The 70,401-nt window shown below is 51.4% G+C and overlaps 1 protein-coding gene and 1 pseudogene across 6 annotated transcripts; one reads left to right on the top strand and one right to left on the bottom strand.

The window, feature by feature from the left end:
- The first annotated feature begins 18,569 nt into the window (after positions 1–18,569).
- LOC115833078 lies at positions 18,570–18,637 on the top strand (annotated as a pseudogene).
- A 3,192-nt stretch (positions 18,638–21,829) lies between these two features.
- On the bottom strand, positions 21,830–67,545 carry RPS6KA1 (ribosomal protein S6 kinase A1). 6 transcript variants are annotated; one of them, XM_030805387.1, is made up of 22 exons: positions 67,310–67,545; positions 60,348–60,392; positions 50,040–50,156; positions 49,753–49,834; positions 45,530–45,610; positions 45,284–45,363; positions 43,506–43,612; positions 42,752–42,789; positions 42,265–42,407; positions 41,782–41,852; positions 41,378–41,466; positions 40,293–40,357; positions 39,904–40,006; positions 38,065–38,195; positions 36,040–36,165; positions 35,757–35,846; positions 35,229–35,387; positions 25,237–25,398; positions 24,921–24,997; positions 24,554–24,671; positions 23,493–23,630; positions 21,830–22,779 (listed from the first exon to the last, which is right to left on the bottom strand). In XM_030805387.1, the coding sequence occupies exons 1-22, from the start codon at positions 67,370–67,372 to the stop codon at positions 22,657–22,659; spliced, it is 2,208 nt and encodes a 735-aa protein (XP_030661247.1). In that variant the 5' UTR covers positions 67,373–67,545; the 3' UTR covers positions 21,830–22,656. The 6 variants fall into 6 exon arrangements, with proteins under 6 accessions (XP_030661247.1, XP_030661249.1, XP_030661248.1 ...); XM_030805389.1 differs by lacking the exon at positions 25,237–25,398; XM_030805388.1 differs by lacking the exon at positions 50,040–50,156 and having other exon boundaries at positions 67,310–67,536.
- Between the last annotated feature and the right edge of the window lie 2,856 nt (positions 67,546–70,401).

Raw genomic sequence — 70,401 nt, 5'->3', positions numbered from 1 at the left:
AAAAAAAAAAAAAAAGAGAAAGAAAAGGCTGGGCATGATGGCTCATGCCTGTAATCCCAGCACTTTGAAAGGCCAAGGTGAGGATCACTTGAGCCCAGAAGTTCAAGACCAACCTGGGCAACACAGTGAGATTTCATCTCTGCAAAAATTAAGAAAATTAGCTGGGCGTGGTGGCACACGCCTACAGTCCCAGCTACTTGGGAGGCTAAGGCAGGAGGATCAGTTGACCTGGGAGTTTAGGCTGGCTGCAGAGTCATGATTGTGCTACTGCACTCCAGCCTGGGTGACAGAGTGAGACTGTCTCCCAAACAAACAAACATCTCTTACTGAGAAATACTGTCTCAGGGTCGGCTTCCAAGTTTCCCCAGGCATCCAACTAAGCATGTCCTTAGCTCCTACTATATGTCAGAACTTGTCAGGTGCTTTTACAAAAGCGAGTTTATTTACACAAACTCTCTAAGAGTAAAGTACATATATTTAATTGTTTTTTTGAGGGTAAGACTGTGTCAAAAAAAAAACACCTTCATTAAAATAGTCTCTTTTTTTCTCCTACTATGAAATTACCTTTCATTAACTATAAATCATTCTAATGACCATGTGACCTTTGGCAAGTTTCCTCACCTCTAGACCCCAATATTTTTACCTTTAAAGTGAGGAAATAAGATAATAAGAATACCTATCATAATAGGATAGGTTAATGGAAAACAGAATAGCACCAAACATGTGTTAACTTAATAAATGTTGGCCACTGTTATTATTTTAGTACTTCTACTGCTACTTGTAAACAGGTTATGCTCCAAAGGCTGTGAATCCTTTTGTTCCTGTGTGTGTTGTAGGGCTTAACCACAGAGACTCAGGATAGTCAAAACACTAACACTAAGTCACTTGCATAAGTCCCAGATGTAACATACCAAGAAGCGGCTGGTTGCTCAGATATCAAATTGTTATTTCCAAGTGGGTAGATCAGAAATGTAATTGAATTGTCCTCACAAGCCACAAGAGTACATTTCTATTCCCTCTTGTGGTGACTCTGAGAATTACCATTACCGCTTTCATCAGAGACCTAATAGTACAGATTTGCAAGGAGACCACTGAGAAACTACACTTAATTCAGAGGCTCCCAAGTTGGAGTTCCAAATCCCCACATGTCAGAGAAGGTGCTAATGAATATTTTCAAAATTTCAAAAAATAGAGCAAACATCATTCAATTACTTAAGAAAAAGAAAAAAATATTTTCACACGTATTAACTCTTTTAATCCTAACAGCCCTTTGAGGTAGGTACCATATAATCATACCCATTTTACAGATGGAGAAGTTGATTCCCAGAGACTTTGAATAACTTGCCCAGGGAAATGAATAAGGTTTGAACCCAGGCAGTCTGGCTTTAGGGCATGTATACTTAACTACCCAGCTGTATGTCTGCAGTAACAGAAGCTCCATTTCCCCAGTCCCCAAGCTAAGCTAACACCATACATCCTCACAACAAAGCTGCACTTTGGAGATGGAAAAGCTCAGACTGAAAGGGGCATGAGGGCCTGGGTGCGATGGCTCATGCCTGTAATCCCAGCACTTTGAGAGGCCTAGGCGGGTGGATCACTTGAGGTTGGAAGTTCGAGACCAGCCTGGCCAACATGGGGAAACTCCTTCTCTACTAAAAATACAAAAAATTAGCTGGGCATAGTGGCGCATACTTGGAATCCCAGCTACTGTGATGGCTGAGGTAGGAAGAATCGCTTGAACCTGGGGGGCAGAGGTTGCAGTGAGCCGAGATCGCTCCATTGCACTCCAGCCTGGATGACGAGTGAAATTTCATCTCAAAAAAAAAGAAGAAGAAGAATCTCATCATAAAGAAACTGCAAACTGCACAAAATCAAGGGAGAGAGAGAAAATTTTAAAAAATAAAAGAGCCAGGTTCAGTGGTGCACCCTGTTGTTCCAGCTACATGAGAGGCTGAGGCAGGAGGATGGCTTGAGTCCAAGAGTTCTGGGCCATAGTGTGCTATGTCCATAGGGTGTCTGTTTGCACTAAGTTCTGCATCAATATGGTGACGTCCTGGGAGCTGGGGGACCACCAGGTTGCCTAAGGAGAGGTGAACTAGCCCAGGTTGGGAACTGAGCAGGTCAAAACTCCTGTGCTGATCAGTAGTGGAATTATGCCTGTGAATAGCCACTGCGCTCCAGCCTGGACAACGTAGTAAGACCCTGTTTCTTTAAAAAAAAAAAAAAAAGCAGGGGGCACGGGCATGATGGCTCATGCCTGTAATCCCAGCACTTTGGGAGGCCAAGGTGAGAGAATTGCTTACCCAATTGCTTACATGCCCTAAAGCCAGACTGCCTGGGTTCAAACCTTATTCATTTCCTTGGGCAAGTTATTCAAAGTCTCTGGGAATCAACTTCTCCATCTGTAAAATGGGAATGATTATATGATACCTACCTCAAAGGGCTGTTAGGATTAAAAGAGTTAATATATGTGAAAATATTTTTCTTGTTTTTCATAAGTAATTGAATGATTTTTGCTCTATTTTTTGAAATTTTGAAAATATTCATTGCCTAGGAGTTCAAGACTAGCCTGAGCAATATGGGAAACCCCATCTCTATCCCCCCAGAAAAAAGATAAAAGAGAGGAGGACTTAAGCTACCGAGTTTCAAGACTGAGTTATAAGCACTGTAACGCATGGTAATCAAAACTGTGCTATTAGAAAGATCTGTACATCAATAGAATGGAGAGTTCAGGGACAGACTCACACATATGGTAAGTTGATTTTCAACAAAGATGTTAAGAAAGGGTAGTCTTTTCTAAAAATGATGCAGAAACAATTAGATATCCATAAGGAAAAAACAATTTCAATGCTTATATCATACTCATATAGTATATGATACCATAAAAATTAAATTGAAATGGATCATAGACTTAATCGTAAAAGCTAAAACTTTTGCAAGAAAACAAGAGAAAAATCTTTGAGAACTTTGGGCAGAAAAAGCTTTCTTAGAACAAAAAAGAAAATTAAATTAACCTTAAAACAAAAACTTGAGCTGGGAGCGGTGGCTCACACCTGTAATCCCAGCACTTTGGGAGGCCAAGGCCAGTGCATCACGAGGTCAGGAGTTCGAGACCAGCCTGGCCAACATGGTGAAACCCCATCTCTACTAAAAACACAAAAATTAGCCAGACGTGGTGGTGCACGCCTGTAGTCCCAGCTACTCAGGAGGCTGAGGCAGAAAAATCGCTTGAACCCAGGAGGTGGAGGTTGCAGTGAGCCAAGATCGAGCCACTGCACTCCAGCCTGGGCCACAGAGCGAGACCCTGTTTCAAAAAAGAAGAAGAAGAAGGAGAAGGAGAAGGAGGAGAATAAGAGGAAGAGGAAGAGAAGAAGAAAGAAAGAAGAAGGAGAAGAAGAAGAAAAAGAAGAAAGTTTGGGTAATTTGCTCAAAGTCACACAGCCAGTGGGTGGTGAAGCTAAGGTTTCAAACCTGGATTTATCTGGATCTGGATCTGTCTGATCTCAGAGCCCCATTTCGGAGAGCCCAATTTAATTTTGAGGAGGGGATTCCTTTTTATTTTTTTTTTGAGACAGTCTTGCTCTGTCGCCCAGGCTGGAGTGCAGTGGCGCAATCTTGGCTCACTGCAACCTCCACCTCCTGGGTTCAAGCAATTCTCCTGCCTCAGCCTCCTGAGTAGCTGGGATTACAGGTGCCCGCCACCACGCCCAGCTAATTTTTGTATTTTTAGTAGAGACGCGGTTTCACCATGTTGGTCAGGCTGGTCTCGAACCCCTGACCTTGTGGTCTGCCTGCCTCGGCCTCCCAAAGTGCTGGGATTACAGGTGTGAGCCACCATGCCCAGCGAAGGGGATTTTTTTTTTTTTTTTTTTTTTTTGAGACGGGTTCTCCTCTTTGACCAGGCTGGAGTGGGTGCAGTGGCGCGATCTCGGCTCACTGCGCTCCGCCCCAGGGTCCCATCCCTGCCCAGCCTCCGCATAGCTGGACTACAGCGCCCGCACTCGCCGCTATTTTTTGTATTTTAGTGGGACGGGGTTCACCGTGTTAGCCAGGTGGTCTCGATTCTGACCTGATCCGTCGCCTCGGCCTCCCAAAGTGCTGGGATTACAGGCATGAGCCACCGCGCCCGGCGAAGGGGATTCCTTTTTATCTGTAGTCTTTATTTATATCTAATCTCATTTCTATAAACCACATAAGAACAACAAATTATTATTATTTTTTTTTTTTTTTTTTTTTGAGACAGAGTCTTGCTCTGTCGCCCAGGCTGGAGTGCAGTGGTGTGATCTTGGCTCACTGCAAGCTTCACCTCTGGGGTTCACGCCATTCTCCTGCCTCAGCCTCCCAAGTAGCTGGGACTACAGTTGCCTGCCACCATGCTTGGCTAATTTTTTGTATTTTTTGTAGAGACGGGGTTTCACCATGTTAGCCAGGATGGTCTTGATCTCCCGACCTCGTGATCCACCCGCCTCGGCCTCCCAAAGTGCTGGGATTACAGGTGTGAGCCACCACACCCTACAATAAATTATTTTTAATGCATCCTCTAATACTTAGTATATGCTTTTCACATAATTAGTGACAAATGTTTGCTTGAATAATACATGTGCAGTGTTTACAGGTATAGGAATCCTTTCAGACCTTTAAAACAATCTTTTGGGATGTTATAATCATTAAAAAGCTTAAAGCTAAAAAACAAATGAAACTAAAGCTCAGAGCTGTTCAGTGGCTGTAAGATCACAAGATCACACCGTAAAAACAAGATGTGAACACAGGTTTTCTAATGTGAAGTACAATGCTGGTACCAGCTCTACCACTTTCTAAAAGGATGACCTTGGGTATTAGGTAATTTAACCTCATACTCATTAGTAAAATGAGTATAATCAAAGTCTTCACTCCATAAGGAAATAGAGGCAATAATACTTATAAGGCATTTATTGTAGTGCTTGGCACCTGATAAGCACTCAATAAATGTAAACTATTGATTAAGGGATTAAAGTTTTTTTATTTAAGTTGATTCCATTTGATTTAAGTTATCTGATATTCCATTTTATTCATGTATAAAAGGAAATTATAATATCCACTTGGCTAGGTTGTTTTGATGATTAAATGAGCCAAAGCATTTAAAGCTTCTAGTAAACTGTTTAGCATATGGTAAATGGGAGGAAGGAACAGAGAGTGCCTTTTGACAAATAGCAAACCAAAGTCATAAATTTTCCTCCAAAAAATTACATGCCAGGTGAATGCTCAAGAAACGTTTGTTGAATGACAAATGAGCAGATGCCATCATTGCAATATATGGTGTAATAAATAAACTTATTTTTTTTCTTTTTTTTTGAGACAGTCTCACTCTGTAGTCCAAACTGGAGTGCACTGGCGCAATCTCGGCTCACTGCAACCTGCGCCTCCCAGGTTCAAGCAATTCTCCTGCCTCAGCCGTTGGAGTAGCTGGGATTACAGGCACACACCACCACGCCCAGCTAATTTTTGTATTTTTAGTAGAGACGGAATTTCACCGTGTTGGCCAGGCTGGTCGTAAGCTCTTGGCCTCGTGTGATCTGGCCACCTCAGCCTTCCAAAGTATTGGGATTACACGCGTGAGCCACTGTGTCTGGCCCTACTAAGTAAATTTCATTGTTCTTTCCTTCTTTTTTTTGGAACAGGATCTCTCTCTGCCGCCCAGGCTGGATTGCGGTGGTGGGATCTCGGCTCACTGCAGCCTCAACCTCCTAGGCTCAAGCAATCCTCCCACCTCAGCTTTCCAACTAACTGGGACTACAGGCGGATGCCACCATGCCCAGTTAACTTCTTAAGTATTTATAGAGACGGGGTTTTGTCATGTTGCCCAGGCTGGTCTCAAACTCCTGCACTAAAGCACTCCACCCATCTTAGCCTCCCAAAGTGCTGGGATTACAGGTGTGAGCCAGCACACCCAGCTAATTTTAGCTTTCTAAAACATATTGAAGGCTACGCGCAGTGGCTCACGCCTGTAATCCCAACACTTTGGGAGGCCAAGGTGGGTGGATCACCTGAGGTTGGGAGTTCAAGACCAGCCTGACCAACATGGAGAAACCCCATCTCTACTAAAAATACAAAATTAAGCTGGGCGTGGTGGTGCATGCCTGTAATCCCAGCTACTCAGGAGGCTGAGGCAAGAGAATCACTTGAACCCAGGAGGCGGAGGTTGCAGTGAGCCAAGATCATGTCACTGCACTGCAGCCTAGGGGACAGAGCAAGACTCTGTCTCCAAAAAAAATTAAATAAATAAATAAAACGTGTTGCACACCAGGTGTGGTGGCTCACGCCTGTAATCCCAGTGCTTTGTGAGGCTGAGGTAGGAGGACTGGTTGGGCCCAGGAGGTTGAGGCTGCAGTAAACCATTATTGTGCCATTGCAGTCCAGCCTTGGCAACAGAGTGAGACCCTGTTTCAAAAAAAAAAAAAAAAAAAAAGGAAGAAGAGAAGAAATAACCTGAGTAGCCATATATCTCAGGAATGAAACAATGGTTTAACATTTTAAATCTATCTATATAATTCACCTCATTAACCAACTAAAAAACAAAGCAAAACTTATGATCGTCTCAATAAGTACAGAAAAAAGCATTTGAGAAAATTCAACATTCATTCGTGGTAAAAATTCTCAGCAAAGTAGGAAGAGAAGGAAACTTCTTTAGCCTGATAAAAAGTATTTAGAATAATACAGATAACATCATACTTAATGATGAAAGATTGAATGTGTTCCTCCTAATATCAAGAAGTGAAGGATGTAAGGATGTTTTGTTTAATATTGTACTAGCAATTCTAGCTAGTGCAATAAGGCAAGAAAAAGAAATAAAAGGCATAAGGCTGGGTGCGGTGGCTCACGCTTGTAATCCCAGCACTTTGGGAGGCCAAGGCGGGCAGATCAGGAGGTCAGGAGATCAAGACCATCCTGGCTAACATGGTGAAACCCTGTCTCTACTAAAAATACAAAAAAATTAGCTGGGCGTGGTGGCGGGCGCCTGTAGTCCCAGCTACTCGGAGAGGCTGAGGCAGGAGAATGGCGTGAACCCAGGAGGCGGAGCTTGCAGTGAGCCGAGATTGCGCCACTGCACTCCAGCCTGGGCGACAGAGCCAGACCCAGTCTCAAAAAAAAAAAAAAAAAAAAAAAAGAAATAAAAGGCATATAGATTTGAAAGGAATAGGTAAAACCGTATTTATTTGCAAAGAACAAGATTATCTTGGCTGGGTGCAGTGGCTCATGCCTGTAATCCCAGCACTTTGGGAGGCCAAGGCAGGTGGATCACCTGAGGTCAGGAGTTCGAGACCAGCCTGATCAATATAGTGAAACCCCAAACCCCATCTGTACTAAAATTACAAAAATTAAGGGGCGTGGTGGCACGTGCCTGTAGTCCCAGCTACTCTAGAGCTGAGGCAGGAGAATCGCTTGAACCCGGGAGGCGGCAGTTGCAGTGAGCCAAGATCGCACCACTGCACTCCAGCCTGGGTGACAGAACAAGACTCCATCCGGGGGGGGCTCACGCTGTACCAGCATTGGGGGGGCGGGTGGATCGAGTCAGGAGATCGAGACAGGTGAAACCGTCTACAAAATACAAAAATTAGGCTTCGCCTAGTCATACCGAAGCAGAGAAAGGTAAGGAGCGAGTGAGGAGAGATGACTCACTGTAGAAGAACTCTGTTAAAAAAAAAAAAAAAAAAAAAAAAAAAAAAAAAAAAAAAAAAAAAAAAAAAAAAAAAAAGATTATCTCTGTAGAAAATGCTAAGGAATCTAAAAATAGCTATTAAAACTAAGTAAATTGGCCAGACATGGTGGCTCATACCTGTAATCCCAGCACTTTGAGAGGCCAAGGCAGGTGGATCACTGGAGGTCAGGAGTTCAAGACCAGCCTGGCCAACATGGTGACAATCCTGTCTCTACTAAAAATACAAAAATTAGCCAGGTGTGGTGGCTCACGCCTGTAATCCCAGCTACTCAGGAGGCTGAGGCAGGAGAATCACTTGAACCCAGGAAGCAGAGGTTGCGGTGAGCTGAGATGGTGCCACTGTACTCCAGACAGGGAGACTCCATCTCAAAAAAAAAAAAAAATCAATTATAATCCTATACACTAGCAACACAAAATTGGAAACTAAAATTAAAAAAAAAATGCCATTGACAATATTATATTTAAAATATCAAATACTTCAGGACAAATTTAACAAAAGATATATAAATCCTGTACACTAAAGTCTATAAATTGCTGAGAAAAATTAAATAAAATCGAAGTAGATATTTCATGAATTGGAGGATTAAATATTGTTAAGATGTAAATTCTCCTCAAGTTAAGCAACAGATCCTATGCAATCCTGTTAGAAAACTTTGCAGATCTTTAAAATTTCCAGGCTAGGCTGGGCGTGGTGGCTCATGCCTGTAATCCCAACACTTTGGGAGGCCAAGGCGGGTGGATCACAAGGTCAGGAGATCGAGACTGTCTTGGCTAACACAGTGAAACCCCATCTCTACTAAAAATACAAAAAATTAGCCGGGCATGGTGGCAGGTGCCTGTAGTCCCAGCTACTCGGGAGGCTGAGGAAGGAGAATGGCATGAACCCGGGAGGCGGACCTTGCAGTGAGCCGAGATCGTGCCACTGCACTCCAGGCTGGGCGACAGAGCGAGACTCCCTCTAAAAAAAAAAAAAAAAATTCCAGACTAATCATCACCTGGGTCTTAAATTACAGAGACAGTAAAGTAGTAAGGATTGGGAGCAGGAAGTTCCAGGTGAGACTGACCTGGATTTAATCCCAGCTCTGTCTCTTACTACCTGTGTCCTTATTTAACCTCTCCTCTTGTAGGTTTCTCATCTTTTTTTTTCTGTTTGTGACTCAGTCGCCCAGGCTGGAGTGCAGTGGCGTGATCACAGTTCACTGCAGCCTCTACCTCCCAGGCCTAAGCAATCCTCTCATCTCAGCTTCCCAAGTAACTAGGACCACAGGCATGTGACACCATGCCCAGCTAACTAAAAAAGTTTTTTCTTGTAGCAACGAAGTCTCACTATGTTGCCCAGGCTGGTCTCAAACTCCTGGGCTCAAGTGATCCTCCCATCTTGGCCTCCCAAATTGTGGGATTGCAGGCATGAAACACCATATGTGGCCAACAACACAACTTTTTGTTTTTATTTATTTATTGTATTATTATTATTATTTGAGACGGAGTCTTGCTCTGTCACCCAGGCTGGGGTGCAGTAGTGTGATCTCGGCTCACTGCAACCTTCACCTCCCAGGTTCAAGCGATTCTTCTGTCTCAGCCTTTCAAGTAACTGGGATTGCAGGCACCTGCCGCTAAGCCTGGCTAATTTTTGTATTTTTAGTAGAGATGGGGTTTCACCATGTTGGCCAGGCTGATCTCAAACTCCTGACCACAGGTAATCCACCCTCCTCGGCCTCCCAAAGTGCTGGGATTACAGGTGTGAGCCACCATGCCTGGCCAACACAATTTTTGTTTTGTTTTGTTTTGTTTTTTGAGATGGAATTTCGCTCTTTTTGCCCAGGCTGGAGTGCAATGGTGTGATCTTGGCTCACTGCAACTGCCACCTCCCAGGTTCAAGTGATTCTCCTGCCTCAGCCTCTCAAGTAGCTGGGATTACAGGTGTGCGCCACCACACCTGGCTAATTTTGTTTTTTTTTTTTTAGTAGAGACTGGGTTTCACCATGTTGGCCAGGCTGGTCTCCAACTCCTGACTGCAGGTGATCTGTCCGCCTCGGCCTCCCAAAGTGCTGGGATTACAGGCATGAGCCACTGGGCCCGGCTCCAACACAATTTTTTAAATGGCTCAAAAGTTTTGAATAGATGAAAGAGTATACAGGAATAGTCAACAAGCACATCAAAAGATGCTTAATGTCATTAGTCATTACAGATATGCAAATTAAATCCTCAAAGCTAAATCACTTCATACCCACTTGAATGACTAAAGTTAATATCACAGGGTGTGGCAGGGCGTGGTGGCTCACTCCTGTAATCCCAGCACTTTGGGAGGCCGAGGCGGGCAGATCACAAGGTCAGGAGTTTGAGACCAGCCTGGCTAATATGGTGAAACCCCGTCTCTACTCAAAATACAAAAATTAGCCGGGCATGGTGGTGCATGCCTGTAATTCCAGCTACTTGGGAGGCTGAGGTGGAAGAATCGCTTGAACCTGGTAGGTGGAGGTTGCAGTGAGCCAAGATCGTGCCACTGCACTCCAGCCTGGGCAACAGAGCAAGACTCCATCTTAAAAAAAAAAAAAAATCACCGGCATGGTGGCTCACACCTGTAATCCCAGCACTTTGGGAGGCTGAGGCAGGTGGATCACCTGAGTTCAGGAATTCAAGACCATCCTGGCCAAAAGGGAGACACCCTGTCTTTACTGCAAATACGAAACAATTGGCAGGGTGTGGTGGTGCACACCTGTAATCCCAGCTACTCAGGAGGCTGGGGCAGGAGAATTGCTTGACCCTGAGAGGCGGAGGTTGCAGTAAGCCGAGATTGTGCCACTGCACTCCAGCCTGAGCAACAAGATCAAAAGCTCCGTCTCAAAAAAAAAAAAAAAAAGATTAATAATACCAAAGGCTGGCAAGGGTATGAAGCAACAGGAACTGTCATACATTCCGGGTGGGAGTGTAAAATGGCACAACTGCTTTGGAAAACAATTTAGTTTCCCAACAGCCGTCACCATGCCCGGCTAATTTTTTTTTTTTATTTTTGGTAGAAATGGGGTTTTACCATGTTGCCAAGGCTGGTCTCAACTCCTGAGCTCAAGCAATCCATCCACCTTGGCCTCCCAAAGTGCTGGGATTATAGGTGTGAGCCACCACACCCAGCCTAGTAACTTTTTATATAATTAAACATTCACCTATCCTATGACATGGCAATACCACTTCTATTTACCCGAGAGAAATATAAAAGATTTGTACATAAATGTTTATATTAGCCAAAAACGGGGATAAAAAGAATGTCCATCAACAGATGAATGAATTAAACTGTGGCATTTTCATTCAATAGAATACCACTTCAGCAACAACAGAGAAGCCGGGCGTGGTGGCTCATGCCTGTAATCCCAGCACTTTGGGAGGCTGAGGCAGGAGGATTACTTGAGGTCAGGAGTTCAAAACCACCCTGGCCAACAAGGTGAAACCCTGTCTCTACTAAAAATACAAAATTTAGCCGGGCGTGGTGACTCACGCCTGTAATCCCAGCTACTAGGGAGGCTGAGGCAGGAGAATTACTTAAACCGGGAAGGCGGAGGTTGCAGTGAGCTGAGATTGTGCCACTGCACTCCAGCCTGGGCAACAGAGTGAGACTCCGTCTCAAAAAAAAAACAACAACAGAGAATGAGCTACTGACATACAACAAGACTGATGAATCTTGACGGATGTTATGTTGAATGGAAAAAGTCAGACACAAAAAGTATACCTGGACGATTCAATTTTTATTGAGTTCTAGAACAGGCAAAACTAACTTATGGTGACAAAAATCAGAACAGTGATTGCCTCTGGCTCTGAAGGAATTGAGAGGGGACACAAGGAATGCTCTGTGTAATGAAAACGTTCTATACCTTGAGAGTGGTGTGGGTTTCATAGGTGTATGAGTTTGTCCAAACTCATTCAATTGTACATTTAAAATCTATGCATTTTATTATTTTTATTATTTTTTATTTTTTAATTTAGTTATTTATTATTATTATTTTTTCAGAGTTTCGCTCTTGTTGCCCAGGCTAGAGTGCAATGGCACAATCTTGGCTCACCACAACCTCCACTTCCGGGTTCAAGCGATTCTCCTGCCTCAGCCTCCTAAGTAGCTGGGATTACAGGCATGTGCCACCACGCCCGGCTAATTTTGTATTTTCAGTAGAGATGGGGTTTCTGAGGCTGGTCTCGAACTCCCGACCTCAGGTGATCTGCCCACCTCGGCCTCCCAAAGTGCTGGGATTACAGGCTTAAGCCACCGGGCCTGGCCAATCTATGCATTTTATTGTATGTAAATTAAACCTCAGTATTGTTGATATAAATACACATGTGGAGCTCCCTCATGGTCTGTCAGCCTGCACTTAGCAAGATAACCCCTTCTCCCTGAATCACGGGTGATTAACAACCCCAATCAGTTAATCTACAGGCAGCTCATCAGCACCCCCAGGAGGTGAGCTGGTAGCTCACACTCATGTCCCTGGCAGAGGCCCTCATTGTGACCCCAGCCAATGACCATTCCCAGGCCTTATAGAATGCTGATCTTGTTGGTCTCAGCCAACAGAAGGAACTTGACCCCTGGGAAGGCTCCTTTATCAAGACACAAAGTGGCCAACTTTGCAGTCAGAGACTTGGGGGTCCAACTCCAGCATCAGGCTTCCTTCAGCACTGTGTGACCTTGGCTAAATCGTTTAACCTCTCTGAAGTTCAATGCTCCAGAAAGTCAAGAAACCAATTGCTCTCATTTTAGTATCTTCCGTGTCTGGAACATAAGTTTTTAATTGTTGTGTTTTTTAAATTTAATTTAATTTTTTTTTTTTTTTTTTTGATGCCTAGTCTCTGTCACCCAGGCTGAAGTGCAGCGGCGCAATCACAGCTCACTGCAGGGTCAACTTCCCTGACTCCAGGGATCCTCCCACCTCAGCTTTTCTCAGCTTTCCAAATAGCTGGGACCACAGTCACACCCCACCATGCCTGATTAATTTTTTTGTATTTTTGGTATAGAGAGGGTTTCACCATGTTTCCTAGGCTGGTCTCAAACTCCTGGGCTCAAGCAATCCACCTGCCTCGACCTCCCAAAGTGTTGGGGTTACAGGTGTGAGCCACCGTGCCCAGCCTGGAACGTTAAGTCTACTGAAAGAACTATCGCACAGTGCTGTGGCAGGACTGCTGTTCTACATGCTTGAAAAGTAACAGTGTTAGTTATCTGCTCCCCTGGATAAAATGTTTCTTACCATTTAGGAGATCTTGAATTACTCTGAGAATCTGATGACAAACCCTGTACCCTCTCCTCCCAGGAAGACATACAGGTCATTTTACATATCTCCCCGTGCCTGGGATGCCATGGGCCCTGAATTCAGATCCCTTAGTTCTGGAGCATCTCACTTAGGCCTGAAGGTTCTATCAAGCATTCTTGCAATTCAGCCATCATTTGTTCTGGATCGGATTCCTGCCAGAGCCTTTATTCTCATTGTTTCTTTTTATCTCCTCCATAACTCTCTGATGATGGTCTGCAGATGAGGCAAATAAGACTTAGGCCAAGTGGCTTACCCAAGATCACATAGTTAGTGATGGCTGCTGTTGAGATTTGACCTCATTTGTGTCTTCTGATTCCAACCCCCACTCACAGAAGCCCACAAAGGACCCAGTAGCTGAAAAGCTTCCTAACAACTGCAGGAACGACTTTGCCCAAGTCCAGGTCTGGAAAGAAGATTCTGCAACGGATGAGTGACCCCAGGCCCATCCTAAGTGCAGGCCTCATGCCCAGCTCCGACATGTGTCATCACCCCTCGGTTTCTCAACTCAGCCCACAGCAGGCGGGGGTGGTGGGGAGCAGAAGAAGGGAAAAGAAACAGAGGAAATTATAAAAAGAAGTCTCAGACTGAGTCATAAACATGAGTTATAACTCAGAGAGAGGTTCTGGAAAGAGAGTAAAGGTCATAATGAAAGGGCTCCCTCTTTTCATGGGCAAGGATGCTTAAATGAGCTGACCTGTCCAGGTTCTGGATATGATTCCTTCTACTTAAACCGGCGGGAAGGCCGGGCGTGTTGGCTCTGACCTGTAATCGCAGCGTTTTGGGAGGCTGAGGCAGGAGGATCAGTTGAGCCCAGGAGTTCAAGATCAGTCCAGGCAACATGGTGAGAACCCATCTCTACAAAAAAATAAAATAATAAAATAAAATAAAAATTAGCCAGGCATGTTGGTCCATGCCTGTGGTCTAAGCTGCTGAGGAGGCTGAAGTGGGAGGATTGCTTGAACCTGGGAGGTCGAGGTTACAGTGAGCCATGATCATACCACTGCACTCCAGCCTGGGTGACAAGGCAGAGTAAGACTCTGTCTCTAAAAAATAAATAAATAAATAATATGAGTAAATCAAGGTAGAGAGATTAAATGGCTTGCCCCAAGATCCACAAGCAAGTGGTCAAAGTTGGATTGTAAGCCAGGACTGTTTGTCCCTCAAGAAAAAAAGTTAAATAACAAATCCAGGACAGCCTAACCCCAGGTCTGCACTTAACCACACTACTCTAGCCTGCTTCCCATGTCCTCATGTTGTTTGCTTATAACTGAGCAGCTCCGTACACACTTCACACGCTCTCTCCTCTTTATTTTATTATTTTATTTATTTATGTATTTATTTTTTCTGAGACGGAGTTTCGCTCTTGTTGCCCAGACTGGAGTGCAGTGGCACGATCTTGGCTCACTGCAACCTCTGCCTCCCAGGTTCAAGCGATTCTCCTGCCTCAGCCTCCCAACAAACTGGGTTTACGGGCATTTGCCACCACGCCCAGCTAATTTTGTATTTTTAGTAGAGACGGGGTTTCGCCATGTTGGCCAGGCTGGTTTCGAACCCCTGACCACAGGTGATCCGCCCGCCTTGGCCTCCCAAAGTGCTGGGATTAGAGGCGCAAGCCACCGCGCCTGGCTATTATTTTATTTTTTTATTTTGAGACAGAGTCTCACTCTGTCACCCAGGCTGGAGTGCAGTGGCACGATCTCAGCTCACTGCTGTCTCTGCCTCTCAGGTTCAAGTGATTCTCATGTCTCAGCCTCCCAAGTAGCTGGGATTACAGGTACTTGCCACCATGCCTAGCTAATTATTTATTTATTCATTTATTTATTTTTTGTATTTTTAGAATAGATGGGGTTTCGCCATGTTGGCCAGGCTGGTCTCAAACTCCTGGCCTCAAATGATCCGCCAGCCTCAGCCTCCCAAAGTACTGGGAATACAGGCATAAGCCACCATGCCCGGCCAACATTTTCTCCTTTAATGCTCACTATCGCCCTGTTTGACAGTTGAAATGTCAGAATAGTGAAGTAACTTGCCCAAGGTCACACGGCAGGTCAGCATTAGGGCTGGGGTATGATCTCAGGTCTGTCTAGCTCTGCCTGTTCCCATTACCCACTGCTGCCTTCACAGATGAGTGGGGCAGGAGCTGAGGCGGGAGGGAAAAGGTGGGGACCACTGCAAAGGCCCTGGGGAATGATGGCCCACGAGGGCCTCCTGCTCACTTCTCAGGGTCTTTCCCTCTCCTTGGCATAGCCTTATACCACTCCTTTGCCTGCCGCCTGCAGCTACCTCCATGGGGAGTGGGGTGCTCGTGTAGATCTCTCTCCTGCTTCTGTTGAATCATTGCTCCCTTGGGTCCCCAGGAGTTAATGGGAACCCCCGACAAGAAGTGGAAGCTACTCAGAAGCCCTCAGTTCAAAGTGGAGGAACTTTCCAACTGTGTGGGGGACTGCCTTGTGATGTGGTGGATTCTCCATCACTGGTGGTATTTGAACAGAAAGTGGAAACCATCTGTGGGAGATTCCTATAGTGGGTGGAGGTTGAGTCTAGGCCTTTAGAGCCCTTCTGACTGTGAGATTTTATGAGTCACTGTGGGAAGATATGTAGCCTGTGCACCAGGGTTGGTTGAATAGTAGGACACACATGAGCTTGGAACCAGATAGGCCTGGGTTCAAAACCTGGCTGAACCACTTCCTTGCTTGGGGATTGTGGGCAAGTGTCCTCCCTTAGCCTCGGTTTCCTTGTTATAAAATGGAAATTGTAGGCTGAGTGCAGTGGCTCACGCCTATAATCCCAGCACTTTGGGAGGCTGAGGCAGGTGGATCACGAGGTCAGGAGTTCAAGACCGGCCTGGCCAACATAGTGAAACCCCGTCTCTACTAAAAATAGAAAAATTAGCCAGACATGGTGGTGTGCACCTGTAGTCCCAGCTACTGGGGAGGCTGAGGCAGGAGAATCATTTGAATCCAGGAGGCGGAGGTTGCAGTGACACGAGACTGTCCCATTGCACTCCAGCCTGTGTGACCAAGCGAGACTCCATCTCAAAAAATAAATAAATAAATAATGGAAATTGTAATACCTCCCTCATTACATTGCTTTGCATATTAGGGATGATGTGTATACTCTGCCTGGTTAAAGAAGGAACTCAAGACCTTGTGCCTACCATGGCCAATGAACAAATGACCAATCATGGGTCGGCGTGTTCTTTGTGGCCTTTCATTACAGGGTGAGTGAGTGAATTAAATCCATGTGTTAACCAAGGTGCTAACTGGTTGAATTATTTAACATATGTAGGAAACCAGCCTTTTCTCTATGGGGGCCTGTCTCTGAAATAATCATGGAAAACATGATACGTAAGTGGGTAAAATGCAAAAAATGCTCAGGGATTTTGATGTCTGCATCAACTGAGAATCTGAGTCTCTGACCCAAAGGGGACATGTGAGATCATCTAAACAGTTCCCTATGGGAAGAGGAATCTCCTCTAAGACCTCAACACGTCATTAGTGCGCTGCGTATGCAGCACAGGTGATGGGAACTCTCTACCTTCTGAGAATGTCTGTAGGAAACTCCCCCAATTCCCCATCTTGTTTTTTACAGCTTGCCAGCTGGGAAATAGAACTTTCCAACTGTGCCCTCTAATTGACACCAGACCCCAATGTTATGGGAACTTTATGATCACCTGGCTGCCTGAGGGGAAGGGCGGTCACCAGACAGATCTGTGGAACATGCGACTAGGTCTTGGGCATTTTCAGAAGCAGAGAGGCTGGACAGCACACCGGTGAAGTGTGAGTTTCAGAAACATAGAGATCTTTATTTGAGTCCTGCTCTGCCTCTTAGCTGGGTCCTCTGGCAAGTCATTTAATTTCCAATCCTCAATTTTCTTGTGTGTGAAATTATCACATCTCCCTCATAATGAGGATCAAATGAAATAAAGTAAGGGAAGCCCTTGGTGCCCAGCACTCCCGTCACGAGCATTTGATTGATAGATGGGAGCCACTGTTTTATGGGAGGGGACATTCTGCAGGGTGAGTGCTCAGGGGTTGTTATCTGGGCATTAAAGGGAAGAGTGGCCAGCCTGGGCAACATAGCAAGAACCCGTTTCTACAAAATAAAATAAAATAAATTAGCCAGGTATGGTGGCGCACACCTGTAGTCCCAGCTTGTTAGGCTGAGGTGGGAGGATCACTTGAGCCTGTAAAGCAGAGGTTGCAGCACGCTTGGGTGACAGAACAAGACTCTCAAAAAAAAGGAAGAGTGACTGTGGAACTTGGGGACATGAGGATTGATCATTTGTTTTCCCAAGCTGGGTTATTGCTATTAGTGTTTTTTTTTACTTATTTAAAATATTTCCTGGGAGCATAGATTCAAGTTGCCTTGAATATACACTCTCATTAGTGGGTTTAAAAACATTTTTACTTTTTATTTCTTTAAATAGAAACAGGATCTTGGGTCTCACTACATTGCCCAGGATGGTCACAAACTCCTGGCCTCAAACGACTCTCCTGCTTTGGCTTCCCAAAGTGCTGGGACTATAAGCGTGATCCACCATGCCCAGCCTATTAGTGGGTTTTGTCCAGGCCGTCAGCAGTCAGAGAGGAAAGTTCCTACTGGAGGTGCTGGTGGCTGGGAACTGCGTTTCTGGAGTCCGGTGAGTCCCTGGGGGGCTGTCCCAACCTGTGAAAACTATAATAAGCCTAATTGCAAAGCTTTTTACCTTCCTAAACACATTCATATTCATACACTCATTTGATCTTCAGGTGATGCTGTGAGGTGGGCAAGTGCAGCAACTGAAGCCCACAGAGGTGAAATATTAGTATTTTGGGGTTTGGCTGCTGAGAAACCTATGGACACCCACCCCACCCACCCATCCACCACCATTTCCTGGTCCTTGAATCTTCCTTCTTGTGCCCGGGGCAAGACACTAACTGCTCAATGCCTCAGAGCACCAGCTTCCTTTCCACCCCAGATGCCTTTCCAGGCTCCAGCTCTATGCTTCCCCCAGCACCATCAAGTCTGCTCTCCTTCACTCACCCATTCAACAAACACTAGCTGAGGACCAAAAAACTGTGTGCCAGGTGCGCAGGATATGGAATGAACAAAGCACAGCCCACACCCTCAGGTTCACAGACTAGTGGGGAGAAAAACACATCATCAGCTGTTTCCAAAAGTGTGGTATACACAGAAATGGGGCACGGAGCGGGGTCTGGGGACCCCAAAGGTCACCAAACACAGTTTGGGGTGTCCTAGTTGGCTCCCCGGAGGTGTCATTTGAATTTTCCTAAAGGGTGGGAAATTAGCGGGGCACATGTGGCAGCAGAATCCAGTGGAGGCAGGAGCATGGCAGGTTTGGGTCTTGTGAGCAGTTTGGGGACAAGTTACAGAGCTGACACTGGGATCTTGGTGGGGGCCAGATCACACAGGACACTGAATTCAAGCGAGGATGCCTCAGCTCTATCTTATAGACAGTGAGGAGTCACTTCAGGGCAGATGCTGGGTCAGATTTGTGATTGTAAATGGAGGATGTTGGGGACACAAAAGTCTGGAGAGATTTAGTAGGCTACTGGAAGAACAAAAATATGAGAAGGGCATTCAACTGGTTTCTCTTCAAATCGAATAAATCTTTCGCCTTTTACTAAAGATTTCCGTGGAGAGAATTAAAAAATATATATATATGAGAAGGGCAGGGAGGATGGAGAGGAGGGGATGGATCCTCCAAATATTTAGGAAACAGAATTGATGGTGCCAGGATGCAGAAGTGAGGGGAAGGAGGCAGGGTGGTGCTCAGGATTCCAGCTGGGTGATGGGGTCCAGGGGAGACAACCCTGGGTGATGGGTGGGACAGGAAATGTTGGTTCCAAGACGGGGAAACCAAGTCTCCAAGAAGTGAAACACACAGGACATGGATTGGGGCTAAGTACCACGTAAGTGTCACTGGTTGCACAGGAGGGCTTCTGAGCCCATGGGGCCCAAACAGCACCCTCCTTGCTCCTGTGGGGAGGCTGCCGGGCTTAGAATCTGTACACTTAGGCCAGCCCCGAAACTTAGCTGCTGTTTTCAGAATCTCCTTCCATCATAACAGGACTTATTCTCCTGTAAGGCCCTGGCTTTCTAAAACCTGTAAAGTGAGGAGGCTGAGAAGTAATGGAGACCAAGGCCTGGTTCATAAGGCTTGGAATCTTGCCAGACTGGGGGTGGGGGGGTCCTCTGGCTGTCATCCCTGAGTGTCCCTTGCTGGTGCTCCAGGGCTCAGCACAGGCATCCCCCCACCCCCTCGTCTTTGTTCAGTCCCTAGAACAGCACTTCTCAAACTTTAATATGCACAGAAATCACATGTAGACCTTGTTATAAGATAGATTCCTATTAACCAGGTCTGGGGACAGGCCTGAGATTCAGCACTTCTACCCAGCTCCCAGATGATGCCGATGCTACTGGTACGTGCACCACACTCTCAGAAGCCCCGTCTCTTGGCTTTGCAAACTTTCTCCAAGCTGATGACTTCCAAATTTATCTTTACAGTCCAGATCTCTCCCTAGAACTTCAACGTCTAATTACAACTCTTATTTGACATCTCCATTTGGATATTTATATTTTTATTTTTATTTATTTACTTATTTTTTGAGATGGAGTCTCGCTCTGTCGCCCAGGCTGGAGTGCGGTGGTGCGATCTCGGCTCACTGCAAGCTCCACCTCCTGGGTTCATGCTATTCTCCTTCCTCAGCCTCCTGAGTAGCTGGGATTACAGGTGCCCACCACTAGGCCCGGCTAATTTTTTTTTTTTTTTTTTTTTTTGAGACGGAGTCTCGCTCTGTCGCCCAGGCTGGAGTGCAGTGGCGCAATCTCGGCTCACTGCAAGCTCCACCTCCTGGGTTCACGCCATTCTCCTGCCTCAGCCTCTCCGAGTAGCTGGGACTACAGGCGCCCACCACCACGCCCAGCTAATTTTTTGTATTTTTAGTAGAGACGGGGTTTCACCGTGGTCTCGATCTCCTGACCTCGTGATCTGCCCGCCTCGGCCTCCCAAAGTGCTGGGATTACAAGCGTGAGCCACCGCGCCCGGCCCGGCCCGGCTAATTTTTTGTATTTTTGGTAGAGATGGGGTTTCACCATGTTAGCCAGGATTGTCTCGATCTCCGGACCTCCTGATCCACCCGCCTCGGCCTCCCAAAGTGCTGGGATTACAGGCGTGAGCCACCGCGCCCGGTCTAATTTTGTATTTCTTTTAGTAGAGACGGGGTTTCTCCATGTTGGTCAAGCTGGTCTTGAACTCTCAACTTCAGGTGATCCACCTGCCTTGGCCTCCCAAAGTGCTGGGATTACAGGTGTGAGCCACCATGCCTGGCCATTTGGATATTTAAAAGTTACCTCCCACAGAGCTCTAAAAATTTTTCTCAAACCTGTTTCTCTCCAATGCTTCCCCTAAAACTCTTTCCCCCCAAATCTAGAAGATATCCTTGAATCTCCTGTTTCCCTTATCCTCTGCATGCAAACTGCCAGCAAGTGCTGTCTACTTTACCTCCAAAGCATATCCTGACCCCATCCACTCCATCCCAATCTCCACTCCACCACCCTAGTCCAAGCCACCTCATCTCTTGCCGGGGATACTGCAGTAGCCACCGACCTGGTCACCCTGCTTCCCTGCTGCCTCCCCACCTCACTGCCCAAATTCTCTACAGAGCAGTCGGAGTGACCTTTTATTTTTTTGAGACAGTCTCGCTCTGTCGCCTGGCTGGAGTGCAGTGGTGCGATCGCAGCTCACTGCAACCTCTGCCTCCCAGGTTCAAGCAATTCTCATGCCGCAGCCTTGCGAGCTGATGGGACTACAGGCACGCGCCACCGCACCCAGCTAATTTTCGTATTTTTAGTAGAGAGAGTTTCGCCATGTTGGCCAGGCTGGTCTTGAACTCCTGACCTCAAGTGATCTGCCTGCCTCGGCCTCCCAAAGTGGTGGGATAACAGGTGTGAACCACTGCATCTGGCCCAGAGTGATCTTTTAAAAATGTGAATCAAATCATGATCAAATCGTGTCACTTTCCCGCTCAAATTATTTTAGGAGCTTGCACCTCACTCAGAATTAAACGCACGCCTAATCCTGGCCTACAGTGCCTAGCACGACTGGCCTCTGCCTCCTTTCCAGCCTCATCTTGGGCAAACGCCTGGCTCTGGGGTCACAGCTACATCAGCCTCCTCTCATCCCTGAGCACACTGAGCCTGTTTCCCCCTCATGGCCTTTGTCCTGACTGCCCTCTGCCTGCCAGTCTTGGCTGACCCCTTTTCACCATTCAGATCTCAGCTCCTGGGTTACCTCCCCAGAATGGCCTTCCCTGATCACCCAATTTCTCACCCCAGTTTAATTCTGCATGTGTCTTATCAGTAGCTGACCATGGCTTGTTAAGTGTCCATTTCCCCTACTGGGAGGTAAGACCCCTGGACAGAATGACCTTGTTCTTTACCTGGTTCATCAGCATCCAGAACAGGGCCAGAATGAGTGCTCAGAAAATACTGCATGAGAAAATGTCATTCCCCAACTTGAGCCTGTTTCCCCATCTATAAAACAGGGATAATATAGAGCATCTACCTCACAGGGTTAAGATTAAATGAGATATTCATGTGAGGCCCAGGCATAGTGCCTGGCACTTGGTCACCAGTGGCTAATAATACTGTTATCAATACCATAATGGAATCCCCTGGCAGGAACGCGTGGGCCAGGCCAGCGGGATTCCCACACACTCCCCAGATGACCTGGTTCCAAGCAGCTGGGCTAACTGGCCCTGGCCCATTTTCTGTCACTGCCAATGTCTTCAACATCCGATAGCACAGAGAGGGTAAATTCAGGGATGAAGAGTGGAGGAGAGCATGCTTCAACTCAACAGTTTATTAGAAAGGCCATGGACAGACGAACCCTGAGTAACCAGCTGAAGAAGAAATGAAAAAAGCCCCTGTCCCTCATGGCCCGGCCACTGACCTCCTGTGAACTCTGTCCTGTTGCCAACCCCAAATGAAGTCAGCCAAAAAGTGCTTTCCACATCCGCTCTCTGGGGCTGCCCAGCCTGACCGCAGGGGATCCACTGGCAGAGCCGAGGTGGATGCTGGTGCCTGAAGCTGGAAGCCAGCAGGGCATGAGTCCCCTCCTGTAGCAGGAAGTGGTTCTAGAACTCCCAGCAGAACAGAACGGAAAAGGAGCTGATTGGGGATAAAATGAGTTCTGCTAAACAGCCAGAGGCTCTGAGAGAGGTGACACTGGACTGTCTTGGAGGTGTGTGCAGATGGCTACAGATGGCCAATCGTGGGGGTCCCCAGGGTGGGATCCCAAAGCTGCTCTAAAGAGTCTCAGAGAGCCCCAACGTGACTCAGTTCCCCTCCTGGGGCTGCAATGGCTGTTTCTGCTCCCAGAAAGGCAAATGGATCTTGTAAAAATCCATGGTGGTCGATGCCATTTTTTCCATAAAAAAGAGTTTATACAGTGAATCGCTTTCCACCAGCAGAGCCTGAGCTGAGAAGAGTCCATCCTGGGGAAGGAGAAGGCACTTCTCACACCCTCACTAGGGGTGTTCTGGGCTGGCGGCTTCCCCGGCCCCCCGGGTTCCAGCTCCCTCTGGCCCTGTGGCTCCGGCCTGCCCCCTCTGGGAAGCATGCTGCCTCCGTCAAGCTAGCACCGCCCTGTGGCCTGAATGTCCTGGTGCCTCACAGGGTGGTGGATGGCAACTTTCTCACTCGCCGCTGGGCCAGGATGGATGACTCAATGGGCTTCAGCTGGGGGGTGGGCTTGGAGCTGTTGAGTGCGGAGTACGTGGCAGCCATGGCTCCCTGAAAGAGAACGGGGGAGGTCAGGTCACAATGGTGGGAGATGTAGCAGGGAGGGGATGCATGCCCCAAGGGTAGGCCAGCCCCTCTCAGTGTTCCACAGCCCACTGATTTTTGTTTTGTTTTTGTTTTTGTTTTTTTTTGAGATAGAGTCTCACTCTGTCACCCAGGCTGGAGTGCAGTGGCACAATCTTGGCTCACTGCAACCTCCGCCCCCAGGGTTCAAGTGATTCTCCTGTCTCAGCCTCCCAAATGGCTGGGATTACAGGCACCTGCTACCATGCCTGGCTAATTTTTGTATTTTTAGTAGAGATGGAGTTTCACCATCTTGGTCAGGCTGGTCTTGAACTCCTGACCTTGTGATCCACCCACCTCGGCCTCCCAAAATGCTGGGATTACAGGTGTGAGCCACCGCGCCCAGCCTAGCCCACTGTTCATCCAGCCTCAGTGGTCCTTTATGGTCATGGGTCCTGCCTCCCCCATCAGACTGGAGGATTCAGAGGTCAGCAGCTGTGTCTTCCAGAGGACTGGGGGCTTTGAGTGCACCGTGACACTGTAGCGTGTTAGGCTCCCTGACGGCAGGGCTGTGTCTTCTCCTATGTTCCACCTCATGGTGCTTGGTACAGACATGGCATTGCCTGGCTCTTTCACAAGTCCCTGACCATGCCACCTTGGGCTGACCCCCCAGATGCCCAGCGGCCCAAGGGTGGCCATACCTTCACAAGCTGTAGGTCCTGGTGGGACAGCTGGCTTTGGGGAAGCTTGTCTTTCTGGGTGACCCATGGATGCTGCAGAACCTGCTTAGCTGTGAGGCGCTGGTGGGGATCCACGTGTAGCATCTTGGACACCAGGTCCTGGGGACACAGTGGGCAAGGGGGTGGTGGGAGGGCTGCAGGGGAGCAGGCCCCTGATGGGGCACAGGAGGGCAACCATCTCCTGCTAGCTCCCGCCTGAACCCTTGCAGCAGCCCCTGGGATCCGTTCTCCACTCTGCTCCAGGGCTCCCTGCACACAGCCAAGGTTCCTGTCGCTGGGCCTTCGCTGCTCTAGGCCCTTCGTCCTGGAACACCCTTCCATTTCTCCTTTGCCTTCAAAAAGCCATGTGGGAAGGTGGGAAAAGCCTCAGGTTTGGGGTCAGATTCAGGTTCAAAACCCGCCTTTTGCACTCATCAAGTGAGTGCCCTGGGCAAGTTCCTTCAACTCTCTGAGCCTCAGTTTCCCTGCTGAGAAATAGGAATAACCACTCCCTGCCTCACAGGTTGATGTGAGGTGGCCGTACATAGAGGGTTCAACTCTGTCTGGCATACGGGTTCCCAGTAACCAAAAACTGTTGCTAATACTGAAAGCTCACGTGCTACTTCCTCCGAGGAGGCTCTGTTTGGCATGGCCAGTTGCTCTGTGCTGTGTCTCCACGGTCCACACCCCTGGCCAAGAGCGTCCACCTATCTGTGCCTCCAGGCATGTCTGCCGCTTGTGTGCAAACCTGTATCCCTCACTACACTAGGTTTCCACAAGGCCGGGACTGTGATGATGCAGCCCTCGGTGCCCCCACAGGGTCCAGAATGAGGAGCGCCAATGAATGATCACCAGGTTACCCCAACAAGGTGCGGAGGTGGCGGTGGTCTGCCTGGGAATCTTCCACTTGGACAAATACAGCAACAGGGGTTTGTGGAACATCCACTTGGAGAAATGAGGCTGTTCATGAACTGCTGAAAAGCCCTGGGATGGGACCCTGCCTCCCTCCTCCAAATAAGCCCACGCAGGCTGTACAGACTCACCTTGGCTGTCTCTGAAACTGTGTTCCAATTTCCCCCACTGAGGGTAAACTTCCCACTGCCAATCCGGGTTAGGATTTCCTCTGGTGTGTCACTGGGACCGTTGGCAAATGGAGTGTATCTGCAGAAAAGCCCGTACGGTCTAGGTGCAGACTCTGGCCTCCATACCGGGGCTGGGGCTGCGGTGGGAGGCTCTGTCTCCCCCTCAGATGGGGTACTCCCAAGGTAGAGCTCCTGGAGGCAGGAGCATGTCTCTATTTCCAGACCATTCTGGGGCAGGGCTGGCTGAGCCATTCCTATCAGACAAGCACCACTCAGCCCAAATGCTAGGGCTGCAGGAGTGGGGAAGCATCCAGGCCAGGGCACTCACCCTGCCAGCATGGTGTAGAGCAGAATGCCCAGGCTCCAGATGTCGCAGCCTTCATCGTAGCCCTGGCGCTTCAGCACCTGGCAACAGGGCAGGGGAGGTGGTCAGTCTGGGGGGGGCGGTAGAAAATCGCCACAGATGTTTCCTGTTACTCCCCTCAAGGGCAGGACAAGGGTCCCAGGCACCTGCTAGATCTTCCTTTGCCAGCTGGGCCAAGGTCACAGAGACTGGAGTCCTGGCTAATGTGAGGCCTCTGGGAGGGGGCACAAGGCCTCCAATTCCCCCTCACTCTTACAGCTGAGGAGGCTGGGCCACTCACCTCGGGCGCCACGAAGTTGGCCGTGTAGCAAGGTGTCATGAGGAGCCCATTCTCAGCCCGCAGCTGTTTGGCAAAACCAAAGTCACAGATGCGCAGGCACTCGGGATTCCCGGATTCGTCCACATACAGGATGTTGCTGGGCTTCAGGTCCCTGTGCACAACCTAGGGGCAGGGGGCTGGGTCAGTTCTCAGTGTGGGGAGGCGGCTAGTGGCCCAGGTCAGCTGCCAGGGATTAGGAAGTTACACAGACAGGGTGCAGAGGGGCGGGTGCATGGACCTGGCATCCGAGAGAAGGGGAAGGGGCTGAAATGAGGGTCTTACTGCTGCTGCTACTGACTCCGTGTAGGTGTCTACAGGTAGCCCTAAGTTAACCTGTCCAAAACTGAACTCTCAATTCTCCCCTAAAACCTACTCATCACATAATCTTACCTTGTGGCAACTCCATCCTTCCTGTTACTTAGGTCAAAATCTTAAAAGTCATTTCTTTTTTTTTTTTGAGATGGAGTCTCCCTCTGTCGCCCAGGCCAGAGTGCAGTGGCACGATCTCAGCTCACTGCAGCCTCTGCCTCCCGGGTTCAAGCATTTCTCCTGCCTCAGCCTCCCAAGTAGCTGGGATTACAGGCACCCGCCGCCATGCCTGGCTGATTTTTATATTTTTAGTAGAGATGGGGTTTCACCATGTTGGTCAGGCTGGTCTCAAACTCCTGACCTCAAGTGATCTGCCCGCCTCGGCCTCCCAAAGTGCTGGGATTACAGGCGTGAGCCACCACGCCCAGCCCTATTTTCCTTACCTTTAAAATCAAAGAATACACTGCTTTACTTTTATCTGTAGCATTTCCCACTACTTAACATAAAATTTAATTTGTTTTCTGAGTCTGCCCATTGGAATGTAAGCTCTCTGAGTGTTTTGCTCACTGCTGTATCCCAGCACTTAAACTAGCTCCTAGTACATGGCAGGTATTCAATAAATATCTGTTGAATGAATGGATGAATGACACTGCTGAGGCCATAAGCAAACGGCTTTCCTCTGGGCCCTGTTTGCTCATCTGTAAATTGAGGGGGCTGAACCACCCCACATTTCTTCTCCTCCCCACACTCTGTAAGGCTTTTTTGTTTTGTTTCGTTTTGAGACAGGGTCTGTGTTGCCCAGGCTGGAGTACAGCAGCATGATTCATGGCTCACTGCAGCCTCAATCTCTGAGCTCGAGTGATCCTCCCACCTCAACCTCGCAAGTAGCTGGGACTAGAGGCATGTGCCACCACACCCAGCTAGTTTTTAAAACATTTTTTGCAGAGACAGGGTCTCGCTATGTTGCCCAGGCTGCTCTTAAATCCCTGGACTCACGTGATCCTCCTGCCTGGGCCTCTCAAAGTGCTGGGATCAAAGGTGTGAGTAACAGTTCCATTCATAGTCAATCCTCTAACTATCAATTACCAATACCTCTCAGATCTCTAACCCTAGTCCAGAACTTTCCTGAGTCTTGGCTCATAAATCCAACTGCCTACCACACGGCAACCACTGGATGTTCCACAGAGCCTCAAACTCAACACATCCCACACTAAACTCCTCATGTTCTCATCTTCCTGCTCCTCCTCCCCTAAGCTAATGGAACCTCCCTGGGCGTTGTCAAAAAACCTTCAAAGGCTCCCTACCTGCAAGATAAAGCCCAAAGTCCCTACCCTAACATGAGAGGCACAGCCATCATTTGTTCCAGCCTCACTGTCCATTGCATCCCTCAGGTGCCCTGAGCTCAGGCCACCAGGGGCTCCTTCGGTAACGATCATAACCCTATGTCTGTGGAATGCCCGTTTACCTTCAGCAACCAGTGCAGGGCCTAGCACAGAGCAAATGCTAAGTGAACTTTGTGCAATGAATGAACAAATCACACCTCTGAAACCCAGAGACAGACACCTTGCAGTTTAGATTAGCAGAGTTTTGAAGGTTAGTTGGTTTTATTCAGATAGTCTTTTCATAGTCTCAGTTGATCTCCAAGCCCTCCAGCAATGCCCGTGGAGCCTGTGGAGAAGGTAGACATGGCCCAGCACAGTCCACCTCCATAGGGAGAAAAGTGCCAGGTAGATGAGGGGGAAAGGGCCACACTGTTAGGGTGGCCCCAGCAATGCACTGTATCCAAGCCTCAGAGAAAGTCCCGTGGGCTCTCTCCTTCAAACAAATTGTATGCCCACAGCACAAGGCCAGGCCCCCAGGAATGTGGACTCTTCCTAGAGGTCAGGGATGCTCAGCTTGGTTGAGGACACCAACTACCCTGCACAAGTGAACTCCCAGTTTACAAAGAACGTTACCAGTCATGATCTCACTGGAGCCACCTACTGCACTTCGGTGGGTGGACAGGAATTATTAGCTCCATTTTACAGAGGAGAAAACCAAGGCTCTGAGAGGACAATTTTCTGCTTTTTTTTTGAGATGGAGTCTCGCCAGCGGCACAATCTTGGCTCACTGCAACCTCCGTCTCCTAGGTTCAAGCAATTCTCATGTCTCAGCTTCCTGGGTAGCTGGAATTACAGGTGTGCACCACCATGCCCGGCTAATTTTTTTTTTTTTTTTTTTTTTTTTTTTGCTTTCACCCTACAGGCCCCCCCCCCCCCCCCCCCCCCCCCCCCCGCCCCCCCCCCCCGGCTAATTTTTGTATTATAGAGACAGGGTTTCACCCTGTTGGCTAGGCTGGTTTTAAACTCTGGCCTCAAGTGATCTTCCCACCTTGGCCTCCCAAAGTGCTGGGATTACAGGTGTGAGCCACTACGCCTGGCCTGAGAGGACAATTGACTTGCATGTAGGTTAGAGGCAGAGGCAAGACCAGAACCCAGTTCTAACCTTAATTCCATAGTCTTTCCAGTTTAGTATGGCACACATGACACTACTGGGACACAGGGATATGGAAGTTGACCTTTTTTTTTTTAATTTATTTTTTTGAGACGGAGTTTCGCTTTTGTTGCCCAGGCTGGAGTGCAATGGTGCGATCTCGGCTCAGTGCAACCTCTGCCTCCCAGGCTCAAGCAATTCTCCTGCCTCAGCCTCCTGAGGAGCTGGGATTACAGGTGTCTGCTACCACGCCCAGCTAATTCTTTGTATTTTTAGTAGAGATGGGGTTTCATCATGTTGGCCAGGCTGGTCTCCAACTCCTGACCTCAGGCAATCCACCTGCCTCAGCCTCCCACAGTGCTGGGATTACAGGCGTGAGCCACCACGCCCGGCTCAAGTTGTTGATCTTTTTTCCTACACTAATACAACATAGAGAAACTACAAATTCCTATAGGAAACTCTCACCACTGCCAGTGGCAGAATAGTAGGGATGGTGAGTCGGGAAAGGGAAGTACAGCTTTAAAAAGCCCCACAGGTGATTCTGATACCTGACCCTCAGGAGTGTACGTGGGGGGAGGAAAAGTATAGTCTCACATCTCACTGTATGGAAAATCACAACGGGCTGGGCAAGTAATGAGTGAAGCCAGGCAGAGTGGGAACCTCCAAGCAGTCCACAGAGGACAGTGGCTACCTGGCTCCAGCTGACAGCTGCTACGTAGCAACTCGGCCCCAGTGGTTTTAAAAGCAGCCAAATTACCAAACCTTACTAAACCATACCTCAAATCAAAAAACACCCCTTATATCTTGCAGGCCAAACAAAATATAGGTGTAGGCCAAAATGCAGGCACTGGAGCAATAGGCTATGACCTCCAGGAGAGTTGGGATTCCAGTCACAGGAAGGAGTCGGGCAGGCCAGGGTGTGAATCCTGGCTTTACCATCCACTCATAGCTGTGTGGTTTTGGGCATGACATTTAACATCTCTAGCCCGCAGTTTCCTCACTTGTAAAATGCGGCTGATAATAGTATTCAACCCCAGGCTCATAGAGAAGGATGGGAATTTTTAGCAAAGGGCTTGGGAAATGACGGACATCACAGTAACCCCAGAACTGCCTTGGACTGAACTCCTCTATCATGCTAGATGTTAAGACACAGTGACGGCTTGGGAAGAAGCACTAGTGACCAGGCCGGGCATGGTGGCTCATGCCTGTAATCCCAGCACTTTGGGAGGCCGAGGAGGGCAGATCACAAGGTTGGGAGTTTGAGACCAGCCTGACCAACATGGAGAAACCCCGTCTCTACTAAAAATACAAAAGTTAGCCGGGCGTGGTGGCATGCACCTGTAGTCCCAGCTACTCGAGAGGTTGAGGCAGGAGAATCGCCTAAACCTGGGAGGCGGAGGTTGCAGTGAGCCGAGACCGCGCCATTGCACTCCAGCCTGGGCGACAGAGCTAGACTCTGCCTCAAAAACAAACAAACAAACAACAACGAAAAAAAACCTAGAGACCAGATGCCGTTCAAAGCAGCACAGGCTCTGGGCTGGGTGCAGTGGCTCACACCCGTAAATCTCAGCAGTTTGGGAGGCTGAGGTGGGAGAATTGCTTGAGCCCAGGAGTTTGAGGCCAGCCTGGGCAACATGGTAAGACCCTGTCTCTACAAAAAAAAATTTAAAAATTAGCCAGGTGTGGTGGCACGCTTGTAGTCCTAGCTATGCGGGGTGCAGGTTGCCGAGGAGGGAGGATCACTTGAGCCTGGGAGGTCAAGGCTGCAGTGAGCCATGATCATGCCACTGTACTCCAGCTGGGGTGACAGAGTGAGACCCTGTCTCAAAAAAAAAAAAAAAGAAGAGTTAATATGTAAAGTGCAGAGAACCCCGCCTGGCCTGTGGAAAGTGGCACGTGGCGTTAGCTGCCATTAGCAGCAGTGGCAGCGGCATCTTCAGGAGCAGCATGAGGACGTGCATTTAGGCACCTGTGACCAGCCAAAAAAGAGGCGAAGTTGTTCTAAGTGACTCATGTGGTTAAAGGGAGAAGCCCTCTCTATTGTAGTGTCCACAGCCTTATAGAAATAACGTAGAGGGGGCCTGGCGACTTAAGAAGACTCCATATATTAAATAATGAACTCCTGCCACGTAAGATGCAAAGGAAAGACAACCAATTTTTAAAAATGGACAAAAGACTTGAAGAGGCATTTCATAAAAGAGGCTGTCCAAATGGCAATAAACATATAAAGAGGTCCTCAACTTCATTAAACATCAGAAAAATGCAAATTAAAACTACAATGAGCCGGGCGCAGTGGTTCACGCCCATAATCCCAGCACTTTGGAAGGATGAGGTGGGCGGATCACCTGGGGTCAGGAGTTCGGGAACAGCTTGGCCAACATGGTGAAACCTTGTCTCTACTAAAAATACAAAAAAATTAGTTGGGTGTGGTGGGTGCACGCCTGTAATCCCAGCTCCTCAGGAGGCTGAGGTAGGAGAATCACTTGAACCCAGGAGGTAGAGGAGGTTGCAGTGAGCCGAGATCGCACCACTGCACTCCAGCCTGGGCGACAGAGTGAGACTCTGTCTCAAAAAAAAAAAGCTACAGTGAGATACCACTCCACACCCACCAGAATGGCAATGATTGAAGACATTAAAAATACCAACTGTTGGCAAGAACCAGAACTCTCACATACTTCTGTTGGGAGTGTAAATTAGCAAAAGCACTCTGGAAAACTGTTTGGCAATATCTGCTAAAGACGAACACGCAAACACTCTGACTCAGCAATTCCACTGCTAGGTGTACAATCAACAGATAGAACGTCACAACAGAATTATTTGTAATAGTCACAAATCTAGTAACTATCTGGTGTCTATTAACAGGAGAATGGACAATTATACATACCGTAGAGTTGTACACAGCAATAAAATGAATGAACAGCAGCCACAAAACAATGTGGATGGATCTCAAAAGACAACACTGAATGGCAGAAGCCAGATACAAAAGAGAAAGTTTGTATGAAATTCAAAAACGGGGCTGCGCCTGTAATCCCAGCACTTTGGGAGGCCGAGACCGGTGGATCGCTTGAGGTCAGGAGTTCGAGACCAGTCTGGCCAACATGGTGAAATCCTGCCTCTACTAAAAACACAAAAATTAGCTGGATGTGGTGGCGGGTGCCTGTAATCCCAGCTACTTGGGAGGCTGAGACAGGAGAATTGCTTGAACCTGGGAGGCAGAGGTTGCAGTGAGCCAAGATCATGCCATTGCACTCCAGCCTGGGCAAGAAGAGCAAAACCCCGTCTTAAAAAAAAAAAAAAAAAAAAGAAAAAAATAAACTCAAAAATGGGCAAAATGAACCTACTAGAATTTAGCTTAGGATGGTTATCCTCAGGTGGGGGGGCTCCAGGGGAAATGGAAATGCTTTGTTTATTGAGCTGGTACTGGTTACACAGGTGTATTCACTTTTTGAAAATTGATTGACTTGTCCGTTATGATTTGTGCACTCCTCGGTGTTCATGCAATGCTTCAAGACAAAGATAATATTCAAACAAACAGGGGTCCCAGTGGACCCTGCTCCCTGCTCATCCCCTTCCCATCCCTCAGCTCCTGTGAGACTCCCAGCTTACAGACCACAGCTACTGCTAACGACAAACCAACCCAAGGTATCCCCTCCAAATATCTCAACAAGAAGAGCTTCCCATTCCTCATCATCTGCCCCGGTATTAGCAAAGAGCCAGAAACTTTGGAGACACATACACTCCTAGCTTCAGGAAGGGGACGACTTCCTCCAACAACATCCTCACCAAGTGGTTATCTATACTTGGAGCTTTGCACATCCCTAGTGGAAGGGGCTCACTGCCTCTGGAGGCAGCTCCCCTCTTCAGAAAGTTCCTCCTTACTTTGAGCTTCAGGTGACCCATGGGTACACTGGCTTGCCTGTCTTCTAAACCTTTTTAAGTTTAACAAGTACTCACTTAAGAACAAAACAGAAAAAAGGAAACACATTTACTCTCTGACCTGTTTAAATATTAGTCTATTGCACTGGCATTTCAAAAACCAAAGCCACTTCAAACATGACAATTAAAAGCACAGCGGGTAACCAAATTGGAGCTTTGGTTAAGAGGTAAAGTTCTTTTTTATGGAATTTCCCTTAAAAAATTAGACATAATCAGGCATCGCCACTTTCACAACCCTAATGAAATACTCGACTCATGCAAGATTCTGAAAGGATGAAACCATCAGATGAGGATCTTTACAATAAGGAGATCGGACAGTTACCACCTGCTATGGTTAAAGGTGGGCAGCGTGGCCGGGCGCAGTGGCTCATGCCTGTAATCCTAGCTCTTTGGGAGGCCGAGGTGGACAGATCACAAGGTCAGGAGATCGAAACCATCCTGGCTAACACGGTGAAACCCCGTCTCTACTAAAAATACAAAAAATTAGCTGGGTGTGGCGGCGTGCACCTGTAGTCCCAGCTACTCGGGAGGCTGAGGCAGGAGAATGGCGTGAACCCGGGAGGTGGAGCTTGCAGTGAGCTGAGATCGTGCCACTGTACTCCAGCCTGGGCGACAGAGCGAGACTCCGTCTCAAAAATAAATAAATAAAAAATAAAAATAAAAAAAGGTGGGCAGCATGACACTGTGCACTCGTGGATGTGATGCACTGTGAAGTGTACCTCCATAGATTGGATGACCTTGGCCTTCTTTTTTTTTATTTCTATTTTTTATTTGAGACAGGGTTTTGCTCTGTCATCCAGACTGGAGTGCAGTGGTGTGATTTCAGCTCACTGCAACCTCTGCCTCCCAGGTTCAAGTGATTCTCATTCCTCAGCCACCAGAGTAGCTGGGATTACAGGCATGGGCCACCATGCCTGGCTAATTTTTGTATTTTTGGTAGAGATGGGGTTTCACCATGTTGGCCAAGCTGGTCTTGAACTCCTGGCCTCAAGTGATCTGCCCACCTTGGCTTCCCAAAGTGCTGGGATTACAGGCATGAGCCACCATGCTCGGCCCAACCTTAGCCATCTGAACTTCATTTCCATCCCCCGCAAAAAGCTGAAGCTAATAATGATGTTAGAGCAACTTGAGGTTTACAGGAAATATAGACAATGGAGAAATAACGTAAATGATCCAGGAGGCAGCCGACAGACAAATTCAGAATGTGAGACATTCCACAGAACGCATATACAATATGTCGGTGGCATAAAAAAGGGAGGTCTAATTGTGGAGGCGACATGGGTGTACACATTTAACAAAATTCATCAAAATGTACCCTTGAAATCTACTGTATGCAAATTTTCCTCCAGTTTTTTAAAAAAAGAAAAGAGGCTAGGTAAGGTGGCTTAGGCCTGTAATCCCAGCACTTTGGGAGGCCGAGGTGGGCAAATCACTTGAGCTCAGGAGTTCAAGACCAGCCTGGGCAACAAGACAAAACCCCATCTCTACAAAAAATACAAAATTAGCCAGGTGTGGTGGTGTGTGCCTGTGGTCCCCGCTATTTGGGAAGCTGAACTGGGAAGATCACTTGAGCCCAAGGAGGTCAAGGCTGCAGTGAACTGCGATTGTGTCACTGCATTCCAGCCTGGGCAACAGAGTGAGACCCTGTCTCAAAAAAAAAGGGGAGAGATTTACCAACTGAATGAAATGTGTGGAACTTACAGGTATTCTAATTTCAATAAACCAGTCAAAAACGACATTTTTGAAAGGACAATAGGAGGCCGGGTGTGGTGGCTCACACCTGTAATCCCAGCACTTTGGGAGGCCGAGGTGGGCGGATCACCTGGGGTCAGGAGTTTGAAAGACCAGCCTGGCCAACATGGTGAAACCCCGTCCCTACTAAAAATACAAAAAAATCAGCCAGGCGTGGTGACAGGTGCCTCTAATCCCAGCTACTCGGGAGGCTGAGGCAGGAGAGTCACTCGAACCCGGGAGGCAGAGGTTGCAGTGAGCCGAGATTATGCCACTGCACTCCAGCCTGGGCAACAAGAGCAAGACTCCATCTCCAAAAAAAAAAAGGACAATAGGGGAAATGTGTCTATGGACTGGGTACTATGTGAAAACAAGTTAACAACCTCATACACCAAGAGCTGGCAAGACCTGGACTCAGCCAGCTGGATTCATAGCCTGCATTCTTAACCCCCATGTTGTCTGATCAGATGCACCCTAAAACATTATCTCATGCAGACAGAAGCTAATGCTACTGTTCTGGGCTTTATTCCACTGTAATCAACTTTCCTGCCTCACCGTCATCCAGTGCTTCCCTGCCTTGTGCAGTAATAAAGGCTAAACTCTGCCATTTGCACCTACACCTCTTCTGCAGTCCCTGGGACGTTTCCAGCAGAATTCCCTCCTGCATCCATTTCCTCTCCCTTAGCAACTGAACCCACAGTCAAATTCACCTCTCTGAAGCCTTGCAGCTCCCCCCACGGTGACCCTGCCGCTTCCTAACTCAAAAGCCACTCCCCACCTACATTCTTCAGTCTGAAATTCTTCCATTCTTCCCTGGCTATGTGATATTGAGCAAATGAACTTTCATCTCTGAGCTCCGGTCTTCTTACCTGTGAAGTGGGGCCAGTAACAGCATCTATCTCAGAGTTGTTGTAAAAATCAATTGAGATAACGTAAGGAAACTTTATCTTATTTATGTATTTATTTATTAGATAGAGTTTCGCTCTGTTGCCCAGGCTGCAGTGCAATGGCGTGATCTTGGCTCATTGCAACCTCCACCTCCCGGGTTCAAGCCATTCTCCTGCCTCAGCCTCCCAAGTAGCTGAGATTACAGGTGCCTGCCACCACACCCGGCTAATTTTTTTGTATTTTAGTAGAGACGGGGTTTCACCATGTTGGCCAGGCTGGTGTCAAACTCCTGACCTCAAGTGATCCACCCGCCTTGGCCTCCCAAGTTGCTGGGATTACAGGCGTGAGCCACCATGCCTGGCCTGGAAACTTCATCTTATGCTAAACCTTATCATGGTGCCTGGCACACAGTAGATACTGAATAACTTTCCATACCTTCCCTTTCACAATTGGCCACCTCTCCCTCCCTCCTTTGCACGCACCCACCCACCCAGCCCTAGTGTCCCCTCAGTGTGGCTAGCTGGAGGCCGCATTCCTGGGTCAGCACGTGGTTCATGTTCTCTGCTGATGATATGACCCTTGGCATCCCCCTACTGCCTCCCCGAATCCAGACTCACCCCCTGTGAGTGCAGATACTCCACAGTTTTGCCGATGGTGTGCAGGACAAAGCTGGCCTCCCGCTCTGAGAAGAACTTCTGCCGCAGGATCTTGTCCAGCAGCTCCCCACCCCGCATCAGCTCTGTCACCAGGTACACGTGTTTGCCATCATCATACACCTGCCGAAGACCTCACCATCAGGCTCTTCTCCCCAGTGTCAGGCCTGGGCCCCCTGGTCAGCAGCGCCCCAGAGCAGGGAAGAATGACATGAGCCTTAGGCAGGTGTTCTGCTTGCTCTTCAGTGGCCCTGCCCTCCCCAAAAGGAGGATGCTGACACTGGTCCCCTGATATGCAAGAAGGTCCTCAAAATGTCTGGGTCTGAAGGAGGGGCCCTTGGGGTATGGGCAGACTGAAGGGACCAAGGGACCTCCTTCCCCTCCACATGACCACTGGAAAGAGGACGAGAAGTCAGAGGAATGGCAACCCTGAGACAAATCCTAAGAGTCGAGTTCCTAGTCCCCACCCCAGTCTTAAGGACCCCCACTCACATCTTTCAGAGTGATGATGTTGGGGTGCTGGCCGTACCGCAGAAGAATCTCAATCTCTTCTGAAGGATCCCGCTTGCTCTTATCAATGACCTGAAGAAAGGGGGTGCATGTGGCAGTGTCAGGGTGACAGGGTCCAGGGTCCTTCCCGGCCACGGAGCAGGCCAGGAGGTCTCGGCCACACACCTTTCATACATCTGCAGAGCTCAGGCACCATCCCTCCCCACCAGACGGGGACCTGCCCCCAGCCCGGCAGCCTTGGCCGAGATGTGGTCAGGAGGCCCACCTTGACAGCATACTCCATGTTGGTGGCCTTGTGGACACAGCGCTTGCACTCAGAGTAGGAGCCCACACCAATCGTCTCCTTTACCACGTAGCCGTCGCTAAAAACCAGGTTCTTCCCATGGAGTTGCTGTAGGAGACCAAAATTGTGGCTGATCCCTGGCTCCAGAGTGCTAGGGGTCATCCCCCAGCACCCAAGGTCTTGGCTCAGTAGAGACAGCACCAGGGAAGGGCCAGGAGACTTGGGGTAGGGTGTTGACCATGTGACCGCAGTTGACAGCCTGCCCCTCTCTGGGCCTCAGTTTTCTACTCTATATAATGGGCATACTCGCTGGCTCCCAGCCTGCCTGGACTGCAGCCTGTGGTCAGAGGGCAGTGTAGGGAGTGGGCAACAGGGTCACACACACATGGAGAGGACTTTAGTTCTGAAAAGCCTGGGCAGGCCTGGGAGGGACGCAGGAGCCCTGAGCTGAGTTCCAGCTGTGCCACTAAGTATGGCTTTGAGTGACCAGCCTCCCTTTCGGGGGTGTCACAGCTCAACTCATGGGGTGTCTCAAGGTTCTGGGACATTAGCCATAGCAATGCTGAATGGTGCTTAGTGTGTGCTGTGTGCCAGGCACTATTCTAAGCACTTTCATCAGGTGACTGCACGCCCCATGGCCAGCTGGCTTGCGCGTGCGGTCTTTGCATCCAGTCGGATTTAATATTTGTCCTGGATTAAGATGTCCCAGTTTGGAAAATAAATTACATAGTCACCTTAACTTTATTTTTTATTTATTTTTTGAGACAGAGTCTTGCGCTGTTGCCCAGGCTGGAGTGCAATGAGCTCCACAGTCTACATTTGCCTCAACCTGAACTCAGGAGTAGAAACAAAGAACAAGTGAAAGAACAAGTCCTTCGCTACCTTGCCAGAGCATGACGTCACTCGCACACGCCTGGTGGTGCGTTCTCAGCTCACTGCAACCTCTGCCTCCCAAGTAGCTGGGACTATAGGCACACGCCAACACGCCCAGCTGAGTTTTGTATTTTTAGAGACGGGGTTTCGCCATGTTGGCCAGATGGGTCTGTTTAAATTCCTGGCCTCACGCAATCCACCCTCCTTGGCCTCCCAAAGTGCTGGGATTACAGGCATGAGCCACCGTGCCCAGCCCACATTAACTTTATACATCTTAACTCTAATAATCCTCATAACAGCTCTGTGGAGGAAGCTTCTATCATTTCCCCCATTTACAGATGAGGAAACTGAGGCACGAGGAAGGGAGTATCTCATCCAAAGTCCATTATCTGGTCGGGTGCTCATGTCTGTAATCTCAGCACTTTGGGAGGCTAAGATGGGCGGATCATTTGAGGTCAGGAGTTTGACATCAGCCTCGCCAACAGAGTAAAACCCCGTCTCTACTAAAAATACAAAAATAATAATAATAATAATAATTAGCTGGGTGTGGTGGTGTACATCTGTAGTCCCAGCTATTCGGGAGACTGAGGCAGGAGAATTGTTTGAACCTGGGAGGTGGAGGCTGTAGTGAGCTGAGATTGCGCCACTGCACTCCAGCCTGGGCAACAGAGCAAGACTACGTCTCAAAAACAAACAAACAAAAAAACCCCAAAGTCCATTATCTTGTGAATCTGGAACCCACGCAATGAGCTCCACAGTCTACATTCTTGCCTCTCAACCTGAAACTTTCAGGAGGTAGTAGAAGCGTACAAATGGGGAACAAGTGTGAAGAGATACAAGTCCTTCGCTACCCTTATGCCAGAGACATGACAGTCACTCGGCACCACCGCCCTGGGCACCTCCTGACATGTACCCAGACCCCGGCTCTGTGCTGGGAAATGGATACCCATATCATCATCAAATTATCAGGGCCACTGTGTGAGGTGGGCCTTACTGTTCCTGTTTTATGTTGGAGGCCCTACGGGTCCCACAGTGGCATGAGGGTATGAATCTGGTTCTGTCCAACTCAGAGCCTGTGTACTCAGCCATTCTTTAGAAAAGGATAATGGAGCAGCAGCCCCCTGCCCCCCTCACCTGTACCACTGAGTGCAGGGGTGCCTGCGGGGCACGAGGCTTGCCGTCGTCCTCCATCAGGCCGGTGGCCACGAAGCTGAAGCCCCGGAACAGCTGATGGGCCCCAGCGCTAGGGGGGATGCCTGGGGAATCTGTACGGATGGGAGGGGAATGTGAGGGTACCTGAGGAGGTCCCCTCGACCCTGAGGCAGCCCAGCAAAGGGGGAGCACAGGGCCTCCAGACCTGCCTCAGGGACTGGCCATGGCGGGAGCCTGCAGAGGGCCTGTCCATCACAGGCCTTAGCCCAACTGCATATGTGTTTAGACCAGTCCAGTCCTGTTGGACTCTCACATCCACCTCCATCCCAAGCCGAAACAGTTCATCCCTTCCTGGATGCTTCCTCCCCAGCTTCCCCGTCTTACGTCAGCCCCTTCAGGTCCATCTCTGCACAGCAGCCAGAGGGAAGATCCCAACCACAAATCTGCCACCCCGCCCACACCTTTCAAAGGTTCCCCTCTGCCTTCAGGAGTAAGCCCGGCTCCTGAGTCTGGCAATTGAGGGCCTTGTGATCCTCGCCTCCTCTCTCTCCACACCACAGCTGAGCCACGTTGGACTTCTCAGATCCTTAAAGGGGTCTCTGAGCCCTTGCACACACTGTTCCCTTTAACTAGATAATCCACTCCTTGCCTATCCTTCAAGACTCAGCTCACACGCTCCCTCCTCTGAGAAGCCTTGCCTGATGCTGCTCCTCCGGCCCCTGACTCCTACGAAGCTACACTTGTCACGCTGCCCAGTGGACTGCTTGGAGAAGTGCTGTCTCTGTCATCAGAGGTGTGCAAGTGCAGTGAGAAAAGCACCCCCTCATGGATCACCTGAGGTCAGGAGTTTGAGACCAGCCTGGCCAACATGGTGAAACCCCGTCTCTACTAAAAATACAAAAATCAGCCAGGTGTGCTGGCACATGCCTGTAATCCCAGCTACTCGGGAGGCTGAGGCAGGAGAATCTCTTGAACCCAGGAGGTGGAGGTTGCAGTAAGCTGAGATCACGCCATTGCACTCCAGCCTGGGCAACAGAGCGAGACTCCATCTTGAAAAGAGGAGAGAGGGGAGGGGAGGGGAGGAGAGGGAAGGGGAGGGGAGGAGAGGGGAGGGGAGGGGAGGAGAGGGAGGGGAGGGGAGGGGAAGGGAGGGGAGGAGAGGAGAGAAGAAAAGCACCCCCTCTCCTAAAACATGCCCTTATAGGAGGCTTCCCAGAACATTCCACCCCACACCCACTGTCAATATCTGGCCAAAAAGTTAGGATTCACCAGGTTCCTTCCCAGAAGCTCCCTCACTGGCTTCTTGCAGCAACCCCAGGGAATGAGTGGGTTTGTGGCTGTGCCCTTGTTCCAGATAAGTACACGGAGGCCCGGCAGTCAGGGCAGCCAAAGCTGATTCCCATGCCTGTCCCTGACCTATGGGCACTGTCACCTCTGCTCAGCCAGCACACAGTGTGGCTGGGTCAGATTCTTTCTCCCTGACGTGATGGTAAGCCTGATGTGTTTGGTCTTCCCAGTGGGCTGGAAGGTGCCCCAGGCAGGGGTCCTGGCTTTTCTACTGTGGCCTTCACCACCCACACATCCCCACTCCCACTCTCTCACCAGACACAAAGAGACCCACAGAGCCCCAGAGTGAGAGAGTCGGGCGGAGTGAGACAGGGACAAAGTCAGAGTCCCACGGAGCCAGAAACTCGCCCGCCTGCCCACCCACACACCTCGGCCTGCCAGTGTCCCTGACTATCTCTGCCCCCCAAGCTGCCACCGACTGCCGGCTTCCCTCCTGTACCAGCCCAAGACAGACAAAACAGATAAGGGACGCACCCTTGGGTGTACGGGACGTGAACTCAGTGTCAAAGTAGAAGGTGTCATCAGGCTGAGCCACTGCTGGCTTGAAGGGTGGCTTGATCTCCCGACGGTATAGCTTCTGCACAGTGGGGTGGGCAATCTGGTCACCACAGCATCCTCAACAGCCCACCAGGAGCCCCATGCAGGAGGAGGTGCTGGCCTTGGAACATAGGCCATGTTGCCCAGCAGACAAGAGCATAACTGCTTGCCCTCAGGAGGCCAGCCCTTGTCTTCAAGGGCAGGCTGTGACCCTCTGCTCCTGCGTCTGGGGCGCTCGCTGACAGAGGCTCCCCTCCCACCACCCTTCCTGTGGCCAAGATGGCTGGAGCCCTGGCCAGAGCCCTGGTGTGGGCGGACACACTCACATTCCAGTCAATGGTGGAGTAGAAGACATGCCGCTTGATTTCCTCTGCCCCATCAGGGCCGGAGCCTGAAAGAGCCCAAATGAAGGGTCTGTCCCTGGCTGGCACAAGTCCCAGATATTACCCTGCCCACCGAGCAGCCTCACAGGGCTCTGGGACCAGCTGCTGGAGCAGAGGGGAAAATGGGCTCACTCTGCCTCCCAGCCATCACCCTAAGGCCTGTCACCTACTCAGCATTTTCCACTTTCTGGAGCTTCTGATGAAGAAGTTCCAATGTACTAGTGGGAGGTGGAAGGCTCAGAGACTTCAGGCAACTTCTCCAAGGCCACACAGTCAGAACAGAAGCTGAGATTGTTCTGAGACCTACAGAGAGCCCCACCTCATTCCAAGGCAAGCCTCGTCTCTGTTCCTCTTATCCCATTGACCTTTTCAACCATAGGACAGGCTGTCACTCCATTCGACCCCAGGGGCCTTGACTGGACCTTACACAGCTGGTCATGGACCAGATGAACCCAGGAGCCAGGGAAGCCAGCACACACTGGACACCTACTACATGCTGGCATGTTCACGCAACCTCATTTCATCAACAGAGCCCTGAAGCAAGCTTGGGATCATCATCTCCCACTGAGACGAGGAAGCTGGGGTGCAGAGAGGTGAAGTTACCTGCCCGGGGTCACTTAGTTCATAAGTGGCCTCATTCGTTTAACAAATATTTATAGAGGGACTGTTTCGTGCCAGGCAGTGGGGACCTGACACAGAGCCGGGATTGGGACCTGTGCCTTCTGACTCCTGAGCTCATGCTATTTCTCTTGTGCCAGCAGCCTTGGCGGAGAAGCTGTGTGGGGGCCTCTGTCCTTGTCCCCAGAGGGAGTAGGGATGACTCAGTTCCTGCCTTCCCCCTACACACAGGTCAACTCCCCCCTCCACAACAGCACACATGGAGCCAGAAGGCAGGGTGGCCCGCGGCATTGTCTGCCCACACAAAGGACAACAGCCCCTTTCAGCCCAGATGTGGCCCTGTGGCCTAGGCTGCAGCTGTACCCGGCTCCCCATCGCCACATCCCCTCCCCTGAGCTGGGGCTGCTTACCGAGCCGGTTGGCAGGATTCCGCTTGAACAGGGCCCGCAAGAGGCTCTGGGCTTCAGTGCTCAGAAACTGGGGCATGCCTAGCTTCGCCCTGAAACAGCCCCCGGGACTCATCAAGGCTGAGCCCCGCCCCAGAGGCCCCATCTCCCCCGGCCCCCGTCCAGATCTAGTTCTCAGCTCAGTCTAGACCAGCCATCCACTAATTCACTTCCCAAAGGCTTCAGGGATCCCACCCACAGGCCCCCATGGATGAAAGAGGGGCTCTGGAAGGTCTAATGTTTAACCCAGAAGAGAGTCTCATTAGAGAGGGAATCTGAGGCAGGGACAGGGTAATAATATTCTGACCCCCAAACTGGGGCTGGGGCTTGGAGGAGTCCATTGTTATCAGGGCAGGGCTGGGGCTTACTTCAGAATCAGTGTCATGGTCTCCTTCCGGTCCTTCCCCTGGAAGGGCAGGGAGCCCGTCAGCATCTCAAACTGCAGAGGACAAGGGTCTATTCAGGCTCTGATCCCTGTCTCCCACACACCTCCCGCCTCCTCCCAGTCAGGCCCCTCTGCCCCAGTCCCAGGATTCTTGCTGATACATCCAAGTCTGCCTGGAGCAAGAATTATGTCCGTCCCTCTTGCCTCTGCCAACCAGACCACCAGGAGCGGCAGTGGGGGCGCGAGGCTGGGGAGAAGGCCAGCACTGGGTTAGGCGAGTCCCAGGTGGGGTCAAGCCTGGGATCCTTCCAAGGAAGAAAACTGCAGGTGCGTATAGGGTGAGGCCAGCTTGGCTGTGAGAGGAGACGGGGAGAGCCCTATAGATGATGAACCCCCTCACTGTACAGATGGGGAGACTGAGGCCAGAGGCTTGGGCTGGATCCTTTACCCCTATCTGGGCACTCACCATCAACACCCCATAGGACCACCAATCCGCACTGTGGGAGTGGCCCTGGCGGTTGACAACCTCGGGGGCCATGTACTCCACTGTCCCGCAGAAAGAGTAGGCCTTCTTCTCATGGTCAATGGCCTCCTTGCTCAGGCCAAAGTCTACAGCAGGGAGGGCAGGAGGACACACCTCAGGACCCCTGCCTTCCTTGCTGCCACCCTTTGCACACCCAACCCCTGTGCCCAGAGGCCAGAAGGCATCACCCCCATGACACTCAGGAGGAAGCTAAGGCCCAGAGAGGTCAGGTGACTTGCCCAACATTACACAATGAGGGGCTGGGATTCCAACTGAGGGTGTTCCAAGTCTGAGGCCTGAGTTTTTGACCACTTCCAAGTAACTGGCACAGCTTCTCGAGAAGAATGGGCCCCCAGCACTCAGCCGAGACCTATCATGACCTTGTCCTGCCCTCCCCTGGGGCCCGAGGGGGCAGGCGCCCTCCACTCACCAGTGAGTTTGATGTGGCCCTCCTCATCCAGAAGGATGCTGTAATACAGGAATGGGGGTCAGGGCCCCTCAGCTGTGGCCATGTGGGCGGTGGTGTCACCACAGGGCTGTGGGAGTTGGGCTCAGCCCAGAGGAGGTACTCCACCCAATTCTCTCTGATGACTGGGCGGGTGTTGCAGGGTGGTGGCAGTGCCACGCAGGGGTGTTGCCTATCTTTTTTGCTAATCCTTGAAGCAACTGCGTGAGGCAGGTACTATTAGGGCCCCATTTTGCTAATGGGAAAACTAAGGCTCAGGGCAGTTAAGTAGCTCTACAGTCATTGAGCTAGTAGGTCTAGCTAGTAGGCGGAGACAGGATTTGAATACAGGGCTGCCTAACACTAAAGCCAGATCTTATTCCAACTCACCACCTGCGCCTGGCTCCTTAGTTATCATTTGAGGGTAGTTAGATATTAGGGAAAATTCTATAGGGCTATATCAAGGAAAGACCTCTAAAGGTAGCATCTCAAATGTCACACTAGATTAGCAAAAAAAGATGGGCAACATCACCTGCATGGAAGGTACCTGGCCCTTGGTAATGGTAGCATTAGTGACTGGGCAGCTGGCACTACCACCCATCCCACTCACCCATTCCTCAGGTTGCCCAAGAGAGGGGGACGTTCCTGGAAAAAGCCATGCCCACCCACCTCAGGACCGCCCTGTCCTAGAAGAGGCCTCCCCTGGGGAGGCTGGGGTGGGGTTGGAGGCTTCACTCACTTCTCAGGCTTGAGATCTCTGTAAATGATACCCAGGCTGTGCAAGTGATCCAGGCCCAGAGCCAGCTCGGCCAGATAAAACTTCACATCCTCCTCCGTGAACATCACCTGCAAAAGACAGGAGGGGCCTTCAGCAGGGACCTCCTCTTCCTTAAGAGCTGGGGCACTGGGCGGTCAGCAGCTTCCTGGTCCTGAAGGGCCACCCTGGGAGGACCCTTGGAAACCCCAGGCCGTATAGCCTTCTCGTCATACAAAGGATTTGAAGTATGAAATGACTAATACGCAAGCCACTCATTGTGGCATCGTTCAGAAACAGAAGGGGATGGAAACAGGCCTAGGGTCCAAGAGTAGAAGGCTGGAATCAGCTGTCTCCCCTGCATGATGGAGTGCTTTGCAGCCATGAACTAGAACAAGGAGTTTCTCCATGTTCTGATACGGAGTGAGCTCCAAGATACACTATCTTGAAAAAAGCAAGGTACAGAACAGTGTATACAGAATAGAACTTTTTACATAAGGAAGTGGGGGTAGGAGTGAACATATATCAGATTTGTTTGCAAAAGAAACATGGGAAAGTTAAACAAGAAACCAATAAAAATGTTTACCTATGGGTGGGGATAGAGGGGGCTGGGGTGGGAGGAAGACTTCTTCATGAATATTTTTCTTTTGAATCATGTAAATGTATTACCTATTCAAACATTAAAATCACAATTTAAGCCGGGCATGGTGGCTCACACCTATAATCCCAGCCAGCACTTTGGGAGGCTGAGGCAGGTGGATCACCCGAGGTCAGGAGTTCAAGACCAGCCTGGCCAACATGGAGAAACCCTGTCTCTACTAAAAATACAAAAATTAAGCAGGCGTGGTGGCGTGCACCTGTCATCCCAGCTACTCGGGAGGCTGGGGCAGGAGAACTGCTTGAACCCAGGAGGCGGAGGTTGCAGTAAGCTGAGACCCCGCCATTGCACTCCAGCCTGGGTGACAAGAGCAAAACTCCATCTCAAAAAAAAAAAAAAAAAAATTACAATTAAAAAAAAAAAAAAAGCTAGATTCTCTTTAAAATCTGAATTGTACGAATGGTCCCATTTTCTAGCTCGAATCCTTTTTTTTTTTTTCTTTGAGACAGAGTCTCCCTCTGTCGCCAAGCTGGAGTGCAGTGGCGCGATCTCGGCTCACTGCAACCTCTGCCTCCTGGGTTCAAGCGATTCTTGTGCCTCCGCTTCCTGAGTAGCTGGGATTACAGGCACACTCCACCATACCTAGCTAATTTTTGTATTTTTAGTAGAGACGGGGTTTCACCATGTTGGCCAGGATGGTCTCGATCTCCTGACCTCCTGATCCGCCCACCTCAGCCTCCCAAAGTGCTGGGATTGCAGGTGTGAGCCACCGCGCCCAGCCTCAAATCCTTTTATATTGGTTCAAAATCCTTTTGGATGACATATGCGAGGTGACTGCTAAAGTCTCTGGTTCTCTGGGTGACTTTGAGCTTCTCCCCTATCTTCACACCTCTGCCCAGAGCAGCCCTGGGAGAATGCAGGTGCAGAGGTGAGAGGAACCCTTCGCTCCCCATAGTTTCCTTGGGAGAAACTCTCAGAGACCTTGCCAGGGTATGGCCTCCATTCCAGGGTGCGTGGTATTTCCTGGGCCAGGGGCTGCTAGGCAGGCCTGGGTGGTTCCAGGTTCAAGCCATACCAAACACATTCTGTACGGGGCCCTGGGATGGGAGGACTTGGCATCCCCCAGCTCCATCCCAGGGCCCTCTGGCAGTAGATGTCAGCTCACCTCTTTTGAGAGCCGTGTGAAGAGGTCCCCACCACGCAGGAAGTCCAGAATGAGATAGAGCTTGCCCTCGGTCTGGAAGGCTAGGAAGAGGGAGAAAGACAATGGTAGGGTCAGTGGGGCCTTATGATCTGCTTCTCCAGCCCTGGCTCCCTTGGCCTGCCAGGCAGGCGGTGGGACAGCGTGCAGACCACAGGCAAGGGCGAAGGATGGGTGGGGTAGGAGCTCAGGTAGGGCCTGCAGCTTTACCATAGTGCAGCTTCACCACGAATGGGTGATTTACATCGGCCAGGATGTCTCTCTCCATCTTGGTCCGGACGCGGTCACGTACTGGCCAGACGAGAAAGGAAGTCACCAGTAGCCTAGACACTCAACACAGCCACTCCCAAGCCCCCGCTAAGGGATCTCTTTTCCACTTGTTCCTCCAGGCCTGAGCTCCCAAGGCCCCCTCACCCAGGGCTTTGGGGACACTCAATCCTCAGGTTTCTTCCTTCCCAGTCTGTTTCTGGCTCCTTGGCTGACTCCTTGCCCCCACCCCTCACAGCAGTGCCCACAGCTGGGGCCTGGGCACCCTGCCCATCTCTCTGGTCCCTTTTCCCATCAGGCCCCATGAAAGCCTGTTAATCAGCCAGTCTGAGCAACCTGCTCCCCTAGGTTCTCTGCTTTGTCAGATCCTCAGACTTTGCTTCTGCACCTCTCCCTGGCATGCCTTCACCAGCCCTGCTTTCCATCTGGCATAAAAATTCCCAAATTCTAGTCTGGGGGCTGGTAAGAATGGCTACCTGGGGAGCTAGATCCCTGGGCCTAAAATCCCGATCTACAGGTCTGGGTGGGCACCCTTCATATATATATATATATATATATATATTTTTTTTTTTAAAGAATAAAAGTTATTGGGCAGTTCTGATTCTCAGCAGGTTCTTTGACTCAGCTTAGGCCTCACCTTCTCTAGGAAGCACTCCTTAATTTGCCAAGCTGGGTTAGGGCCCTCTGGATTCCTACAGTGCTTGTGCTTCTCCTTTGGAGCACTTTTCTCTTTTTCAGGTTGCCTTCTAAATTTATTGAAGCCCACCAAGTGTCATGTTTATTGATTTCTCTAGTCTGATTAGAACAGGCTTTTGGGCCGGGCGCAGTGGCTCATGCGTGTAATCCCAGCACTTTGGAAGGCCGAGGCAGGAGGATCACTTGAGGTCAGGAATTCGAGACTAGCCTGGCCAACATGGTGAAACCCTGTCTCTATTAAAAATATAAAAATTGGGGCCAGGCGTGGTGGCTCACATCTCTAATCCAGCACTCTAATCCAGAGGCCGAGGCAGGCGGATCATGAGGTCAGGAGATTGAGACCATCCTGGCCAACGTGGTGAAACCCCGTCTCTAGTAAAAAGTACAAAAAATTAGCCAGCCTGGTGGCATGTGCCTGTAGTCCCAGCTACTCAGGAGGCTGAGGCAGGGGAATCGCTTGAACCCAGGAGGTGGAGGTTGCAGTGAGCTGAGATCGTGCCACTGCACTCCAGCCTGGTGACAGAGTGAGACTCCGTCTCAAAAAAAAAAAAAAATTGGCCAGGCGTGGTGGCTCATGCCTGTAACACTAGCACTTTGGGAGGCTGAGGCGGGCGGATCACCTGAAGTCAGGAGTTCGAGACCAGCCTGACCAACATGGAGAAACCCCGTCTCTACTAAAAATACAAAATTAGCTAGGCATGGTGGTGTGGGCCTGTAATCCCAGCTACTCATGAGGCTGAGGCAGGACAATCACTTGAACCCGGGAGGCAGAGGTTGTGGTGAACCGAGATTGCACCATTGCACTCCAGTCTGGGCAACGAGAGTGAAACTCCATCTCAAAAAATAAAAAAATATGTATACAAAAATAAGCCAGGCGTGGTGGCATGTACCTGTAATCCCAGCTACTCAGGAGGCTGAGGCAGGAGAATCGCCTGAACCCACGGAGCGGAGGTTGCAGTGAGCCGAGATCACACCACTGCACTCCAGTCTGAGCGATAGAGTGAGACTCCGTCTCGGGAAAGAAAGAAAAAAAAAAAAGAACAGGCTTTTGGACTTGACTGCCTAGGTTCATTTTGGGCACTGTGTTTCAACTAAGTTTATCACAATATTGATTACCCCTTGACTGAGACCTCTCATATGGCCTTTGACTTTTTTTTTAATGGGACAGGGTCTCACTCTGTCACCCAAGCTGGAGTGCAGTGGTGTGATCTCGGCGCACTGCAACCTCTGCCGCCCAGGTTCAAGCAATTCTAGTGCCTCGGCCTCCCGAGTAGCTGGGATTACAGGCACACCACACCTGGCTCATTTTTTTGTATTTTTAGTGGAGACAGGGTTTCACCATTCGGCCAGGCTGGTCTTGAGCTCCTGACCTCAAATGATCCACCCACCTTGGCCTCCCAAAGTGCTGGGATTACAGGCATGAGCCACCGCACCCGGCCTTGACTTTTATTAAAAGGAGAGGGGGAAGGCTAGGGAGTGCTTACTAAGACCAGACAAAATGTCTGAGCAATACACACAATGCAAAACTAAAGGCTTTTTTGGTCCATGTACTGGATTGGCAGTTTCCTCTCCAGCCTCATAGTCCCAAAGCCTTCACTAGTCCATCCATCTAGTATGAATTCTATTCATTCGTCACTGTCATTCCAGAATTGATGCTCACAGCTGCTTATCTTAGGAGATCTGGCCAATGTACTCCTCCTGCACGTCTTTCCAGAGTCTTGTTCAGGACACCATCCTTGGCCCTTGCTACAAGTAGAAGCTGCAGCTGCCTTCCAACACACCTTCCATGTCAGCACACAGGGCTGCAGGAGCTGGTCCCCTTTCTCTATTTTAATTTTTGTGTTTTCCTCATTAGACATGACAGGGACCACACCGGAGTTAACTATTTTGGTCACCTCACAGTTTCTTTTTTCTTTTTTTGAGATGGAGTTTCGCTGTCATCGCCCAGGCTGGAGTATGGTGGCGCGATCTCAGCTCACTGCAACCTCCACCTCCTGGGTTAAAGCAATTCTTGTGCCTCAACCTCCTGAGTAGCTGGGACTACAGGCACATACCAGCACACCCAGCTAATTTTTGTATTTTAGTAGAGATGGGGTTTTCCCATGTTGGCCAGGCTGGTCTCAAACTCTTGACCTCAAGTGATCCACTCGCCTCAGCCTTCCAAAGTGCTAGGATTACAGGTATGAGCCATGGCGCCCAGCTTACCCTACATTTTCAAACCACCTCTACACTTTAGCTCAGGCAAACAGTTTCTCCTTCCCAGGGTCCCCTTCCTCGACCATTTTTGGTCTAGAGAAATCCACTCATCCTCCAAGGCTTCCCGCTCCTTAGGTGTCCCCTTGGCCTCTGGGCCCACCCTCTAAGAGACTACACCACCACTCCCAGCTCCCCGGCCTGTCGGACATCCATGCACACCAGTCACAGCACCGGCTGCACAACACTGTTGGGTGTGCTTAGCCTCTCCTGCCCAGCCTGCGAGGCCTTCACAGCAGGGACCCAGGCTTTTCATCTTTCTCCTCCCTCTGAAGCTGCCACCATACCTCCTGGGGGATGATGACTCCCACACCCACCAGGCTGGCCTTAGGATACCGAAGCCACCCAAAACATCCTTAAGGCTGACGCCTCCTGCTGCCCCCACTACCTCCCCAGCTAGGATTTGGCTCTGACTGGGATCAGAGGTGCACGCCACCACACCCAGCTCATTTCTTTGTATTTTCAGTAGAGACGGGGTTTCAACATGTTGGCCAGGTCTTGAACTCCTGACCTCAAATCATCCGCCCACCTTGGCCTCCCAAAGTGCTGGGATTACAGGTGTGAGCCACCACGCCCGGCCTTGACTTTTATTTAAAGAGAGACTTGGTCGAGGAAGGGCACTTGGCTATGACTCTGCTGGGTCAGTGGTCACACAGGCTCCCAGGCCCAGTGGTCAGTATCCAACCCAAAGCCCATTACCAACCATCCTTACACCCTTGGAAGGTCCCCAGAACTCTAACCTTGGCTCGGGGCTCCCTTCTGAACCTCTCTGCCATCCAGCTCTGTGGCCCTGCCTGGACTCACCCTCTCTTGCCTGGCCCAGCTGCCTCCCTAGGCTCCCTGCCTCTTCACTCACGCCCTTCTCTCAGGCCCCTGAGTTAGGGGCCACAGAGGTCTCCCTCAGACTCTTCTAGCATCAATAGTCAGAATGCCTCTGCTTGACCAGCTTGGTAGTTGAGGGCCCCGCCCCCTGACAAACACATTGCATTTACCCTAGTACCACCTTCCAGACCTTCACAGCCAGTCCCTGGCACTTGGCTTAGGGGGAGGGGGATTGGCTGGTGAGGGATGGCTGAGAAACAGGCCTGTTTCTCCACCTTTGAACTAGGTGCTCCTGAAGATACAGCTGTCTCCCTTGCCAGACCCAAGGCCCTTGAAGTCTGGGCTGCCTCCCTCAGCCAAGCCTGGGTTCTGCACAGGGAGGTGTCCCCACTCACCTTTCAGTGTTGCCTTCTTCAGCACCTTCATAGCATACAGGTGCCCACTGTCAGGCCGGGTGACTTTTCGCACCAGGAAGACCTGAGAAGGCAGAGCGGGAAGCAAGGCAGAAGATGGGAGAGGTCTGAGTCCAGGCTGACCTCTATCTTCTCTGAGCCCCAAGCTGATCTTTTTGCTCTCCCTGGGTACCAAGGTGACCTCTGATCCTTTGGGCCCCTAGGTGACCCTTGACCCCCACCTCTAACATGACGACTGTTGCCTTCACAGCTATGGGCTCATGACTCACTTTGCCAAAGGATCCCTGGCCCAGAACCTTGAGGAGCTCGAAATGGGATGGATCAGCCTTCTCAGAGCCAGCCTTGACGTGGTGCGTGATGGAGATCTCCTTGAGGACGCCCTCATCCTGATGGAGGGACAGAGCTGGTGGGCATGCTGGGCCCCATCCAGGCAGCAGGAAGCTCCCCTGCCCAAGTCCATTCCCACCAGACCGCAGCAGATGGGACCTAAAGGCCCAGCAGACGACTTCCCTGAAGGGCTAGCCTCCAGGGTCATCGATTTCAAAAGAGCCTCAAGGGCTGGGGAGGTCAAACCAGATCAGGCACTGCTCCTATTGCTCACGATGCTCTGGCCTGGTTAGGCCCAAAGGGATGCCCAGGCATGGCCAGGCTGAGTCAACCCCAGGCTCTGGCTGAGACCCACAGACCTGCCCCAGGTCCGCCCGTGGGGCTTCCCTCCCCCTGCTGTTTTAGTGTTGCCACAATAGGAAGTAGGTTTGTTCTCATGTGGGGAGGTAGAGCTGGGCCTTCGTTCCTGGTCAGGATGGAATGAGGGGATCCCTCTGGTCAGCAGAACAGGGCTGACATGCACAAAGACCCAAGAGTCACCCAAACTCCCCCATCAACTCGGTAAGTGCTGGCCTGGGGCAGGTCAGAGTTGCATGGCTCCAGACTGCATGGCTCAACTTCCCAAACCCCCCTCATACAAACCTACTGGAAGCCCCTTGCCAGGTCCTAGCCGTTCCAGGACTCTAACTCTACCCTCCCTCCAGTCTGCTGCCATTGCCTTGAAGCCCTGAAGTGCCTCCTCACTTCCCCAGGAAGCAAGTCTGGGCAGGGTCCAGTCACCCCGCAGGGCCAGGCCTGGGCCAGGACAGCCCAAAGCCAGCTTATGCTAAGCTGGCTTCCCAGGCACCTGCTGCGAGGGACACAGCCAGGCCAGGACCAGACATTTGGGCACACTCACCGAGTCCCGCTGGGGGCCAGAGCCAGGGCCAGGGACAGGCAGAGAGGTCTGGCTGATCCTGGGCCGCTGCTTCCTGGGCAGCCAGGGGAGCAGGGCCCAGAGCCGCAGACGGGGCGGCTTGGGATCCTGCTCCATCCGCCCAGCAGGGCCACGGCACCATGGCAGGAGCAGGCAGAGTCCGGGACTGCCGCAGTGGTGGCCGGGACCAAGGCGGATGTGCAGGGTAAGGGCGGGGGCTGGGCCCGGCCCAGGGCAGCCAATCACTCAGGGCCTGTGGTTTCCCAGCACCAGGCCTACACCCTCACCACGTTCCCTTCCTCTCTCTCCCCCTCTCCTCAGAGCCTGAGGGCTGCCCTCTGGCCATTCCCCCATCCTCCCTGTGGGCCTACAAAGGGAAAGCCCCTTGCCAATGCAGCTGCTGAACAGACAGGTACCCAAGAGCAGAGAGGTACCAATAGCCAACAGGTACCCAACAGCAGAGAGGTACCAATAGCCAACAGGTACCCAACAGACAAAGACAGGTGCCTGATATGTGGAGGCAGACGAAAAGAGACACCCAACAGGCAGAAGCAGGCACCCAACAGGTGGAAACAGATAAGAATGGCATTCATCACGCCTGTAATCCCAGCACTTTGGGAGGCCGAGGCGGACGGATCACAAGGTCAGGAGATCGAGATGATCCTGGTTAACATGATGAACCCCGTCTCTACTAAAAATACAGAAAAAAAAAAATTAGCTGGACGTGGTGGCCAGCGCCTATAGTCCCAGCTATTCGGGAGCTGAGGCAGGAGAATGGTGTGAACCCAGAGGGCGGAGCTTGCAGTGAGCCAAGATAGCGCCACTGCACTCCAGCCTGGGTGACAGAGCGAGACTCCATCTCAAAAAAAAAAAAAAAAAAAGAATGGCATCCCAACAGGCAGGGGCAGGAGAGAACACATACCCAAGAGGCAGGGATGGGTAAGGACACGCACCCAACGGGCAGAGGCAGGAGGAATTCATATCCAACAGAAAACAGATGGAGACGTACCCAACAAGGGAAGCAGGAGGGGACTCATATCCTCATATCTAACAGACAGAGGTGGACAGAGACTCATCCCCAATGTGCGTAGGCAGATAGGGATATGAGCCCAACAGCCAGAGACAGATGGGGACATATACCCAATAGGTAAAGACAGATGGGGACATATACCCAACAGGCAAAGGCAGGAGGAACACATCTCCAATAGGCAGAGACAGAAGAGAATACCAACCCAACAGGCAATGACAGAAGGGGACATAAACCCAACAGGCAGGCCGGGGGCGGTGGCTCACGCCTGTAATCCCAGCACTTTGGGAGGCCAAGGCGGGCGGATCACGAGGTTAGGAGATCGAGACCACCTGGCTAACACGGTGAAACCCCGTCTCTACTAAAAATACAAAAAATTAGCTGAGCGTGGTGGTGTGTGCCTGCAATCCCAGCTACTCAGGAGGCTGAGGCAGGAGAATGGCTTGAACCTGGGAGGCGGAGGCTGCAGTGAGCCAAGATCGCACCACTGCACTCTGGCCTGGGCGACAAAGTGAGACTTCGTTTCAAAAAAAAAAAAAAAACAAAAACCAACAGGCAATGACAGAAGGGGACAGATGGTGACACGAACCCAACAGGCAAAGACAGAAGGGGACAAGTATCCAACAGGCAGAGACAGATGAAGACATAAACCCAACAGGCAGAGACAGAAGGGGACATGAACAACAGGCACCTAACATGTGACATGTACCCAAAAGGTCAGGCACTTATCAAATGGAGACAGAGATTGGAACCCAACCACAGACACAGGTAGGCAGCAAAGAGAGACAGCGGCAGAGTCAGCGAGCCCCAAGCAGACCGACAATACCTAGGGCAGGTGGGTCTGACACCTGGCAGATACACGGGCAGGCAGCAGGGCAGGGATCCCCAGGAAGGGGTTAAGGGCGGAGCTGTGGGTTCTTGCTGCTGTACCCGGGCTGGGGAAAGAGATGAGGGGAGACATCTGCAAACTCCTGCCACTCAGGAGAGGACTCTGGTATTTCCTGCAGACCCACCTCTGAGCTCTCCCATTTCCCTAGGATTTTCCTCCTATGCCAAGACCTGAGGGAGACCCAGACAGTAGCTGAGAGGACTATCTCCTGAGTGCAATCTGATGTCTTTGACTCTGATCATATCCTAAAAACTGTTATCCTCATTCCAGGAACAGGAAACTGAGGCCCAGAAGACAGTGACTCACCAAGGCTCAAAGCAAACAGGGGCAGAGCTAGCTTGGACCCAGACGCCTCCCTGCTTACTGCCTGGCCTGGGGTCAGCAGGCATCAAATGCCAGGAAAGTGTGGGCAGGTAAATCAGCCAGAGCCACGTCTTGCCCACCCACGTCTGCCCAAAACTCCTTCTCCTTCAGTACTAGGGTCCATCTGGGACCTCCCACTATAGGTCCTGGCCCTCGGAGACAATCTTATCTTCAGGGGAAGATACCTAACCCTCCCTGACAGATGGAGGAGTGGGTGGAATGGCCCCACAAAAACACCACAAAGCTGCAGTCAAATCAGACCCCTGAGTGTAACCTCCTGGCGGGACAGGCAGAAAGCCTGGCTCAGAGAGGGACTAAGCGGGGGGCCAAGGCCACACGGCAATACCTGCACACCCCATCCTGAGATCTGAGCCTCCACCTCATCTGTCTGCCTCTGACTGAGAGCACTCCCTGGGGACAGAGGCAGGAAACCACCCAGAAACCCCAGGGGACAGAGCCACCCCCAAACCCATTCCTTGCCCAGTCATGGTGACAGACACTGCTGGAGGCAGGCGACTCTTCTGCTCACCTTTCTGGGACAGGGAACCAAGTCTCTCTCCACCCTGGGGAAATCTGCTGGGGTCTGCATGGTGGGGCTCAAGCCGGTGGCCAGAGGGCCCCGTTACTCTTCTTACTTCTGCTTTTTTTAGCCTTCCTGGCCCAGAAGGCAGGGTCTCTGGCCCCCCTCCTTCTCACTTCCCCCTCTGCAGGGAGGAGGGGCAGAAGATGGGTCAGGCTCCTCTGCAGAGGAGGGGACACTGCAGACCCCAAGCCCATGACCCCAGGGAAGGCCCAGGGGCACACCTCTCCCTATGTCCTCTGACTCTAAGGAGGAGAGACAAGAGCAGAGACAAAAGTCACAAGGCGATAACGCAGTGACACAGTGGGCATATCGGCACCCGCAAACATCCACGTGAGGGGAGGACCTGAGAGAATGTGGGGCAAAAGTCAGCAAAGGCCACTGTCTGACTGTCCAGCCCAGAGCTTAGATACTGTGTCCCACCCCCCCCATAGTATCCTTCCTATGGCTATGCCCACCCACAATGGCAGCCCAGAAAGCAGGCACCAGTGGCCCCCCTGGTCCTGCCCTGCTCAGCTGCCCCGAAGAAGGCTGCCAGTCCCAAGCCCCAGGATGGGTAAGGCAGGCAGAAAGCCTGACCAAGGACCTCACAGAGGTCTGAGAGGAGGAGCAGGCAGCTATGGGGCAGGGGTTGACCAGGCCCAGCCCCTTTCTACGTGGCCTCGCTTCATCACTTACACCAGTACAGCACAGGAACTGACATGCACACACACACATACACTCAGGCCGATGATCGGAAACCCTGTCCACAGACAACCCCTATGCAGAAACACACGCCCCCACGCACACACGGACTTCCCCTTCCCTGTCCTTGCAGAGTGTGTGCGGGTGGATGGCTGCCGGTAGATTGTGAAAGATGCCTCCCTCAGCCAAGCCTCTCATTGCTCTCCAGCTTCCTCAGACAGGGGTTTGGAGGCTGGGGCAGCTCTCGAAGCCCCAAAGCTCACCCTCCCTACCAACCCCTGGTCCCTCAGATGCAAAGAAGATAGAGAGGTAGCTACTTTGTCGGGGGAGACTCTCCAGACACGGGCGGAGATAAACCAAGAAGCCCAGTCCACACTAGCCTCTGTGGCCAGCAGGGTACCAGAAGGGGCAACAGGAAGGAAACAGTCTTAGCACTGCCTTTGCTGAAGGCTGTGTGGGCCCTGAGGCCTCTGGTGGCGGGCGGGGGGAGGACAGCCACCAGCCCACATCCCTTGGTCCCTGCCCCATCCCCCGCATAGGGACTTCCTCTTTTTTTACTTCCTCCTACAGGGCAGCTGGAAGAGAAGCCCAGAGCCCCCAGGCCTGATCCCTGGTCTCTAGGGTCCCCACCCTGCCAGCTGTAGCCAAGCCCACCTGCCAATCCTGGCCCTAACGGACACCAACAGCCCCTTCCCCAGCTGGCAGCATTTGCAGGGCCCTCCCAGGCGCTACCCCTCCCTCAGGTGGGACAGATGTCCTCAGACGCATCTCCCAGCATGCCTCCGGGCAGGTGAGGAGGGGTCCACAGCTCCCTGGCAGCCTTGAGGGGGAGGTGGCCTCCAACACTAGGTCACGACTGGCATGGAGAGATGATGGTAAGTATGCCTCCTACTGATTGAGCAGTTACTGCACGCACACAGCCTTTTTTTTCTTTGAGAGGGAGTCTCACTCTGCTGCCCAGGCTGGAGTGCAGTAGTGAGATCTCAGCTCGCTGCAACCTCCATCTCCTGGGCTCAAGTGATTCTCGTACCTCAGCCTCCCGAGCAGCTGGGACTACAGGCGCACTCCACAATGCCTGGCTAATTTTTTGTATTTTAGTAGGGACAGGGTTTCATCACATTGCCCAGGGTGGTCTCGAACTCCTGAGCTCAGGCGATCTGCCCGCCTCGGCCTCCCAAAGTGCTGGGATTACAGGCGTGAGGCACTGTGTCCGCCATTTTTTTTTTTTTTTTTTTGGGAGACAGAGTCTCACTCTGTTGCCCAGGCTGGAGTACAGTGGCACAATCATGGTTCACTGCAGCCTCTTGGGCTCAAGCGATCCTCCCACCTCAGCCTCTGGAGTAAGCTGGGAGGACAAATGCGTACCACCACATCTGGCTAATTTTTTAAAAATTTTTTGTAGAGGGCCGGGAGTGGTGGCTCATGCCTGTAATCCCAGCACTTTGGGAGGCCGAGGCGGGTGGATCACCTGAGGTCAGGAGTTCAAGACCAGCCTGACCAACATGGAGAAACCCCGTCTCTACTAAAAATACAAAATTAGCTGGGCATAGTGGCATATGCCTGTAATCCCAGCTACTAGGGAGGCTGAGGCAGGAGAATTGCTCGAACCTGGGAGGCGGAGGTTGCGGTGAGCCGAGATCATGCCGTTGCACTCCAGCCTGGGCAACAAAAGTGAAACTCCGTCTCAAAAAAAAAATTTTGGGGATGGGTCTCCCTGTGTTGCCCAGGCTTGTGTTGAACTCCTGGCTGGGCATAGTGGTGTGCGCCTGTAGTCCCAGCTACTCTGGTAGCTGAGGTAGGAGGATCACCTGAGCCTAGGAGGTCAAGGCTACAGTGAGCTGTGGTTGTGCTACTGCACTCCAGCCTGGGCAACACAGGGAGGCCCTGCCTCAAAACAAAAACAAAACCAAAAAAGCACAACTATCCTGAGACAGCCATAATCAAGGTGTTGTGGGTGCCCAGAGGTGGTGACTATCTGCCAGTGCATGAAGTCAAGAAAGACCTTCCAGAGAGGGGCAGCCCAGCTGGGTCCTGAGGATGAACAAGTGCTGGCCAGGCAGAAAGGAGGAAAAAAAGACACTCCAGGTAGAGAAAGACCTGTGTGACCAAGGGGCTTACGGCCAGGAGGGTAGGGTGGGAAGTCAGGAAGAGCTGGCCACTCACTAGCTGGGTGCTCCCGGGCAAATCTGTTTTCCTGTCTGAACCTCGGTTTCCTCCTCTGTAAAATGAAGGTTAGAACAATATGCTCCACACTCAGATTGTTTCTAGAAGCAAAATGGGCCACAGAGACGAGGGGATGTTGGAAACAGAACTTCTCCCAGGTTTACTTAGTCATACTGCTGTGAGGCCTCCCCTGGGCAGGCTGGAGGGACAGAGCCCAGCCACAGGGTCCCAGGTACTAGGAGGGTGGCTGGCCTTCTCTGGCCAGGCCAAGGGAAGTTCCTCCCAACACCTGAGGCTGCCCAAGGCTCCCCGAAGTCCACAGTCACATCCTGCCTAAGCTCTGGCCAGGGGAGCATGAGGGATCCGGGAGGGATCAGGGTTTCATAAACAGGAAGAGAGGAGGGGAGGGGAGACGCTCGGCTCTCAAAATAGACCTGCAGGCGCTTCAAAGGGGTCCAGCTCCGGAGATAGCTGGGGGAGGGGGCCTGGGATGCCCAGTCCACTCCCAGGAAGGGAGGGAGGGCAAATGGAGCCCCGGTGTGCCTGAGGGTACCACATGCACCTAGGTGCTGAGGGGATCCAGAGAGTTCTCACCCTGGATGGCTATCCACACTATTGCTGCTAAAAGCCAAATCCCAAATCCTGCTTGCTGCCTGAAATGAATAAAATAAACAAGCATTAAACAGCAACATTGTGCCACAAGCCCTGTTAGATGTTTTAATTTATATGTACCACATTCTCTTTTCCAGGTAGCCCTGAGAAATAGGCTTTATTCTCCTTTTATTTTTCAGGAAAGAACCCGAGTCTCAGCAGGGCAAGTGACTTGCCCAAGGTTACAAGGCAAACAAAAAATAGGCGGAGGATTCTGAACTCAGAATCCCTGACTCTCTTCTCTGCCTCTTTGCCACCTGGAAGGCCCAATTCTTTCTCCAGCTGCCCAAATCCTGCCTTTCGAGCCCCAGCCAAATGCCAGTTCAGCAGGGAACATGGCCTGTGCCCTAGAGCCCACCCCAACTCTTTCTTCTTCCTCGGCCATGCACGGCAATGACCATGTCTCTGGTCCACACTCAGCCCTGAACTCAGATGCCATCAGCTGGGTTCCCGGGGACGTGCTCATCTCGTCATGCTATGGAGAGAAATGTGGGCACCTGGAAGGTGGTGGTATATGTCTCTGCCCAACATGGGCCTGGCACAGAGTGGAGGTTCTATGTGCCCACAGCTGTGCTCTTGCCCCATCATAGCGCCTACCACATGGCTTTCCTGTCTCCACCCTCTGCACAAAGATGGGAGCTCCTGGAAGGTGGGGGATGTTGACTTCATTTTAGGCCCTCCTGTGTACAACAGGGTGCACCGAATGTCTGATTAGGATAAAGTAGCCCATTGCCAGCTCATTCCACTGCACAAAGTGATGAGGTCCGGACCACAGGTTGAGCGCCCCCTGGTGTATTAAGCCCAGAAGTGGGCATTAGGGACACTGGTGGCTGGGACAACAGATGGACGTAGCAGGTGCCCAGGACTGGTCCCACTTGGAATCACGGAAAGCCAGTGCTCCTCCTCTTCAGCACTCAGGGTTCTCTGGACTATGAGGAATGACCTTGAAGCCAAACAAGACTTGTCTTCATTGCCTACCAGCTATGTGATGTTGAACCTCAGTTTTCTCATCTGTAAAATGGGGATAGTAGGCCGGGCGCGGTGGCTCACGCTTGTAATCCCAGCACTTTGGGAGGCCGAGGCGGGCGGATCATGAGGTCAGGAGATCGAGACCACGGTGAAACCCCATCTCTACTAAAAATACAAAAAAATTAGCTGGGCGTGGTGGCGGGCGCCTGTAGTCCCAGCTACTCGGAGAGGCTGAGGCAGGAGAATGGCGTGAACCCGGGAGGCGGAGCTTGCAGTGAGCCGAGATCGCACCACTGCACTCCAGCCTGGGTGACAGAGCGAGACTCCGTCTCAAAAAAAAAAAAAAAAAAAAATGGGGATAGTAACAATCTACCTCCAAGGATGTAGTTAGAACTAAATGCAAAGCACCTGGTATGATGCTACGCATAGCATCTCTTCCTTAAGTGGCATTCGAGACTCCATGTCCCATCCATCTCCCGCCCTGTCTCTCTTCCCACCCCAGGATCTTCTGCTCTAGAGCAAGAGTCATAGGCATGGGAGCAAAAGGTTACCTGCCTCAGCAAGTTCCTGCCATCTCCCAGTCAGCCCCTCCAGTTCTTGAGGTGAGAAGCTGTACTCAGCACAGGTCCCTAAATGCTGCAAGCTCCTCTGCAACCCCCAGAACCTCAGCCCTGAGATCTGAACACCGTGTTTCTTCACTGGGAACCTACAGTTCTTCATTTTGTTACTAGGCAACGAGAGGTAGCTACTTTGTGGGAGGAGATTCTGCAGACATGGGCTGAGATAAACCAAGGGGCCCAGTCCACACTATTTACTGGCCTCTGCTGGTCCAAGGTTGCCACAGCAACCCACAGAGAAGCAGTGGGAGAATACTTCCCTCACCTGCCCTACCCTGCCCAGCTCAGTCACCTCATCTTAGGAAGCTGAGTCAAGGTAAACATCAGGACTAATCCTGCATCCATCTCAAAGGTCAAGCTTATGGCAGGTCTGGTGCTCAAGCCAACCTAGGTCTGAAAGGTGGGGCCACTGGCAGGAAGCTGAGCTGAGCAATATACCAAGACATTTTCAGTGCTGGCACCGAAGCTGCCATGTGCCAGGCAGTTACTACCTCATCGTCCTTCACATTGCTCCTGTGAAATAGGCACTGTTTCCCCAACTTACAGCTCAGGAAACTGAGACTCAGATGGGAGAAGAGCTTCTGGTTAAATGGTGGGGATGGAGCCAGGACTGGAACTCGGATTTGCTCTAACACCATGCTCTGTCCCTGCCTAAGCAGCTTCCAAAGACCCTCCACAGCCAGCATCTCCTGTGACCTCACAGCCACCCTGTGAAGGGGATGTGGTCTTTTCCAATATAGAGATGAGAAAGCCAAGGGGCAGAGTGTGCAAGGAACCTCCCCAAGGTCACACCACTGTCACCTAGTCCTGGTGCTTTTGGCAACACACAAAACCAGCAACAGGGGCTAGGGGGCTACAGAAAGGGGCCCAGGGGAAGCAGAGATAGCAGGGGCGAGGGAATGAGCCTCAGACTGGGAAGTGGAAGCCCTAAGAAATGCCAGGCAGTGGGCCTGGTTAGCCTTGAGAGGCCACCAGCACCCCCTTTCCAGTTCATGTGCCCAGATGCTCACTTCCAGGCTGTTGGCAAGCGCAGCTCTATCAAAAGGAACAGCACAGCTGGCCTGAGCCCCTCCCATCGCTCCTTAGAGCCAGCCCGAATTCCATGAGTAAATAAACCACAGGGGCACCCGGGCCTGGGTGACAGGTAGCCAGAGCCCTGACCTGGATTCTGCTCCTCACCCTTTCTGGGCCACAGTTGCCTCACCTACAAAATAGGAAGGTTGGAACAAGTGATTTCTATGCCCAGGGTTGCCACAAGGATTTGGTGGGCCCTGAGAAGGACGGCTGAGCTGGGCAAAGGGGCTGGAGGCTGGAGCCCTCGACCTCCTCCAAGGCCATGCAAACAGGACCCTCCACAGCCCCTCGCCCAGGGTGCTGGCCCCGGTCCTCACCTTGGACGGCTGAAGTCCAGCTTCTTCCCCTGAGGTCTGTCCATTCTGGAAAAGAGAAAGGAGATTTGGGGAGCACTGTCAGAACTTACAGACTTGGGAGAAGGACTCTGTGGGGCACCCCCACCCTTAGCTGCTCCCAATAGCCATGGAGGCCATGGTGGTGGGGCAGGAGTCCTGGGTGGGTCCCTCCACCTCCACTTTCACAGTGTGAGCACAGGGACCAAGTATTCTGGCAGCAATGGCCCCTCATGACTCAGGCAGAATATTCCCAGGGACCAGCATTCTGACCCTCATGCTGTCTGCCTGGCAAACGCTTCATCTCTGAAGACTTAGTTCAGATGTCACCTCCTCCCAGGGAGAAGGGAAGGGTCATGTGTGGCTTCCAGCTGTACCAGATACAAACCTTGTACAAACTAGTCAACTGTGAGAGGACTCAGTTTCCCCATCTATAACATGGGGTGGGGTAGTTACGCTGACTTCTCAGAGTTGCTGCAAGGGTGGAAGGAGACAAAGTCTGGGAAAGTGTGCGACAACCCAGAGATGGTGGCTCTCCTTGCCCTGCCGCACTCTGGGACCCCTCCCCTGACCTTGCCAGGCAGAATGACTGCTGCCTCCACTTCAGCCTTCATTGTAGCACTTGTCACACTGCAGGACTATTTACACACAGGCCTGCCCTTCCTAATAAACGGGGAGTCCCGGGAGGGCAGAGATGAGGGCTTGGTGCTAACAGCTGCTGCTCTCTTCCAAGCCTCTGCCACATGGCGGGCACTGGGCTCAGTGCCTCGCACCTGTGGCACCATTTTTTTTTTTTTTTTTTTTAGACAGAGTTTTGCTCTGTTGCTGAGGCTGGAGTGCAGTAGTGCAATCTCAGCTCATTGCAACCTCCGCCTCCCGGGTTCAAGCAATACTCCTGCCTCAGCCTTCCAAGTAGCTGGGACTACAGGCATACGCCACCATGCCTGGCTAATTTTTGTATTTTTTTTAGTAGAGAGGGGGTTTCACCATGTTGGCCAGGCTGGTCTCAAACTCCCGACCTCAGGTGATCCGCCCGCCTCGGCCTCCCAAAGTGCTGGGATTACAGGTATGAGCCACTGCGCCTGGCCCCTGTGGCACCATTTAATCCTCACAACAGCCCTGGGAGGTGGGCCTTGGCCCCATTTGGCAGAGAAGGAAACTGCGGCTCTGAGGGGACCTAGTGATGATGCCTATGGTCACACAACTGGTGAGAGGGGATTCAAAATCTGGTCCCAAATCCAGGAGGTGCTCAAAAAAGGTCAGCTGAAAAACAGCCCAGAGCCCGGAGCCCCCCTCTGGTCAGTCTTGCCTTTTCCAGCCCCCAGACTTCACTCTCAGGTGGTTATTAAATATGCTGGGGTTTGTCAAACCCGGCCCATCTGTTTCCTGTGTGATGTGAGGCAAGTAACCTACCCTATCTGGGCGTTTGGAAGCTAAAAGAAATTGCCCCACCCCTCTTGGAACAGGGAGAGTGTGGCGAGGCAGACAGGAGGTTCCCAAGAGCTAGGAAGGCCTGCGCGAGAACAGGTCTGGATCTGGACTTTGGAGCCAGGAGCTGGGTCCATGGGGCAGCTGTAGCCCTGCTTGGCAGTAGCAGGCACAGCTGTGCTCTACCCATTACATAATCTCCCTGCCCCTGGAACAGCTCCCCATTGCCACTCCCAGGACATCCTGCCCCCTGAGCCCCTTTAATGCCCCTAATCTCTCCCCAGGGGCCAAATGTTCTACAGGCCCCTCCACACACACATCCATACGCACACTGTCATCTCTCAGCAGCCTGGGGAGAAGGGATGGGCTGGTCAGGGCCCAGGGGCTGGGCTGGGGTAGGGATGCTTTTGTAGACTGAGCTCCACTTCACCCAGCATTCTAGACTCTTGACATAATTCCTGCAGATGATCAGAACAGCCTACCCACCAGCTCCCTGCCCCACAGCCTTCCCCACTCCAAACCCTCATCATTCCTCAAATCAAGTGCAACTGCTGCGCTCAACTCACTCAGTCAACATTTGCTGAGAATCTTCTATGTACCAGGCCCCAAACCCCTCCGTGGCCTCCACTGCCTGTAGAATCAAGTCCCAGCTCCTTAGCACAGAAATCAAGGCCATCATCTTCAACTGCCCAGCACAATAACTAGGAATGTGGGTTTTGCAACCTGACCTTGTGGGTTCAAATTCTGGCTTCTACCACCTGCATGACCCCTAGAAGGTTAGTTCATTTACTGGGGCTTTAGTTTCCTCACCTGTGAAATGAGGATCAAAGTAACATACCTCAATGGTGGCGGCAAGAAGCAAATGAAATAATGCCTATAAATATATACACCTGACATGTAACTGGCGTACAAACAATAGCCATTCTTATCATTGGGCCCTATTTTTGAGCTAAACCGAACAACCGCAAACCCTGAAAACAGTCTATTTTGTATCCCCAGCATTTGTATGGTGGCTCCCACTACCAAGAAAGCCTTTCCTGCCTTGTCACTTTGGCAAACACCTGATCTTTTATCAGGACTGAATTCAAATGTCACCCCTGTCCACACAGCCTCATGTTCTTTCCTCCCTCCTCTCTACCCCCATAGCACCAAGCACACTGCAGGTTAACTCGGGAAGGGGCCATGGCTTGTCCATCATCAACTCCTTGGCACCCAGCCAGAGTCCAACATGTGGTTTATCCAGTGAAAGTTCAACCCAGCAAAGAGAGCAAGGAGGCCAGAGCAGGTTCTATTACTCCTATTTTTCAGATGAGGCTCAGAGAGTTAAGGGACTCACCGAGGTCCCTCAGCAGGCAGGTGGCAGACATGGGACCATAACCCAAAGTCATGTGGCTGCAAGCCTACTGAGGGTGGGGAGGAAGGGGTAGGTGTACCTAGAGGTGTGGGTTTCTTGAGCAGTGGCCTGGATGATTTAGGGACCCCCCAAGGCAGTCTGGCTACCTCCACTCCCTGGACCTCTGGCTTGGGTGTCATTCTTATGGAACACCAAACCTGTAAGAGCAGGGGAACAGGCAGCCCTGGAGAACAGACTGGTAGGGGGGTCAGGGGGGTTGCAGGGTGCCGGCTTCCCACTCAGAGCCCGGGTCCTGGCTCATCTGCCTCTGGCCTGACTGCTGCACAGGATCCTTGAAAGCACACAGCTGTGCAGCCACAAAGATACAGCCACTAATCCTAGCTCTGCCAGCCACTTATTCTGCCCTTGGGTCTGTCATATCGCTTTTTATTTTTATTTATTTTTTGTGACAGTTTCACTCTTTTGCCCAGGCTGGAGTGCAGTGGCACGATCTCGGCTCACTGCAACCTCTGCCCCCTCTGGGTTCAAGCAATTCTCCTGCCTCAGCCTCCCAAGTAGCTGGGAATATAGGCTGCACCATCACGCCTGGCTAATTTTTGTATTTTTAGTAGAGGCGGGGTTTTGCCATGTTGGCCCAGCTGGTCTCAAACTCCTGACCTCAGGTGATCCACCTGCCTCAGTCTCCCAAAGTGCTAGGATTACAGGCATGAGCCACCACACGTGGCCTCATTATCACTTTTTAAAGTCTCAGTTTCGGCCGGGCACAGTGGCTCATGCCTGTAATCCCAGCACTTTGGGAGGCCGAGGTGGGCGGATCACGAGGTCAAGCGATCAAGACCATCCTGGTCTACATGGTGAAACCCCGACTCTACTAAAAATACAAAAATTAGCTGGGCGTGGTGACACAGGACTGTAGTCCCAGCTACTCGGGAGGCTGAGGCAGGAGAATCACTTGAACCCGGGAGGTGGAGGTTGCAGTGAGCCGAGATCACGCCAGTGCACTCCAGCCTGGCGACAGAGCAAGACTATGTCTCAAAATAATAATAATAATAATAATAATAATAATAAAGTCTGTTTCCTCATCTTTATCACGAGGACAGGTGTGTCTTGCTTACAACTGCACTTTGTTGTTTGAAATAGTACTTATCACCTAAGTGCTAAATAAATGACTGAATGGGGACAATGGTGCTGACCTTGCAGAGTACTGAATGAAGGACCTTGTCTTAGGAGTCCTTTGGCCTCTTAGAGGTTGAAGACACACACTCCTCCCTCTTTCTCAGAGAGCACTGCTCATGAGGACAGATGCCCAGGGCCCCAGACCACTGCCCCCAGTTCCAAGATGTCAGAAATGGGTTCCAACCGGCATCACTCCTTCCCACCCAAGCAGCTCTGTCTTGGAAAGAGGGGCCCAGGGCAGCGTCTGGAGAAGCTGGGCAGCAGATGGAGAAGGACAGCACGTGCCCCACAGGCAGGAAGCAGCCCCAGGAGCTGGGTTCTGAGCCCAGCATTGGCAGCCCTGCTCACTGCTGGAGGCTGGGGGCCAGGTGCCAGGGCTGGCTGGCACGGCCAGCCCTCGGCAAAGACTGGACAAGGGCCCTGCAGGATAAGGAGAGTCTGCCAACATCCGGAGCCTCTCTTGGAGCACCTTCCACCTGGGCTAGTGTGGCTCCAGCCCTTCTCCATCCCTGAGCGCCTCTCCCACTCAGTGGAAGAGACAGATATCTTCGTTCCAATCCTGGCTCTGATATTAACGCATAAGCCTGAGTTCAGTTGTCCCATCTGAAAACAGGGGTAATAATCCCTACCTTGAGAAGCTGTTGTGAGAATTAAAGTGGGGTGAGATTCGTAAGGCAGAATGGGTGGCACATAGTAAAGCTCTGTACGTGGCAGAACTGGGCCTGGGGACAAGGCTACTGCTTTCAACAGGGCTAAGCGAGGCCCAGGCAGAATCCTCGCCCACGCTTCCCATAGATTACTCCACCTGGGCTGCACCCTGGGCCAGGCCCTGCCTCCCAGCGGCCCATTTTCAGCAGCATTAGGGGAGGGCAGGGCAGTCCAGATCCTAGGTCCCTGTGAAAAGTCCCCCACCAACCCCTCACCTGCCTCCTTCCTGGCTAGGAGCTGCCAGCAGCGGTGGTGCCTACACCTGCATGCAGGTCAGGCGGCTGTATCGCTTACATGTCACCTGGGCTAAGAACAGCGAGGCCCTGTTCTCCAGTGACAACAGCCCAACCTGCACCGTGGCTGCCCTGTGGCTCCTGTTACCCAAACAATAACACCCAGTCGCCTGGCACCTCCAGGAGTGGGGGAGGGGGGACCAGACAACAGTACCCAGCGCTCTGCACCCTCTCAGGCCCAGGAAATGGAGGCTAGAACCTAGCACTTGCCACTGGAGAAGCAGAGGCCCAGACAGGCTGAGGACTGACTGAGGGTCACACAGCGTTTCTGGAGCGAAGCTCCTGAGGAAATCGCGTCCCCCTGCCCCACCAATCCCAGGAAGTCCGCTGGCCTTCGCCTCTCACAGACCTGAGGTGTTACAGAACTCAAAACTGAGATGAGTTTCCCAGTTAAACCTAGCCCCCTGGTGAAGCTGGCCCCTGCCTCAGGATTCCCTAAAGAGAAGCAGGAAGTGGTGCCCCAGGATCCAGCTCCTGGGTGTCCACCCTCCCTATCAGCATAAAGTCTCTCCCCAGCCTCTCCCAGCCCTACCTTCCCCTTTGGAGGCCTGGTCCCAGGGACGTGCCTGGGCAAAGGAATCCACCTCTGAGCACCACTCCCAGGACCTTGTGCCCCAGTCCTAGTAGGGGGGTGGCAGTACAGGGGCTGCAGAGGGCAGTGTTCCTCACCTCAGAGGGTGAGTCAGCGAGAGAACCTCTGAGCAGCCTAGCAGTGCCTGTAAAATCCCCATGGCAGGAATCCCAGAGCAATTTACTCCAAATTGCGCCTTCAGGTTGGTTACCTAATCCTGCCGCGCCCACCCTCCAATAGCCAGTGTCGGCCATCCCTTTAAAGGGGCAGCACACCCTGGGGGCCGGGGACCCTGGGTGCTCACCCTGATCTTAGCCTGTGGTCCTGAGAGGCAGGACACTTGGTGGCTGCCCCAGGTAAGAGAAGGCAGAGGAGGGGACGGAGACAGGGGCTCCAGGCCCAAGCTGGGAGAAAGTCATCTCAGCTCCTGGGCTCAAATGAGGTCTCCGTTCCCTCCCTGCATCCCCCCAACAACCACCTGGGAAGGAGAATATCACCTGCTTCCTTCCCAGCGAGAGGTTAAGGAGGAGGCTCTCCACCAGCTCGTTCAGGGGATTGACCTTGACCCTGGGGTCAAAAGGCACAGGAAGAGGTGACCTTCTGCACGCTTAGGGACTGGAGCCACAGAGCCCTCAAGGGAGGTCAGGAGCTGCTTCTGAGAGAGAAGGAGCTGGGTTGTCTGGGGAGTCTGGGCTGGCAGAAGCCAAACTCCCCAAGGGCCCAGCCCTTCCTACCGGAAGGGGCATAAGAAAGAAGGCAGGCACCAAGGTCCCCCCACGCCCTGCCAGGAATCATCTTCACAAGGTCTAAGGGCTCTTCCCCACTCTCTTCTCCACAGCCCGGGGTAGGGGACACAGGTGTCCTCTGGCCCTAGCCTCAGGGCAAAGAAAACCAGGAGTTCCAGCCCCAGACGGGTGGTGCCATCCCACACTCCACATCCGCCAGGGGTCAAGAGGGGCAATCCTTCTAGGCTCAGCAGCGGTGAAGCCAGAAGCAGGGAGCTCTTGGCGGAGGGCCCTGGGAGAAGTGGGGGTCCCATAACCCCTGTCTCTGGTAGAATCCCAGACATCTGGCACTGAAGATCTCCCCGTCTGCATTAATGGAGGAAGCTCCGACAGCTCTGGACAGATGCCGGGACGGGTCCTAGGTGTGGGATGAAGGCTACCAGATCTCAGAGCCCCATACGATCCCCTCTCCTGGCTATGGCGGGGAGGTAGTCGGCGCGTGGTGGAACTGTCCCTCGCACACGCACACCCAGGGCATAGGGGGGTGGAGCCGGACAGTGGGCAAGAGATCGGAGGGCACTCGCGCCCTCGCGGGCGCCCGCCGGGCTGCAGCGGCGCTTCGGGCCGCCCCGCCCCTGTGAGGATCCGGGCTTGCCGGCCGCGGGCGCCCGTCCCCCGCCCCGCTCACTCACCTCCGGGTCCAGCGGCACTAGCTCCATGAGCGGCCAGGGCTCCTTGAGCTGGGCGAGCGGCATCGCGCCGCCGCCGGGTTACCCGCGCTCCTCCGGCGGCCCCGGCTGCGCCGCCTCCCGGGTCCTGGGGTCCCTGGCTCTGCGACCCGAACCGCCGCGCCCCACCCCCGAGCCCCTTGCGCTCCGGCTGGGCCGTCCGCAGCCGCCGCCGCGGCACTAGCACTTCGGCTCCCTCCGTCACCCGGCGCCGCCGCGCCCATTGGCTACCTGCGCGGGGGCGGAGCCGGAGAAGCCCCGCCCCAGCCCCCGCGGCGCGGCATTCCCAGCGCGGACCCCCGCCCCCGTCGCGCCCAGAGGGCCGGCCCCGCCCCTGACGCGAGACCCCGGCCCGCGCTCGGCTCCGCCCGAGAGGCCCTGCTGGCTCCTTCCCTTCCAGCGGTGTCCCCCTGGACACACCACACCAGGGCCACCGTTCTCCCCCGCTCAGCTCTTTTGGAATCCCAGCCCAGATGTTCCTTCTCCTTCCAACGGGAGGGAAGCACCCTATCCCCGCCCCCCGCACACACATTCACACTGGGTTCCTGGGCCTGATCTAGGCTGAGGCTTGGAAGGAGCCTGGGACCCGCTCCCCTTGGGCCCTCAACTCACCAGGCCCTAGAGATCCCCTAACCTCTACTAATTTCTACCCCTCACTGAAGCTAACGCTGTGATCTCCGGGCGATCTCAGTGCCCCAGGCCCAGATAGGCATCAGCAGTTGTTACCACCATCAGGACCCACAGCGCCAGCACAGAGTGATTGATCGATTGATTTTACATAATGTATGTAAATATTACATATATAAATAAATATTTTATATATACACATATATGTATGTATGTATATAGTAAGAGAGAGAGAGACACGAAGTTTCGCTGTGTTACCTAGGCTGGTCTCTGACTCCCGGGCTCAAGCGATCCTCCTGCCTCGGCCTCCCAAAGTGCTGGGATTACAGGCATGAGCCACCGCGCCTGGCCAAGAGTGATTTCTTAATATGCGTTTTTGCAGTCTGTGCTCTGCCCTATCACTTGAAGGGGGTCCTTTCAGGCCAGGTCTCCCTGGAGTCACCTGTAGCCCCAGCTCTGGACTGGTTTGGGTTTGCGACTCTCTGAGGAGGCACCAGGCCCCCAGGATGAACCGAGGCTTGGTGGGACTTGGAGTGAAAGGCCAGGGAGACTGGTTCCCCCAGAGAGATTCAGCCTCCACCTAAAGAGCCTTAGGGGTCCAGGTGTAGTGAGATGTATTCACAAGTGAGGAGTGAGCTTGCTGGAGGGACAAGCTTGCTGGTTTTGCAGGAAGACTGGTCAGTTATTTGCAAAGCTGTTCTACAGCAGGGGGATGGGAAGGAATGTTTATCAAGAGCTTCCTGCGAGGCATGTGATTTCCTTGAGTGATTACCACCACCTAGTTTACAAATCATGAAACAGGCTGGGAAAGATGAAGTGACTTACCCAAGGTCACACAAGAGGTTGAGAACAGACTAGGGCTTAAAAAAATAAGTGTCACGCCTGTAATCCCAGCACTTTGGGAGGCCGAGGCGGGCAGATCACGAGGTCAGGAGATCGAAACCATCCTGGCTAACATGGTGAAACCGTGTCTCTACTAAAAATACAAAAAATTAGTAGGGCGTGGTGGCAGGCGCCCTTAGTCCCAGCTACTCAGGAGGCTTGGGCAGGAGAATGGCGTGAACCCGGGAGGTGGAGCTTGCAGTGAGCCGAGATAGCCCCACTGCACTCCAGCCTGGGCGACAGAGGGAGACTCCCTCTCAAAAAAAAAAAAAAAATCAAAGTGGATAAGGATTTCTCCAGAATCTACGTGCTCCCCTTTTCCATGGCTTTCCCAGGGTAGGACCTCAGCTGTTGAACTGAATTTTGAGTGAAAGGACTTTGGAACCCAACAAATCTGGGTTTGAATTCCAGCTCTGCTACCTTCTTAACACGGGGAAATTCATTTTATGCCTCTAAACCTCAATTTCTCCATCTGTAAAATGGGAATTATAATCTCAATCTTTCAGGTATATAGGACAAGATTCATTTTAATTCAATAAATTATTTACAGCTACATATTTTTATTTGTTTTTTAGAGATGGAGTCTCGCTCTGTTGCCTAGGCTACAGTGCAGTGGTAAAATCATAGCTCACTGCAGCCTTGAACTTCTGGGCTCAGGCGATCCTCCCACCTCCCACAAGTAGCTGGCACTTCAGGTGTGTGCCACCATGCGCAGCTAATTTTTTTTTCTTTTGAGACACAGTCTCGCTCTGTCGACAGGCTGGAGTGCAGTGGCTCAATCTCAGCTCACTGCAACCTCCACCTCCTAGGTTCAAGCAATTCTCCTGCCTCAGCCTCCTGAGTAGCTGGGACTACAGGTGCGTGCCACCACGCTCGGCTAACGTTTTGTATTTTCAGTAGAGACGGGGTTTCACTGTATTAGCTAGGATGGTTTCAATCTCCTGACCTCATGGTCCACCCACCTCGGCCTCCCAAAGTGCTGGGATTATAGGCGTGAGCCACTGCGCCAGGCCCCCAGCTAATTTTTTATATGTTTTGTTTTTGTAGAGATGGGGTCTCACTATCTTGCCCAGGCTGGTCTTAAACTCCTGGCCTCAAGCGATCCTCCAGCCTCCCAAAATGCTGGAATTACAGCCACCACACCTGGCTTATTTATGGCTATATATTACACACTAGACCCTCTTTCTGAGCATGTATTGTAAGCCAAGCCTTCTTTTTATTATTATTATTATTATTTTGAGACGGAGTCTCACTCTGTCGCCCAGGCTGGAGTGCAGTGCAGTGGGCTGATCTTGGCTCACTGCAACCTCCGCCTCCCGGGTTCAAACGATTCTCCTGCCTCAGCCTCCCAAGTAGCTGGGACTATAGGTATGTGCCACCACACCTGGCTAATTTTTGTACAGGCGTGTGCCACCACACCTGGCTAATTTTATATATATATTTTTTAGTAGACACGAGGTTTCACCATGTTGGCCAGTATGCTCTCAATCTCCTAACCACGTGATCTGCTCACCTTGGCCTCCCAAAGTGCTGGGATTACAGGCATG

Source organism: Nomascus leucogenys, chromosome 24, assembly GCF_006542625.1.
Source record: "Nomascus leucogenys isolate Asia chromosome 24, Asia_NLE_v1, whole genome shotgun sequence".
Lineage (NCBI taxonomy): Eukaryota > Metazoa > Chordata > Mammalia > Primates > Hylobatidae > Nomascus > Nomascus leucogenys.
The sequence above is the reverse complement of the archived record's forward strand: the minus strand, read 5'-3'. Positions and strand labels throughout refer to the sequence as shown.

What these genes read in the sequence shown, in the direction of transcription:
- RPS6KA1 (XM_030805391.1), bottom strand. Translation starts at nt 51,130, where the DNA reads ATGGAGCAGGATCCCAAGCCGCCCCGTCTGCGGCTCTGGGCCCTGCTC. An exon ending in GCCAGGGATCCTTTGGCAAA is followed by an intron (nt 49,835 to 50,039) that starts GTGAGTCATGAG and finishes CTGCCTTCTCAG; the next exon opens with GTCTTCCTGGTGCGAAAAGT. An exon ending in GAATCCTGCCAACCGGCTCG is followed by an intron (nt 40,358 to 41,377) that starts GTAAGCAGCCCC and finishes GGGCTCTTTCAG; the next exon opens with GCTCCGGCCCTGATGGGGCA.